Below are 51,310 nucleotides of genomic sequence, written 5' to 3'. Positions count from 1 at the left end.
CCAGTTGGATTAATTCTGGATTAAAAAAAGTGAAAGCCATTGAATTCAAGCACTGGCAACGTATACTCTTTGTAGCAGTAGCCAGGTTTAAAAAGGAGTTACAAAGACCTTATAGTGTTATTTCTTAGTAGGCCCATCTTAATTTGATGCAATATATTTCATATTTATCTTAGTAAACAATCTGATAAGAATCCATTTCCAGGAAGGCAGTTATTTAACCCTCACACTAAATTACCTGGCCACAAGTTATGCTCTTTGATCAGTTTTATTTGATCACTATAGGGACGATCAGAAAGACTAACAACCCTGGTCATTCAAAATGAAATAATGTCTTTTTATTAATTAAGACAAGAACAAAAAGTCAGGGTGTAGCTCAATACATTTGGCAATATACAAATTTTATTCAAACATTGTAATCTTAATTTTGAACAATATACAGGGTTTAAACTAGATTTAATAGTCCGAAATGTTCTTTTGATTTCTATTGACTGCTGTAGAAAATATATTTAAGTATACAATATATTATACAGATAGCCTATAGGAATATCGAATACCCCCAAAAAAGAAAACCTGCATAGGCTGAGAAAGAAGAGCCAAAGAACCCCACATGGTCAATGTGAACAAGACTAATACAGACTGGTTAGAACCCCACATGAATCACATGATCAGTGTGAATGAGGCTGCATACAGCAGACTGGTTAGAATATTAAACCCCTTCTTGCATCCGTTTCATGAAATCAGACCGGTTGAGGAAAAAATGGATAAATGCAAGATAATCTAATTACAGGCAGCTACACAACATCTGAAGAGGATGATAAGCTGAATCAATAGTGGTTCATGAAAAGGTAGTCATATCAGAATAAAAAAATACAGCATTTACATCATGCAAGTTGATGATGACGTCAACATAAACCATAATTCTTTCAACTGTACACAGGATGGGCAGCTCATTGGCTGTTTATTTATCAGCCTCTGAAAGTGTCCAAAAATCCCAGAAGATTTTCCATATGTAAACATTAGTGGTTTAGGTTGTGATGTGGAAAGATTTTTGAAGCCGAGTTATTAGTTCTAGCAAGAGTCTCAGTTCTTTTTGGCAAGCAACACTGTCGTGCGATGGAGCATAAATTAAGCTTTAGTTATAAGCTAATGCGTTGAGTGGTATCTCTTGCTAGATGCACCACTCGTGTAAATGTACCAGGCTACATTTCACTGAAATATGCACAAAAAACACAGTTCACGTCTCAAGAAAATGTTTCTCTCTCGTAATTATATACACATACAGTATGTTGTACTTCAGTTACTCACATAACTAAAGGCCAAGGGTTCATCATAAACATTAAGTGGATGGTAAAATGGTCCCAAAAAAGATAAACCATTGAGGGGTATTTTGCAAATGAATAAATTATAAAGAGAGCATGTACAAAATATTTGCATTGAAGACATATTTACAATTTTGATAAGATGCCAATTTATTTCCTAAAGCCATACAGACTTGGGATGGATTTGTATTGCCCCCTATAGGCTGTATTCAGTACCATCACTATCCATTAATACCTAGAGCAGGGGTCTTCAACAGGGGGTCCGGGACCCCATCCCTTTTCTGAGGAGAACTTAAGCCAAAAATAGCCGATCTACAAGCTCACAATGCCTCGCAGCGGCATTGTGAGCTTGTAGATCGGCTATTTTTGACAAAGAGTATAGGTGTTGGAAAAAAGAGCAGCAAAAGTTTGTCTGAAACACAATGTTATACAATATAGAGGGGGTCCCTGCTTCATCTCTCTCTCAGCTAGGGGGTCCTTGGCCTAAAAACGTTGAAGACCCCTTACCTAGAGTAAGATCATGCTCAAGCTGTACTGAATGCAGATCTTACTTAAAGTTAACTACAGTATAAGCTCATCATGGAGGCAATCTTTATCTGAATGCTGGAAAGCAAACCATGATTCAAATCCATAGTTGGTACTGGACACAGGATTCACAAAACTCTGTATTATCATCAAGTTATAAATGACTGGGCCCTTACCTAACTGCATTGTAAGAAAACGTTCAGAGTCATAAAAATACATTTGTACACAATAGAAGAGTAAAAAAAAAGTTTTCATTGGCACAAAACTACATTGCAGCAGATTCGTATTCTTCTCCGTCCTGAGAAGTACTCGTCATCAGTAGCCATTTCTTTTAGAGAAAGGTCCCCCCCCCCAACCCCAGAAAAACAAACAAAAAAAAAAACATTTAGAGAAACAGTCCCTCTACGTTTTTCTTCTTTGTGTTGTACTGTACACTGGTCACAGTGTTAAACCTATAGGCTGGCTAGTGAATGCTATCCACAGGTAAGCCAGGAGGACATACAGGGATATGGACACCTGAATGATTGTGATTCTTAACCTTTTTAATTTCAAGGACCCTCAGTTTGATATGCATTAGGCCACTGACCCCATTTCATACGATTCATTGTTTTACCTCAGGGGCCCAATCTACACTGTAAAATGCTCAGCGTTAACTCTGAGCGTGTACAACCACAATCTGAGTTTCCATTCGGAGCCTAACTATAAAACATTTAGTTGGGGACCCCCTGGAACCCCCTCAAGGACCCCTCGGGATCCCTGGACCCCACGTTGAGAACCACTGTCATACTACACTTCACAGCAGTCAGCAAACAGACCTAAACAAAGCCAACATAAAAATATTCCAGTTGATCCAGGTTTGATAACATGATTCATCTCAAATAGAACATCCGAGACATCCTGAAATAGAAAGGTTCCAAAGAGTCACTCTGTAGAAATAAACATACTGCAAAATCCTGATAATTTTAACTTTCGTAAGCTTACAGGTCTGTTTTTACACTCTTAAGAGTTACATTAACACTCAGGTCTTTGCAGTGTAGGAAGACTAATACACAGTATACATTTGTTGAAATGTCTGAAAAAGAGGATATCCCGAAGTGCCACTTTCGGTCGGGCACTGCACAGCAAAACCTGGAGTGTTAATTTAACTTTGAAAGAGTTTAGGGTATGAAACCCTAAGACAAATTTGTAGTTTGTTTTCCTGTACAGGCTAAAACCTATATAAGGTTAAAGGGCTACACCATGAATTTTTACTTTTCCTTCTTTTTTGTGTGTTTTTGGTCTCCCCTACCTCTCTTCTATCACAAAAAAATACTTTTTCCACACAGAACCAGGAGATAACATGCATACAAACTGGCTCAATAGCGCCCCGTGCCAAACAGGACAATGTGGTATTGCAGGTGAAAGTGCTTTATAAGCCAGAGAGAAGTTAGTTGGAATGAGTATATCTGAGGCTTGATTTAGGCTCAAACCTTTTGAAAAACGTTTGAGGGACATAAACAATATGATATTAAATATCACCTTTTTTTTTTAAATTCATGGTGTAGATCCTTTAAAGACATTGGAGGGTAGTAAGCAACGTAATTGCAGCTAATCAAATTAATAATGGGTGTGTTAGATTTAGCCCAATGTGCAATCATAGACAACAGTATTGTGAATGGTTGCACATTGCACACATAAATTCAACAAACCCATTACTATTTTAATATCTGCAGCAGCATTGCTTACATCATGGTGTACTATAATGCGGTCCGCCATTTTTACCCTGCTGTAGTTTTTAACATGAACCAGAAAACAAACCACAAAATCAGCCAGGGGATTCATGCACCTTTAAAATAACACTTCAGATTTCTGCGGTGTGCATTGTGTCCACTGATCCCGCCCTTGCTCCACCCATCTGTAATGTTTCCATTTGGTTCAGAGTCACAGCCACAGTGTTGAATCTGACTAACCACAAGAGTCAATCACATGACCCATCACAGACTAAGAAGGCATGAGCAAGATGTGTCATGAGGAAACATTGCAAACACGAGGAAATGAGGCATGGTTTGTTGATAAAAACATGAAGAAAAAGTCCTCCTGTACGTCAAAGAATACAAAAGAATAATCCTGTCTTTCCTTTATTGTTCTCATATTCCTCAGAACTGACACCATGCAGAGTGTGACAGTGATAATAGAAAGATGCAGGTACTGAAGGTGGTTGATTGCTTTGTTACGTCGCTGGCGGTCCCAGATGCCAGAGAGGTTGATGTCATTAATCGTACCCAACCGTTGTCTCTTCTCCCCTTCTTAAGCCTGATTTGTACTTCGCTGAACGATGACGTAGCATGCCGAAAATAGCTGACGCTGAAGCTCACAAGGTGTCTTATCATGATGCCTTGTGAGCTTGTAGATCAGCTATTTTTGGCATGCGACGTAACCGTATGACGGCGTATAAATTAAGCATTATACACACAGTACATGCCTGCACACACCTACCTTCATGAGCATGTGCTCTAAAGCATTTTACATGCTCACGGGTGTACACACACATGCACGCACACACACACACAGAATTTGCCCATTTACAGATTCTCTCCTGGCTGGTACTGGGGCTCTGTGGATGTGAAGTAATCTTCCAGGAAGCCCTGCAGGTACTCAAAAGTGGGTCGCTCCTCCGCTTCCTTTCTCCAGCAGGTCAGCATCAACTCATGGAGGGACTCGGGGCACTCCGCGGGGATCGGCATCCTGTAGCCACGCTCCACCTGGTCCAGAACCTCCCGGTTCACCATACCTGCACAAGAGAATAGACCCAATGATGTCATGTTGTATTTTAGGCGGCCATAACTGAGATGGTAGAGAGGCTGCCTGGGAATCGGAAGGTCACTGGTTCAACCCTCGGCTCGCCCAGTTAATGTATTTAAGTGTCCCTGAGCAATACACTCAACCCTTAACAGTTTGTCTGAGCAGCCAGAAAAAGTAATTTCCCCTCCCCGGGGATCAGTAAATACTCTTTCCTTTTAGTGACTGCAGTTTTCAGTTACATAATCACTATTTCATCCCCAAGTCTATAAACAAAACATAGTTTATTGAAACTTTACTAGTGTTTGTGAGAGTATTCATACCCGGATATGGCACTCTGCCTTTGGTTGCTAGTTCAGTCAACAGAACCCCAAACGACCAGACGTCAGACTTGATGGTGAAGCGTCCGTAGAGTGCAGCCTCAGGAGCTGTCCACTTGATGGGAAACTTGGCCCCTACAATAGAACACACAAGTTGAAACTCAGACAAACAAAATGTTTCTTTACATCATGCCAACTAACTGCATTGGGGAAAGGCAGGAGCAGACTGGAAACAAAAATCAACCTAGGAATTTAAATTTAACAGTGGCCCTCATATTTGGTGTTTTTTATATTTAAAAAATATAGTGAAAGCATGCCGCCAAAGCACATCAACCAGCTGATCATTCAGTCTATCCAAACTAAATGACCCCAGTATCGTAGTCTATGGGATCAGACCAAGGTTAAGGTTATGGAGTTAACTGAAATAAAACAAAAAACTAAAACTGGGTGTGAATATAATTTTGTTGGCGTATAACTTTTGGACAGTAGATCAAAATATACCACCCTTGGTTTTCTTTAATTATAATGCAACTCCTCATATACTGCAGGCCCCACCCAATATCATTCCAATTGTCTATGACTTCATTCCAAAATTTGCGGCCCCAGGGTAGGCAACGCGGCCTGGCGGAGACCGCACTCCGAGGAGTGTTCTTTTGTAGTTGACTGGGATGTCAACATGACTGCGAGTCAATTGCCTTCACAAAGTAATGTGTTTGTATAACAAAATACCCATACTGAACTAGTTAATCTTGTTGAACTAGCCCCTGACAAACACATATATTATTTAAAATAGAAACTAACTAATATTTAAACCTATACAAACTAAAACTAGCTAATCCACTGAAACTAAACTGAAAATGTTAAACAAATTAAATAAAAACTAAGGGAAAATTAACCATGAGCAGACCCCTAAGGTCTGTTTTGCAAACCATACAAATAGTACTGCACAGGTTTATGAAACTATCGCATATTTTGATACTACAGTATTTGCAGTTTTTCACTATACGGGAGGAAACTGATGACAAAAAGATATTTTTTAGAAAGAGACATTTGTCTAAGTTACAGAAGATAAAACATTTTTTATCATTAATTTCATCAACCGTTTCACCCTACAGGTAAGAAAATATTTATTTCACAGTTGATAATAGCATATTACCAATACTAGATTATGCAGATATTGCCTTAGAATCTAATCTTTGTCCTCACCAACCCATCACTGTTTGCTAAATGGACTAACACCTAAATCTAGAAGACACCATCACTGGTTGCAATTTATTTTTAAATGCATTTTCGTTAACTACCGCTTTTACTTAAACAATATTTCCATGTATGTAATAGTCTAAGCTCTAAGGCAGTATCCTTTTTTTCTTAATTTCTAAAGACATTGGGTGACATATCCTTAAATATAAGCTCCATTTGAACGAAACAACCTGCCCAGTTTATCTATTACCTCCTTAAAACTTTAAGGCATCTCTTTTACTCTTTACTTCTCTCTTCAAACAGCCTGCTCTTGCTTCTAATTATACTGTACATGACATATAGAAGTAAGAGTACTGAACAACTGCCTTAGTTTCCCAAATAAAATCACCCACCCAAATCACTGTTCAAGTGATATATTCTTTCTAAATGGACATTTTGAAATTTAGATAATATCCAGATCTATATGTGTCTGGTGAACATAACAGTGGGAGTAGCTAGGCCAGGGAGAACATTTGTCTGTGTATGTGTGAGTGTAGGTGTGTAGTTTTACTTTATGTACAGTATATTTGTGCCAAGGACCTCCTTGAAAACGAAATAATGGTTCATCTGAAGGGGTTATCTTTCTTATAAAAAGTGTATCATGCAGAGATGAAAGCAAACAAAGTATTTCTTTACATTGGGCCATTTCATGGGGGGAAAAAAGTCAAATGAATAAAAACTAAGGCCTATGGGACCAGACTGGGTCTGTTTTGCAAACCATACAATAGTACTGCACAGGCTTATGAAACTAGTTTGACAATAGCAGATTGTTTCTCTATGGGAGAAAACTGATGATAAAAAGATAAACAAGAGAGAAGTATGTCTAAATACAGAACCTGTCAAACAACTTCATGTTGAAATTTGTTGTCCAACATCATTCACATGTAAAGTGTGTCAACATACTTAATGTTCTAGCGTTAACCTGACAAAACACCTCAATGGAACTTCTGCTGAAATGGCAAAACAGCAACCACTGGAGTCATGGACTTAAGTAGGTCATCAATTACAGCATAACTAGCAACCGATACAACACTGTAGTCCTTGACATCCTTCAGCTCTCTGCCTTCTTATGCAATGTTTTCCACAAAGTCCTGATTTTGTCTCTCTATTTGCTGGATGCCATGTTGACCTCCTTGGAGAAATTGTAAATCCAAGCTTGGCCTCACACCCAACTGTGGCTCTCTGCAGTGTGAAGTCAAGGACGTTATGAACAGGAAGGGAGCTAGCTAGTGTATCTATCCCCATGTAGAAGCCCTGCAGTGATCAAAAACCTATTTGTTTCACCATTTGCAGTTATTACCTTAGCATGTGTGTTGTGTGCATAGCTTCAATTGCATGGAACAGATGAAGTGGTACTTAGATAGATAACCCATAATAAGATAAACCAAAAGTGGTGACAGGTTGTTGGACTTAACTTCTAAGATGATGCACCTGAGACAGAATTTGAGCAACAATGGAGCATTTTGCTCTGCATCCGTTCTAGTTGCTTCTGAGCTGAGGATGTATGGCACCTTTCTAGAAAGTTCATGTGCAGTACATTACAGTCATTTCTTTGCAACAGTGCAATGATGCCCCTGACCTCAAATTAATCACAAAATTAAGTATGAAGAAAATATGAAAGCTAACCAGCGCCCTCCGGTGGTCTTACCTTGCCTGGCAGTGTACTCGTTGTCCTCTATGAGGCGGGCCAGACCAAAGTCGGCCACCTTACACACCAGATTGTCTCCCACCAGGATGTTAGCGGCTCTCAGATCTCTGTGCACATAGTTCATTCTCTCCACATAAGCCATTCCTGAGGCAATCTAAGCAGTGGGACAAGTTGTTTATGTGAGAGACAGAAAAACAAATTGAGTATTATAAGGAACACTTTATGTATCATGCAGTGTTGTACAAAATGTTTTGTGCTGACCTGTGAGGCCATGTCTACCAGTTGAGGGAGGCGGAGCACTTTTCCCATTTCCCCTTTGAGGGAGTCCAGTAAGCTACCTGTAAAAATATCAGTCAAAATAGAGTCTTTGTGTAATAATAAATATTTAATAATTCAATACACATGTTTCTGCTTTTCCACATGCTTGCATTAATGTCTGAAAGTTTGCACGTGTTATGATTTCCACTCATGGTAGACTTAATCTTTGTTGCATGCTGGGGCCGTGTGGCAGAACTTTATTATAACAACGTATAAATCAGGCGTTTACCTTGGCCCATGTACTCCGTCACAATGTAGATCGGCTCCTCCGACACCACGGCATAGAGCTGAACCAGCTTCTCATGTCTCAGCTTCTTCATAACCTGGGCTTCCTGGAGGAAGGCCTCAGGAGACATGGTGCCAGTCTTTAGTGTCTTAATAGCCACACGTGTTGTACCATTCCATGTCCCTGTTGAAACCGGAACAAACACTTTTGTTCACTACATTTGACCAAAATCAATCTTCAGATTACCTTGACAAAACATGGTGCAAATGATCAGTAAACCAACCCGAAGAGACAATTAACTTTTGGGTCGAAAAGGTCAATGTAAAAATCAAGTTCAGAGAGGTCAGATTCTCATGAAACTTGTTGGGAATTTGGGGGTAGAAAAGGTCAAGGACAAGGTCACTCTCTAGAGCACGGTCAGAATGACAATATTGACAATTGCATAGTGTTGGCAGAGTTAGTTAACAATGCTTTTTCCAATGGTCTGGTTCCAGAGCCCAAGAAAGCAAATTACATACAGTGTTTATCAATCTGTATTATCTGTGTGGTATCAAGACAGTAATATGTTACAGCTCAAGATATGCCTTACCCATCCAGACCTCTCCAAAGCACCCCTGTCCCAGTTTGACGTCGAGGCGGAGAGACTCTCTGGGGATCTCCCAGGCGTCCCTGGCCAAACCCTGGGTCTGTGGCTTCAGGACGGGGCACACCTCCGTCAGACTGTGACACAACCCGTCGGCATGCTCTGGGAGATGACAGGAATCAAGAAAGTAAGGTACAATTCTATTCATTGAAGAAGAAAAAACTCCCGCACACTGTCTTCAAATTCAATTAAAAAGTTTTAATTCAAATGCAATTAAAAAGTTTGAATTCAAATGCAATTAAAAAGTTTTAACAGGAAAACCTTAAAACGTTTTAATTGCATTTGAAGACAGTGTGCAGGAGTTTTTTCTTCTTCAGTGCGTTGGGCCTTCGTTTGGTCTTCTCCTACGCACCTGTCGCCTTTGTAGGTGTGCAAGAGACTTGCTTTTTAACGATTCTATTCTTTGCAATAGTTCAATTCTTGGTACATTAACTCACTGAGTGCCATTAACGTGTTTCACGTGTTTTTAGCGCTATGGCTCAACGTGCCATTAACGTGTTTCACGTGTTTTTGAAAAATTAGCATAAGTAAACAAAATTTTTTTTTTTTTTTTTTTTTTGAAAAACATGTTCAGAACCCAAGATATCATCATCTGAAGGTGTGCAGCTCCATCCACTCCTTGTTTAACTTAGAACTGAAAAAGGCTGTATCTCGCTTCCTAAGCACTTTTTGTTTTCTGTGAAAAAAACTCTGGCACTGGGACAACATCATTTTTAAATATTTTTTGTTTATTCGTTTCTGTTCTTTTACATACTCATAGGTAGTAAAATTGAGTGCCAGAATTGCCAAACGTTTAAATAAAATAAAAAATTCTGGCACTCAATGAGTTAAATACCATCAAATACATTTTTGCTTTCTGAAATATCATCATCTGTCATGCAATGCAGACCTTTTTGGTATCATGGGTTACAACACAATAAAATAAGTTATGTAAAAAGAGCTAAATCAATCAAAACAGTAAAACAAGGTGGTGAGCAGTTGGGGAAAGCGGTTTTGGAGGATGGGAGGTCCGTGGCCAAAAGCATATGAAACTGGGGGTCCTTGAAATTAAAAACTAGAATGACTAGACTGTAGACGTTCTGGTGTGAACTCACTGCGGTAGTGATTGACGAGCTGCTGTAGGTTGCTGAACTGTGTCCGTGAGGTGATGTAGAAGCCCCCACTGTCCAGCTTCCTAATCTTGTAGTGTTTCACGTTCAGCCCTTTGGTGTTGTCGTAGTCCAATACAGACAAGCAGTAGGCACCTGGAAGAGATTAAAGTAACCATGACAACCACATTGACAATCAGCAAATGTATTTAATAAAATACATTTGCTTCTAGGTGTGAAAGAAAATCTTTTTCTTTTTTTTCCATTATCCTTTTGTCTTTAGATTTCACATTTGCTTTTTGCTTAAAATTTGTCAGACATTTGTCATATTGGTGGCAATCCTATGGGTGTAAGTGAAATCTCTTTTGGGTCTGATTTTTTTAGATGCCCCTCAATATAAATCAAAATTTGGGTTGTGTTTATGATGTTTGCGATTTTTTGTAACATAGGCCCCTCCCGCAAAACTGTTGAAGCCATTCATAGCCAATCGGTAATATTATAACTCTGTCTGACATGTTCTTCACATGACTCCAGTGATATTGTGTAGCGATTAATATGAGTTTTGGACACAATCTGTAGAAGGAATAGCAAAAAAGTGTGTTTTGAAGAGAATGCAAAATGGGGGAAAATCTAGTTATGCAGAAATCTTCATGGCCTATATGGGGAGTTGCGTCATGATCCAAGGAATTCAGGGGAAAATAAGCAGACACACACAGACAGGGGAGAAAACCTCAGTGAAGAAACAACTGAATACCACGAGTGAACAATGACCTCATCCTACCACCAGGTGGCAGCCTCATTGTAGTGAACTGGCATGACAGTCACCAGTCTCTGAGCAGTCCCAGGCCTCTTCTTTCTCTCAGTGTGAACAGGGGCGATATGGCCCTGTGACTGTACACTGACCTACTTCTATCTGGCTCACCCCCCTAACAAAGGCCTCCCCCACTGCTCCTACACAGCTACCCACTCCCTCTCCAGCAGCAACCCCTTAAATCCTCTCCTCTCCACACATGCCACAGCCATGTATAATCACGTGCAAAAACACACATATAAACTACTAGCAGGGATCCTGTACTCAACTCATCACATGTGCATGCATGCATTCGTGCATGCGCAAATGCATGAAAAAGTGAGTGAACACACGTGCGCGCGCGCGCACATGCACACAGTCAGTCAGTCCTCGGGGAGTCGAGTGTACCACAGTCAGCACAGCAGCTGTCTATATCACAACCACCTCCAGGCTGTGTGGCACATGCAGCACATCAAACCTTTTCTCCCATCTCCCTTGTGCTCCCAAACAACCACACAGATGACAAGCAGCACAGTACACAATAATTACACAACAGGGAATCTCACTCAGAGGAATAAAATTACTGTATGTTAGAGTTGCATAACATACTTAGAGTACATGAAAATGGTTGAGGTGAAGCTCGACAATCACCAAAGACATCTTGTAATGTCAGAAAAACTGAGGTTTGAGAAGTCCTCTCAACAACACATACATGTGAAGGGAGAGTATGTGAACAATGCTTATGGCTTACTGTAACAGTCATATAATCATTGATACTGATGATGCAGGAGAGAGTAACACCCGCTCCCCCTCCACCTTCTCCCAGTTTCCCAGACAGAGGCGTCAAACTCACCTTTGGTGGTCTCGCTCTCTCTCACAAGGAAAGTCCCTCTCCTGTTCTCCAAACTCAGCAGCAGCCTCTCCGAGTCTCGGCGTGTAATCTTGCCAAAGTACCACCTAGGGAGGCAGGGAGAGGAACGTCAGGGAGGCAGGAGGGGTGGACAGGGAGGAGGGGGACGGAGAGACAGGGAGGAGGACAGGGAGGTCGGGGAGAGGAGATGGGGAAGGCAGGGTGAGGGAGGATGGGGCGGTAAAGGACGCGTGCATGTGAAAGGGAAGGAGAGAGTAACGTGTAAAGGTAGAGAAGAGTCGTTGATAATGGCCTCTAAAAGTGCACGATTGAAAGTAAATGCTATTGTCTCGTGCCCCATTCCAGATGTAATGCATTGCATACTGACAGCTAGAGCATTACAGCTGCTTACCTGGACTCCACAGTCAATCTGAGATGACTGGCGGTGCAGTAGGCAAAGGCAAAGAGAAAATGGAGCTGTTAAAAGGGTTCGTTTATGGTCTAATGCAGTGATTCTCAACCTTTTTAATTTCAAAGCCCCCCCCCCCCCCCTTGATATGCATTAGGCCATGGACTCCCATTTGACAAACTTTTTACCCCAATCTACACTCTAAAATGCTCAGTGTTCATATAACTCTGAGAATGTAAAAATAGAACCAAGAAGGACCTGTAACGGTCCATTTTGTTCCATTTGTACAAGTTACAAACCATTAACGGCCCATTTTTGGTTCCTAACTATCACTGTCATTTAGCTGGGGACACCATGGAACCCCCTCAAGGACCCCTGGGGGTCCCCGGGCCCCAGTTTGAGAACCAGTGGTCTATTGCATTAGCAAGTAATTAAGCATCTGTGTGCATGCTTTCAGGAGTATTAAACAACACCAGGGCTACACTGACAAATCCTGAGTGTTGATTTAACTCTTGAAGGGAGTTTCTGTAAGGTCCATTTTGGTCCAAGTGCTAAAGCATAGGCACCAACTTCAAAGTCAAATTCAGATTAAAAACGGAAATGAATTCTCTGTAGAATCACGCATCAGGCTGCACATTATTCGGCTCTCTTGATGAAAGGAGTAGATAAAAGAGATAGCAGAGGGTAGAGACAGAGAGAGAAAAAAGGAGGGATTTACTCTTCTGCTTGGATGGAGTCAGATGGAGCCACATAATTGCTGGGGATATACCCGTTCTGTGCAGTGGTCAGGGAGTGGGCCAGCCACCAGTCCCCCTCTCTGTGGAGAAGAGATGAGAACACACATCACACATCCAAATGAAATGACTAAAAGTCACTAGTTATACTAGTGCGGGTGTTGCTAACCTAAAATAGCCAGATGACAAGCTTGTAGATCTGCGATCTTGGGTGCGCAACACCTGCATTAAGCCTTATTTATACTACTACTGTAGTATGACCGTGTCCCTTGCCGACAAGAACTGATCTCCAAGCTAACAACGCGTTGCATCACAATGTGCAGGGAGCATAAATTAAGCTTAATGAAAACACAACGTATGACATTTAAGGGGCCCAAAGTGAAAAAAAAGAAAAGCGAAGTAATGACCATTCATCAACCAGCTATTTAGTGTTTTGGATTGGATGCGTGAATGAATGTTTACGGGTATTTCTTGTTAAGTGATTCAGCAGAGACTGAGCAATGTTGATAGCTTGATAAATATAGGCACAGGTTTTTTTCCACAGGGGCTTATTGAACTGATGGTGTTGGTCCGGCATCGACATCGCTGCTGATACTTGTCTGTGACTCGTAATGGTATGTTTGAATCATCGTGTGTCGATGCTGAACTAGAACACATGAAGTAGCTAGTGGGTGAAGAATGTAATGATTATCTGAAAGTCTTCTAATGACATAGACAAACATGCGTTTCTTGGGACATGGGCTTAGGATGAGACAAATGGTACCTACACATTACAATGCAGAGGGTTCATTTAACTCTGGACTTTTTCAGAGTTAAAAGAGCACTGTGTATGTGCTACAGCTTATCAGGGGCACGCTGCCTGAGCTTTACAGCACCGGATTCAAGTGTAAGAATCCTAACCATCAAGTAGAATTAATGTGTGTTTACAATTACCATTATCTGCTGTCGACTTGAGATGATTACGGTGCTGCAAAGCCTTCAACCAACATCCCTTGACTACTTAAAAGTAGCTTGAACAGAGTTATGGGGTCTTGTGGCTTTAACACAGTGTTGTTATAGTGCACAGGCATACACACACACACACAGAGAAACAAGTGGAAGAACACAAGCATAGCATAGTCACACACAATTCAAGAGAAGCTTCACAAACCTGCAGTTCACCTTCCTCCTAAAATACAAATGTGATGACATGCGATTGGAGAGAAAAAGGCAGAGGAAGAGGAAGATTAAAAAGAGAAGGCGAAGAAGGCAGTGGTTGGAGATATAGATACATGTTTTATAGCAGAAGCAGAATCCAGAGTACCCAATACACATTTATAACATGAGTAGAAGAAGCACTTTAATACTTAATGTATGAGCCTAATGTAAATTTGCAACTCACGAGGGGCAAGCCTGTTTTTATTATTCCAGGAGCAATTATTACATATGCTTCAGCTAATAATGTATGATGCCAATACTGAAATATTTAAATTGCTACATAAGTCAGTGAGAAGGCAGGAATCATAATGAGGCAAGAGAGGGTTATTAAGAACAAAACAAAGGGGTACAGGGAAGGAGGGGGGGCGGCATCATCATAACGAAAGCCTAGCATATCACCCATTGTAAATCATTGTGTTATTACCATCATGCATTGCACAGCAATCAGAAAGCCAAGACAAAGATGGACTCTAATTTGGACGCAGCGACCCGTTAAACATGGGTTTGCTAATCTTATAGTCAGTTCACAGTTTGACCTAATAACAATCCAGGCCTCTGCCTCCAGGGCCAGATGCACCCACCAATAATCCACTATTGTCCTCAGCCTCATGCCTTCTAGGTCAGTGGTTTGTTTGCAGACACGTACAACTGGGGGTTCAGTGGTATAGCATGGTTGACTGAACCTCCACTGATTATAGCAAGCCCCACTTTTGAAAACAAATTAGGATTGCATCGCGCTGTATGGATTTCTGGGATATTGTTCTGGACACCACCTGCAGAAATTGCTAGGAATGACAGCAGTACAGCAACATCTTTGCTGTAGTTATCTATCCAGTAAAGCGTCATCAGCCAGGGAGTGCTTTTGTGAATGGGAGGGGGGGGGTCTACATTTAAGTCTACATTTTCTGTATTATCCTTACGTGTTGTTCACAATCTGTAGTCGTTCACCCTTCCTGAAAGACAGATCCGAGGCTGTTCGGGACTCATAATCATATAATGCCACAAAGGTTGTCACGCCCCCTATTGGGAAAGAGAGGGATTACAAAAAGTCAAATTGGTTATAAACAGAAAACTCCACCATACATTCCTAGAAATTCGATTTTTCAATAAAAAACACAAAATAAAAAGTCACTTCACCGCAAAATCCTGAGTTATTTCATTAAGATTATTTCGTTATAATCGATTAAATCGGTTTAGTTCGATTCACTTTTGCACCCCTAATTTCCTTTCCTACCTCCTCTGTTGGGCGGGGTAGCAGTGTTATTGTCCGTGCCCCCAAACAGGGTAAGCTCTGCAGTGCTGCCTGTGGGCTGAGAGGTACGGAGTCCTCCGTCCGCAGTAGTAGGGCTCTTGTTGGGGGATAAGGACTGTTGCTGGGTGGTGTTGGGCTGGTATCCCCCGGCACCTCCCCCAGAGTTGAGGTTGCCATCATGGCTACGGGTGCGTGGGCCTACATCCTTGGGCTTGCTCTTGGATCCCCCCATGGCCTAGGCCTATGGGATAGTGACAAACAGAGCACAAAGTGGCATATAAGTCCTGATAAAGAATATAACATTATTGTAAGAAAAGCAGAACAAAAAAAACAGACTTTTCTAAAATGGGCTTGCTTCTACGTTTCATCATCATCTAAGAATAGCAATCTCAACTCCGGAGAAAATTCCTCTCACTGTGTGAAGACCAGATGCAGAAACCAGAGATAGATTGGAGACCACAGCTCTGAACCAACAGAGACGCCGGGTCATGTGTGAACCACACAAACCAGCACTTCCCAAAGGATGGTCTGGCAGCTGCCACACCCCATTTTCTACACGGACGTGAGACCCCCCCCACCCCCCCCCCCCCCCACACACACACACACACACACTCACAAACATGTGACACACACCCAGATACACAATACACATGTGCAATTTCCACATGATGCGTAATGATGTTTAATAATAGGACTTGGTTTAAAATGGGGAAACTGGCCATCCCACCTTAAACCTTTATCAGTGATTCTCAATATTTTTTATTTCAAGGACCTCTAATCTGATAAGCATAAAGCCAGAGCCATTTTGACATGATTTCTAGCTCTGGAACCAATCTACACTGTAAAACCGGCAGTGTTCATTTAACAACGAAAGGGTCCATTTAGTCGTTTCAATTGTACACTCTTGGAGTGTACAAATGGAGTGTCCATTTCGTATCATTCATTTAGCTGGGGACCCCACGTTAAGAACCAGTGTGTGACCTTGTGGACCAAGTGCTTTAGCCCTGTTGGCAGCTATATGCTCCAAATTAATACGCTACTTGACACAACTCTGCATTCTGCAAACTGTACACTAAGCCACATGATAATTTTGTATTTAGTTGAGGTATAACTTAAACTATGTGGTAAAAAAAAGTCTAAATCCTCTCAAGTCTCTCCGCCCTACTCGGGCACGTGAAGCATCTCAGACCTCTGTAATCACAACTCAGCACAGGGAAGTTACACTAAGCCAGGGATAATTTAGGGACTGGAGCCCCTGCTATCATGGTCACATATAGCTACAGAGGGTTTCGCTAGGAAATACAAATTTAGAGAAAACCCCAAGTTGCAGGGTTTTCACAGTCATTGTACAGCCCCGGGTCTGAAGCTCCGAAGGCAATAGGAAAGCGAAAGAGATGGCCATGTCATTTAAACTTGTTCAGAGGCAGCCACTGTCATGCGCCGACAACATCCCATTGCTGTTTGTTGCCATTTAGGAGCCTGTGAATCCTTTGGCTCCAAGTTTGGCATGCGAGGCCAGTTTCATTCATGTGTCTTTAAGCCCAGACAAGCTACACTACAACACACACCAGTGATGGCAGCCAAAAGCCTAGTTCAGACCAAAGATTTGTGACGAGACAAAACCATTTTAAGCCGCTTTATACTTCGCATCTGCGACACGTTATGAGCTTGTAGGTCTGCTATTTTTGGTGTGCGAAACCATTGTATGATGGAGCATACACTTTGAAGCTTTAGAATGGTGCAGAGAAAAATCACAGCAGTCTGAATATACTCGGGAACAAAAGCACTGTACGGTGGAAACCGTATACTGTACAGAAGAGGAAAAACGACGCTCCAACAACAATGTAAGGGAAATGATTGAGGGGTGTCAGTTGTTCCTGTCTGTCAGATATACCACCATGCCACCTCAATCCTCCTCATCTGACGCACGGCATCAGGCGTCAGGAGGACACCGGGGAGGAGGAGGTGGAGGCGAAAAGGGAGACAGGAGGCTCTCTTGTGCCTTATCAGACAGCTGAGGGGATTCCTATGGATTAGATGTTCACAGCAGTCTGCCAGATTCTTTCAGGGGGGCAAGTAAGCAGTTTTTTTTTAGTTTTTTTTTACTTTTTGCAGACATAAAGCACAGGAAAGACATTTGACTCACAGTTTTTAGACAAAATGAAAAAACACAGAAACATGGATAAAACATAACATAAATAGACATGGTGTGAATTCCAGACAGTATTACAAGGTCCATTATTACATCCCATATTAGTCCTGATTCATTCCCTTAGATGAATCAAGGAAGGCACAGGATACTTGCAATGCATTTTACTGTCCAGCTACTCTGTGTACAACTTGTTCATATTATAAAAGGAAGCAGTATCTACAGAGAGTGAGAGAGGAGGTAGTGAGGAGGGGTCAATGCGGGCAAAGGGTCGATATCTCCCCCAGAGTACAATGGGGAATGCATCACACTAAGTGTATCAGTCACAGTCACAGTTAACAGACACTCACTGACACCCGCAGCCAGACTAAAAGACAACTGGTGGCACAGTGGGCTCGTCTTCTCCCTGCAGACTGTTTGCATGGTTAATAAAGCTTTTCATCTCAGTCCCCCAGATGTACAAGATGTGCCTTGCTCATTCAGCACAACTGATGCCTTTTACTTAACCACGTAAGCCCTTTTTTTTAAGTCCCCCAAAAAATAAAAACAAACAAAAACATTAACATTTTAATTTAAATCACTTTTTTCTTTAAAAAAAATAACAATACATTTAAACTAGTCCATACCCGGCGCACTCAAATTATTTGCAGAGTTTGGGTTATACACAGTATACAGTATGTTAGAATCTTAGTTCAACTTTGGGAGAGGAGGCTGCCACTGTCATGTACATGGAATGCATTGCATTTGCATTGCTGAAAATCCCTAATCAAAGTAGTAGTAGTAGCAACTATTAGCACCATTCAGGTGAGTGAAGAAAGCTTAGCTGGTAATTGGTCATTGTAGCCCATTGAGAGAGTTGTTAAGATTGCCTTGAAGATCATATGGTTGATTTGAATAGAAGGAAGCCAGGAGTGAACAACTTATGCAGCGGGGAGATCAGCTTGATATGGGAACATTATTATCAAATGAAATAAAAAAAAATTGAGGCAGGTGGGCGCGGACCCCCAGCGAATGCTTTGCGGACTGCAGACCCCAGGTTGGGGTTCACTAGCTATGGTCTTTGTGCTTTGTTATCTAATAAGACAACAGCCATGTGTTCCTCTGACTTGATCTGTACTGTGCCTAAGCGCGGACACGGACACACACACACACACACACACACACACACACACACACACACACACACACACACACACACACACACACACACACACACACACACACACACACACACACACACACACACACACACACACACACACACACACACACACACACACACACACACACACACACACACACACACACACCTCCTCCGTTCTTCTCATTCACAGAGAGAAGCAGCGGCTGGCATAGTTTCTCATCTTCAAAATAGTTGGAAGAATGTACTTTTGGACACATGGTGAGATCGCACATAAAGCACAGGAATGTCCCAGAGTATCAATGACTGAGTAAACAATCTACACGCAATGCTATTAGCAGCAAGAGCTGGCAGCCCGTTGGGACTGGAGTACGTCCCATAGCCTGGGGGACCGAACCTGACAACATACGCCGTGGCCGCGCATGCCCATGGCCCCATGCATGCGAAGGTGGCCTCGCAACATGAGCATGTGGCCGCTCATGCATGCGCTTGTGGCCGCGCATGTGCAGTAACGTCGAAAACTCTGGCCGTAGAGTTAAACAAGAGTTTCCAATAAAAGCTAATATACAGCTTGAATTTGGGAAAAGTTAAAAATATCGTTCCTGAGTGTCTGCACAAGGTAATGATCATTGCCCGTGTGCAAGTTCATATCAATTGCTGAACGCACTGAGGAGAAAAATGTGTTCAGACAGACAGACAGAGGTTTACCAAGTTATAGGAGGATAGCTGATACGAGTCGTGAGCCTGTAAATCTACTATTTAGTATTTTCTGATTTTTGCCTATAATAACAAGCCAGAAAAAGTATGCCAGACCAGGGTTTAAGACAGTGGTTAAAGGAACGTCACCTTAATGATGATGTTCTTAAACATGTCACACAGACGATGAGGATTTTCTAACATCAAATGGAAAATGAAGGGGGGTGCAGGGGGTGGGGGAATCATGAATAAAAATGAATTCCTTTGATAAATCAGATCAGGAAAAACAAAATCAGCAGCTTGTCACGACAGGATGAAACGCACCAAAAATAGTAAACATGAAAATAGAGCTTTGAGGAAGAGTCCAGGGGTCTTTCTTCACATTCTGCTTCAAATAAAGACCTCCATTGTGAGCTCTCAGCAGGCGGCGTCCGCAAGACACAGAGGTGGCCTGTGGTTGTGGACTGCAAGGCCTTAGCGTTTCCATTCCTCTTTCCTCTCGCAGTCACTGGGAAATGTGGAAATAAAGGAAGTCACAGAGTCGGAAACTGACATGCCTCATGTGTGTGTCTGGGGGGATTTTTATATGCTGCATTTATGCCAATATAACCCATGTGTCAGCAATCACCTAGCAAGGCTGGGGCACACTAGCTTAGGTCTTAATAGGCCCAAGATACAGTAAGCAATGAGCACCTGCTCTCTGTGAGGCAGAGTTACATGAAAATCCCTCAGGCGAGGCAAGGGGGGGCGGGGAGATTTGCTTAATTATGCACGAGATCTGGCAACGGATTTCAAATCCTTCAAGTCTCACAGGATTTGGTTGAATGTGAAATTGTGAGAAGTCTTTTAATGTTGCTGTTGTCTTGTTATTTTCTCTATCCTACCTTTCCCCCCATTTTTGTCTACGCCAGGCCGAAAGGCATGCCCGAGACTATGTTTTGCACCCTGTCCTTCCGTCTGTGTGTGTGTGTCCGTGTGTCCGATCTGTGCTCCGAGGAGCACTTTTTCTAGTTTTGCTTTTAAATGATCTTGTAACGTGACAACACAAGGATAAACTCTGTTAATGAGAGAGGAAGTGATACAATTCAATGGTTAATCAGACCTTCATCTGAACACTTCCTCATTTGCTCCTAAAGAACACCAACTTCCTAATCAATTACCTTAATGATACACATTTGAATGATTTTATTTGGATCTGCACAAAAAAAACACATGATAGATCCAAACATTGATTAGAAGGTTACATTACACGTTCAAACCAGATACAACTGCTGCACATGTCCATTAACACACAGAGGGGGGAAAAAGATAATACATGCACACCCCAAATGGAGTATAGGCTCAGTTCTTATGTCCTTATACTGGATGTGAGAGACTTTCACACCATGAGCGGTTTAGCAAACACAGAGAAGGCAGAAATAGTGAAACTGCTTTCGTGAGGAGGCAAGTTGCAGCTTGAATTCTGACTTGACAGCTACTGTGGCGCCCATCCCTGTGTGCTTGTTACTATTGGTTCCGTAGTCTAACACGCGGATTGGCATGTTCTGACAGTTCCACCTTCACTAGATGTCCATACACTTCTTATGCCTCTGGCAACAGGTTAAAGGTCCCACATTTTCACAATAACACTATAATTGCTGGAATTACACTGTTGCGTTAAAATGTTGTTGCATCGTAATTTAGTAATTGCAATGGAATAACAGGATTTGTCTGTGTAATAACAGACCTTTTTCCCCCTGTCACCTGTCTATGATGAAAGATCACTGAGGCCGTGTGAAGGGGGATTATAGCAGCACTCCACTATTCCTCTGACACCAACTGTTCACCCTGTTTTAAGCCGAAATACCACAAGAATTATCCATTACTGTGAATGTTAGAGGGAAATCAAATGGCCCTGCTTCTCTGGGATAATTCCTTTCAAATGAGATCTACATTATCCTGAATATCATTGCAATGCCAGAGGTCTATAGGACTCGGTTTTAACATTGTCTCCTACTGGTTCTCATCATAGGGTCTGGATCTTGAAGGGTCTCCAGGTATATGGTTGATAATTATTGAACATTTGGTTAAATTTGTACATTGTCAGAGTTAAAGTAATACTGAAGACTTCACAGTGTAGATTAGGGTCCTAGAGATAATAATGTCATCACATGTAATGGTGGTCTGTGACCTAATGCATATCAAACCGGGGTTCCCTGAAATTAAAAAGGTGACATCAATGAGAGACCAACAAGTGCCATGGGCTTGAGACATAAACATCCTGTTTTTATTACATTTGCATAACGGACATCAAACGTTTAGTGCTGTGTGTAGTATAAGTAAGTAAACGTTATTTATAAAATAATAGTTGCTTGTTACAGGGTGCTGTACCTAAACAATAAAATTAAAACAGGACAACAAAAAAGCAACCGTGTGTGTGTGTGTGTGTGTGTGTGTGTGTGTGTGTGTGTGTGTGTGTGTGTGTGTGTGTGTGTGTGTGTGTGTGTGTGTGTGTGTGTGTGTGTGTGTGTGTGTGTGTGTGTGTGTGTGTGTGTGTGTGTGGGTGTACGTATGTGTGTGTGTATGTGTGTGCATGCATGTGTGTGTGTATTTGTGTGCTAACCCTAAAGGAGGCCCGGAGGATAGATGGACAGGTGATGCATGTAATACAAGTGAAAGTCAGGAGGACAGGACAAACAAAATATCTCATATGCCGCTTTTACTTTGCAGCACGCAACATAAGCACCATGTTCGGCTACCGCAGTAATCCCGAAGGTTGAACAGCAAAGACAGCTGCATAAGGCAGTATCCCAGTGTGGCTCTGACCGATTACATCACACAACAACCTGCTTCCCAACAGCCTAGACTCCCAATTAATGGACGATTTATCTGTCATTATTAAACTTTTTTTGACGACACCAGGATCGATTATGCAGCCAATGTGTCCCCATTTTTATTTAAGTATAATAGATAAATAAAACATTTATTATGTGACTAATCAAAAGTTAAATATAATTTTTATATATCTATACACTGAAGTTTAATTGAGGCTATTTAACCACTTAAGCCCTGTACTTTGTCGTATAACGAATAGTGAGATAGCCAATCTAACTTCACAGTTGTGAGCTTGTAGATCTGCTTTTTTGCAGTTTCTGAATATTTTGAAAATGTTAATATGTCACCAATAATGGCATGACCAAAATAGGGACAATCTGATCTTTATTTATTTTTTTATCACAGTTAAAGGTTATTTCTGTGTTTATTTGTATTGATTTATTTGCTTACTGTAAGATAAATGTTCTCGAACACAGCAAATTATAAAGTAAAGTATAAATAAATATCAGTCTGTAACAGTGGTTCCCAAAATCAGACACAAAACTCTGGCATAGGTCAGACCTGTGTGTCACTATACTTTAGCCATCTGATTTAGAGGTAAAGTACTCTGTATGTGTCTCTCTCCGATCTCTGCTGATCCGAATCAGAGGTTAAGTGGTAGAAAAATGGCAAGCCACTGGGCCAGATTTAACTGACTGTATCACAGGGCTGGCAGTAATTCAGTCCTCTGGTTCTTTCAGCATTGCTCTCCAAAAGCTGGAACGTGTCAGCATTCAGCCAAGAGAGGGCATTGTGGGAAGACATTACGTAGGCATGTTTGGGTCCAGGGTGTACTGTCCTGTATGACATTATGTGTGCATGTACAGCATAATATGTGTGTATGTACTCTGTGTGTGCTTGTGCCACCTTGTGTACAACTGTATCTGGATGTGCATGTGATCCTGATGTCGGCCCGCTGGCTGTATAGTATTCCTTCTATACTATCTTAATACTGGTATGTAATTACTACTAGGAAAACGTGGTGAGGCTTTGTCTCCTGCGTCACCAGCCTCCAATCGCAGCATAATCCAGGCCTGTTTGTTCCGCACCCAGATTATCAACATCAATTCCCTAATCGTGCTCGCCAAACGGCAAGATGACGTGGTTAGTGAAACAACAAGACTGGATATACCAGTCAAACTGCCTGCTGCTGCTGCTGCTGCTGCACCCCCTGCAACCACATCTCTCCCACATCTCTCATCCTGTCTCAACAAATCCGTTGAAGGGACACATTCAACTGAACACGCAAGCAGCAGATCAAGTCGCCAGCCACCTGTACACAAAGTAAATGAAGGAAGTAGCATATTGCTTAAAAGGTTTGAGTTCCTCCTGGTTGCCCGTCTAGTACTGTACTTAATGAAAGGTCAGTTACAGTCGAGTTGAGCTCGAGTCTTGTTTCTCTTCTCCTTCCACAAACAAAAGCATGAGGAAATGGCTGATGGGATATGTTTACACACCCCTTCCCCCGCAACGGTTTCACCAACTGCCTCACGGTGACATGACATATCCATCCACGCTTCCCGTAGAATGCAGTTACTCATTTTGTTAATAATTACAAAGAGGCTGAGGCCAACGTCTCTGTGCATCGGCCACGTCCTGAACGCAAAATGATTTACTGATGCGCAACCTCTTGCGTGCTGTAACTTACTGTACTGTCCACACTGTGCTGTGTGTCGCGCTTATCACCCCGTGAAATCGCTCCTCTGAGCCACTGAGCTCCTCCGTGTTTGGAGGTCTGAGAGTAAACATAAGTCCTCAGCAGTGGTACACAGTAAAATTCTTGGTGTTCATTTATCCATTTAGGTTCCATTAACAAATGTAACCCATCACATTAACAAATGTAACCAAACGGACCTGTACGGGTCTATTTGTTTACATTTGTACACACATTTGTTACAAATTGTTACACATGGTTATATTTGTACACACAGAGGATTTTACTGTGCAAGACATTTGCTGAATCCAGGATTAAAAAGTGTGCGTCTCGGCCCCCATGTGCTCCTCCTGTCACGGACAGACACGGGGTTAGAAACAGGGAGGTGCTGGAGTCAATATTTACCACTCCACTCCACACACACATACACATACAGCCTCGCCGTTGCTATGGAGGTGATTCCAAGCATTCCAAAAGCAACAAACTCCGAGACACACAGGGTACTTGTTGTTCTCGGGAAAAAAAGAAGGAAAAAAGAACCCAGCACAAAACGGCAGGTTTATCTGATTGGGAAAATGAAACTAGATTAGAAGAGGCTCTGTCTCTGGAAATGATGTGGGATTTCTGTCACTTCCTGAAATCACTTAATTGGGGGGAGAGACATGCATGAAAGAGAAAGAGGAGAAAAGAGAGAGACAGAGATCACCTGAGTAAATTCTTTCCATCATGTTATCTTTCAGTGATTCCCATTTAATAGTGTTCATTTGTCTACCACCGTCTACCCGAACATGTCCCCTAGATAGGGGGGGGGGGGGGCATTTGAAATGTACAAGCTCACAACCCACAATGCGTTGCATCTCGACACATTGTGAGCTTATAGTTTGGCTATTTTCCTTTTCGAAATAGGGCTTAAGTGGTTAACTAAACTGCAATCAACTCCACTCTCTCTATCCCACTTTATCTCAAACACCACACATCAACACTTCTCCATTTCCCCACCGGCAGCACTATGATTAAAAATGAAGATGAGGCCACGTCATTGTGGGACAAAACTAACATAGAAATATTCCCCTACCGCTCTATATGAGAGAGGGGGGCGGGGTGGGGTTGGGGGGTTGAAGACAAAGACATGACTGAGCGAGAGACATAATCTTACTGCTGCACAGAACTGCAACACATGGCATCCTCATCTCCATCCTCTTCTGCCTGCAGTCCAGCCCAGACCCTGATCAGGGCTCTGCCCATCCAAATCTCTCTGAGTCACACACAGAAACAGCCCCATGCTTTCATGTTCTGGGTTCTGGCTGGATGAATCATCCCTGCACAGACAGGGTTTCCATGGGCAAGTCCCATACCAGTCAGAATCATTTCTCACGCACAACAATAACCTTCGCCATCTGCCCGGAGATGGTGGGGAGCGATCTAGGGCCATCACACGTGGAACGCTGCAAGCTTACAAGTAAATATGTATCTGTGCCTCACAGCTTGTCCTAACCTCTTTGGCTCTGTGAAGATCACCATGGCCAGTGCAGACTTCCTGTCTTATGAAAAAGGCAAGACCTGAAAGAACAAGACTGGGTGAATCCCTCAACCCTTACCTAGACTGGGTGTGACGAGTGAAGCTTAAAGGAGACAGACAGAGGCATTATAGTCATTTCCTCCAGTTACCTCATCAGGCTTGTTGTTACAAAACAGTAAGAAACACCTGGACAATATAAAATGGTTTCCCTGACACAGCAAAATAGAGGAGAGTTTAAAGACCAAGCCATTTAGGTGTGATTTCAACATTTCAGAAAAATGCCAACTGTGGGAAAGGTGTGAGGGAAAATGAACTTTGCGAAAAAGCGTGCCTTGTTTTATGACCCGAGGCCCATGCCGCTGATGATAAATATAGGACATAAACAAGCACAACTGCAGCATGTCACTGCTCCTGAAAGCTGGGTGAGATCAGGAGCATCTGTGGCTTCCACAGCACCAGGACTGCAGTGAAAGGATCTTCGGGTTTGCAGTGTATTGTGTTTGTGATGAGAGAAGCCCCATATTGTTCCTCTGGGGTGTGTATTAAACACAGAGAATGGACTGACTGCTGTACTGTTGAAATCTGCCGCCCTGTGCAGCACGGCCTCTTCGCACGCATGCAGTACTTCTGTGTTGCTTCTGGGTTTTTACTCTTGACACTCTGGTCTTTGGCCTATATGTCAATATTATTCGCGCTCTCTCCCTCTCTTGCCACCGTGTAGCACTGCTCCATCCTCTCATCTAAATATGGTCATTATGTGCAGCGAGACCGATGATCTGCGGTCATGTGTTCAAACAGGGAATCTCGAGGAGAGCTGGATGGAGGAAGGAAAGGGACGGGAAGGGGAAAAAAGATAATCCTCAAGGGGTTTAGCTTTCTTCTCCCTTCCCTGGTTCTTATACTCATTCTCACTCTCTTGCACTCAATCCATCTCTTCTATGTCCCTCTCCTACTCTCTCTCCTCCTCGAACCCTTTCTCAAGAGCTTTCCAGAGGGAAATGATGAAAATAAGGAATTCAATTCCTCCAGCAGCCTCTATCAGCCTTGTGTCATCTCAAGAGGAAAAACATCCCCTTTCTCCGCTGCCCAAATATTATTGATCTGGTATTCAGCCTGCTATTTCACTAAGCCTAGTGAGAGGCATCCATGACACCCTAAAAGATAAATATATAGAAATGCTATGCACACTCTCTGTCTGGTAACGCTACATGACACAAAGAGCCAAGAGACACTATGACACTCCAGAGAAGGCATTTAGTCCATGACAGATCCTTAAATGAACCCTTTCTTCATCTCATTTCAGAGAGATAGCATCTGAACTGCTTAAGTCCACAGAGACACCAGAGTGCCTCATGCTTCAGTAACCTGGGGCTTTTGCCATTTAACTTTTCATCCACACAGCCAGGCGGTAGCCAAAGCCATTAAGAAACCCTTCCAGCTCTGATATCTGAGGCCTAACCAACCGGCATGGTGTGGGGCGATGCATACAAAGTATAATACATGGAGAGGCAGTTCAGCAAAGCAAACAAAATACAGTAGAAATGTTAAACACAGATGTGCAAGTGTGTTCAACTATGCACGAGTTCATTTTCACTTTGAACTCAATCACAGATCTGCAAGCTCATAGCGCGTTCTGAGATCGGCTATTTTTTGGTGTGCAACCCTGTTGTACGAGAAAGTATACTGTAAATCAGGTTACGATGACACAATCAAGGGAATGAGCCAGGTGAGTACAGTCATCCATGGGTGTGTGTGTGTGTGTGTGTGTGTGTGTGTGTGTGTGTGTGTGTGTGTGTGTGTGTGTGTGTGTGTGTGTGTGTGTGTGTGTGTGTGTGTGTGTGTGTGTGTGTGTGTGTGTGTGTGTGTGTGTGTGTGTGTGTGCGCGCGCTATGGCATTCCCAGGTTTGTTAGAGCTCAGTCATGGCTGAGGAATGCAGAGTGGAGGACAAGGCGAGTTCCAACTCCTCTCCTTGGAATGCACAGGGGGGCAGGTAGAGACAGCGTCCTTCCACCCAGGATGTGCAGACTGTATTGCTGCCTTGGGACATATATGCCGAGCGAGGAACATTCCCAACATCTCTCACTGACAGTGGAATAGAATGCAATGTCAAACAGCCAAGTTTCTCATCAACTATATAAGAAAAACACATCAACAAAACAAAAAGTTATGATTAAAGGCTGCAAGAATTTTCAACAGAAAAACTACAGCCCAGATCAGGTTTATGGTCAATAACAATGCAAATGAAAAAAAAGTCTGCCAGTGCCTACCTGCTCAAAGGGCAAATACTATGACTATGCTTGACCTACACTTGAATGTGGAGGAAGCAGTCCGTAAACCATGCTATACATTGCTATAGCCAGCTACTCCTGTGACTTAGTAAACTCAAACTGTAAACACTGCTGTTCAGGCACAGATACTTGCAGCAACAGCAGCAACAGAAGTACAGTACGCAACCAACTACATCATAACAGCTTGTGGCAGATAACCTAGCACCCTTTCTCCTTAGAGACAGACAAATAAGAGCAAAGAGCAGAAACAACCACCTTCATTAAACTTTAAAAATGTGCTCTTGTCACGAACAATCACCAATTATAAAGGTGGCCCTGCACAGTCAAATCCTCAGTGTTGATTTATCCATTTGTAACTCAGAGTGTACTACATTTACGCTTAAGTTACACACTGAAAGTATAATCTCTGAGTTAAATTATAGCTGCAATCCATAAGATGTATGTCCTTCGTGGGATTCAAACCCAGAGCTCCCACATGGAAGGTGACATTTCTACCAGTGAAGATGGAACGCCCACTTGGACAGGGGAAATATTGCGCTTTGAGCTTCAGGCAATACCAAACCATTCTACCTGAACACAGGGTCTAAATGTCTCAGTGAAAGAGTAGGGAGACCACATCCAACCACTGCAGGTGTACTATTCACATTGTATTAACATACAAACTCTACCATACAGATTGGTGAAAGAGAATTGTGGGGGGAAATAAATGTATTCACACACAAAAAAATCCTGATTGCAGCTTTAAAACTGAGGATTTTACAATATGCCATGCCATTTCGATAGCAGATTCTTATGGTGAGGGAGGCCCTGACACTGCCTCTCAGCCTCCTTTTTTAAACCAATCCTTTGTTCACCAGGCACTGATTTCAATATTAAATTAGGGCTTCACTGGGGCTGCCAGGCGGGGGGGGGGGTAAAGCTGCCTCAGGGTAGGTCTGCCTGAGTGGCTGCTGCTGCCGTAGGATGTGGCAGGTGTGGCATCAGTGCCAGTCTTTGCGTTCAATGCTTCAGCCACACTGCTGAGGGGGCAGAGAGGAGGAAGCCCCCAGAGAGCCACCACTACCAACACAGATAAGCATCAGGACAAACAGGGATGACTGGAGGTCACAGCCCAGGAGAAGCCATCCTATTCTGCTGCTGGTGTTCAGAGAATAAGCAGCACCCAGGTGAAAGCATGATTGATTTGACTCCCTGCTCCCTGGTGGAATTATTCACCTGTTGAATTATTCACCCGTCCAATTTTTTCTATTACAGGCGAAGGTGTTTTAGGTGGTGGCATCGCTTACTTCTCCCAAATTTGTCCCCCGCAGTGCTCAGTAATGAGAAATCTGTCTCCACGCATATTAAAGGTCCATTGCTATATTTCGCAAAATACTTTCATGTTAATGTCATGTAGCCGAGACTTAAAGCATTGATGCACAACATGGTACAGTCCTGCATGCATCAAATATATTTCCTTTCCTCTTGAGATTTTGAGGCAAAGGCAATATATAAAAGACAGTAAGACTTTTAACAGCATAAAAGACAGTAAGGACAGTCCCTAATAAGGTTACGTTTTTGAGCGATGCCAAGTAAAAAAACATTTGTGTCATTTAATGCTTTTTATAGCACTACTGTAAAAACAGTGTTTAAAATACAAGCCTAACCTAAAAATCACTTTCATCACATAGGCTTTATAATGTATCTATACAAATCCCTGTATACACCGACTGTACTTTTTGTTTTCCTTTCAGCTGTGGTGCTTCACATTTGTGCCATGGTTAACTTTCAATACCTCGAAATGTCCCAAACGTGAAAGCAGAGCCCAACTGATGCCAGATTTTTGGGTGCATGATCCAGTGACCTAGATCTAGACGTAGACAATTGATTACCGATGTTGTGACCAATATTTTGTCAAACATTGCACATTGCATTATAAATAAATAAAAATAATTTTGAACAGCTTAAAATATTTGGTAACTTCCCTACTCAAAGGTTGAAAGTGGTTACAAATCGGGACACATTGGCAGCATAATTACCGATACCGATGACAGCCAAAAAGTCAAATAATAGCACATATATTGGCCACAACGATATATCGGTCAGGTTCTGAAAGGATCTGAGATGACCATGTTTACTCACATCCTCGTGAGCCAAGAATAAGGCATGTTTCATTTGGGGAATTCTTCTCAAAAAATGGTTCCTGTTATCTTGGTTTCACTGAACATTATAAGTTCTGCCAAAATAAGGTAATGATGAGCCTTGCTAGCACATCATGTTCTATTAATACCGAACTGACACAAAACTCCACGTCAACAACGAGATCATCAAACGGAAAAAAACTCATGTTAAACAGTAAAATCCTCAGTGTTAATTTATCCATTTGAAACTCTGAGTGTACAAATGGAACCAAATGTACCCATAAGGGTACCCATTTGGTTCCATTTGTGCAATCATGGTTAAAGGGGGTGTAACTATTTATGTTGTTAAAATAAGTGTTAAATTGCTCTATATTGCGATAGTAATCATTGCTAGTGTGTCTGTTCAGTAACAGGGGTCTCTCCAGCTCTTTATTAACAGAATATACATTTTACCAGTTTTACCCACTCAGGAAAGAGAACTTGTGCACTGCAGGATAGGATAAACAAGTGAAATTGGAAGTGATGAAACTGGAACACTATAAAACTGATGATTTGTGGGGTTCCCTCTCCTGATTGGATAAAATTGGTATCAGAACATGTATTTTCCGTTTACAAAAGAGCTGGAGAGATGGGGAGACCCCTGTTACTGAACAAACACTAGCAATCGGAATATAGAGCTTTAACTTTTTTGTTTTAATATTGTTACACCCTTTAAATGAACACTGATGATTGTACTGTGTGTGAGGCAGAATAGAGACCAATCAGGACAGTGCAGTGGGTCGGAGCAGGGAGCGAGAGGCATGTACTTTTCCCAGCATCTCTTTACCCAGGCTGCTCTCCCACAGCTGTGGCTACACAAAAGACACAGAGATGTATCTTTCTGCATGCCAAAGACCCTTTTCCTGTCACCAGAAAAACATGCAGCAGGGGGCTTGTGTGTGTGTGTGTGTGTGTGTGTGTGTGTGTGTGTGTGTGTGTGTGTGTGTGTGTGTGTGTGTGTGTGTGTGTGTGTGTGTGTGTGTGTGTGTGTGTGTGTGTGTGTGTGTGTGTGTGTGTGAGTGAGAGAGAGAGAGAAAGAGAGAGAGAGTGTTGGAGGGACGAGGGAGTGAGAGAGACTGATAGCCCTTCCACACCGCCAACAGTGGAGGAATTGAGTGGAGATGCATGGCTTGTGTCACCCTGGCTTGTTCCCAGAGCAAAAGGACAGGAAGTGGTCAGGGATCCTGGGAGGACACACACAAGCCCGCCTCTGTCCCTCTCTATGAAGCCAGTATCTGATACTCTATTCAAATGGACTCCTCTGATAGAGAACTGGAGGGAGATTGATAAATCAGAGCGCTACGGGCCTGGATTCTTATTATTCAACTGCTAAGCCTTTAATGGGTGCAATGGATGCAGCTTTGTGGCTGCATGTTTAGCACACATAAAGCCCTACTGTATGTTGAGTCACTAACTCAGGATGTAAAAGGACAAAATCTCCGTAGAATTAACTTGAACATTAAAAGCCATATAGCCAATAATATTGTGTTATTGTTTTCACAAAACTCTTAGAAGTCATCCTCATTACTAAAGGTGGGACACTAAAGTCCTGCGTTAATCGGGGTCCCCCAGGGCTGTATCCTTAGCCCCCTCCTTTTTTCCCTACACCAAACTTCTTTAAAAGAATTGCCACTCTACAGGCTCAGCATACAACAATGCGTTGTATACTTGTAGATCGGCTATTTCCGCCAAATGTTCGCCCATGAACATAAGGATTCAAGTTGTTAAACAAAGAGGTTCATTGTATTTATTATCACATACACATATAATAGAGCTGGTAGCTGCAGGTAGTGAAATTCGAGAGAGAGAGAGAACAGGTGTCACTGGCATTCCCTTGCTCGAGGAAATGCCCTTGAACATAGCTGGATGCTAATTATTACCAAAACTGGTACATGAAAAATGTAATAGATTGGTCAGTGGGAGGTCATGACAAATCCCATGCCCGCCTTCCCAAAACTACCCTATATGATGGCTTTCTCTATCTGGAATCAATTACTCATCTTGTTGCCAAATAGAATAAGGTGCTTACTTAAGAACATTTTATTGTTTGTTAAGTACTCTGCAGCCATTGGGGAATATGTTGTTTCAACAACATAGAACATACAGGGCCAGAAATATACATTACTATACAAATGGATGAGATGGATGAGAAATTGCCACTGCAGGACAGGTGACCTCTAAATGCTCCCCTTCACCCTCCCTCTATCTTTTTGAGTATGTGTGCACAAAGGCCATTTTGAAAGTGGAAGCAACTCATCTTAAAAGAGGCTGATTCTCTGGCCATGGAAACAAGCAGTTCATTGAAGCCAGGCACAGTGTGTCACCCTGACAGACAGACTGTTCCAGTATAAGCGGGAACAAAGGGGCCAGGCCACAACCACGTTACCAATTAACAGGAATTTCAGCCTCAAGAGCCACTTTCCAGCAATCCTCATTGGAGCTGACACAACCTTCTACGGCTTTCACGGGAGGGCATTCACAGGATTCCAAGGGGCATTAAGGTCCCCTCTGTGAAGACTGAAACTGCCAGTTACAAGTACAATGGACCATCTAGTGCCACTCTGAGAAACACTTCTAATTTCAACACAAGTTAGCGGCATATTTCTGTGCAGGATGGGTGCTACCAGACTAGTACAACTGTTAATTTTCATATTCATAAATATGTTACAGTATGATTGAAAATACAGTCAGATTGAAAAAGGAGTGCTCGTTTTCTTCAAGTTCAACTCCAGCGCTCCCCGTAAAAAAAAATAATGACGTCTCGGCACAGCGACTCGCTCGCCTGAGCTCGCTCGGCGGTGCCTCTCGTGTGGCTCAAGTCACCTTCAGGCGGCTCGCCTCCGTCGGTGAAACCGAGTGCACCTTTTTCAATCTGACTGGTTTTCTAATTGTACTGTGACATACATATTCATATGAGATTGTATTCACACACACACACACACACACCCCAAGTGTTTTTGTTGTGGAACTGTGAATTGAAATAGTGAGGATATGAAAACGCAGGCTGCAATCATCATGCATGCACTGACGTGTTTACCCACAACAGTGATTAATCTCCAGCACCAGCAACCAGACTGCATCATGTCATTGGCTCAATATTGTACTGTTCTGCTGCCATGGAATATGGTGCTTTCCTGATGCCAAACACTATAATTCCTCCGGGAAAATACTAAAAATATCAACAAGGTCAAAGTCTGTACAGGATTAGTATAATGCTCCAGTGATAATCAAAACATAAGCAATTCATTTTTCATTAAGAAAAAATAAATTGTGTTGCATTTCATAAAACCAGTCTATGGTAGAACATTTTAGATATAAGAGAAGATGTTTGGGCTAGAGCCAACAAGAAAATGGATCTTGCTGCTTTTGTTTAGGGAGGAGAGCTTTCAGTATTGCAATGACACATGCCACAGAGGAACAGTGGGCATAAAAGTGGGTATGCATGCGTGCCTGCATGCGTGTGTTCAGCATTAACACTTGACAGCACAGTATGATTTATTTACTATTATGACATTATATTTGTCACATAGCGTCACTCTGGAGTCTTGTACACATTACAGGCTGACATTTAACTGTCTCTGACAGAAGATATTTAAGCTATGTATGCATGATCATCAGTGTTCTTCATCATAGTATATGAGATGTGTCACATGATCTGCTTAAGTTTCACAGATCATCTCACAGTCAACTTTTACATCCCCAGCCACTGGCTGAGAACATTTTGGTTGAGGTTATAGTTTACAGTGTTATACTTTACAGCGGTGCTATGAACTATCATAAAGTTAATGTGTATAGATTAAATGATAAGACTATATATTGCATGTACAGTATGGATCTTTCTAATGAGGTGCACTAATCCTAAACATATGAAATGCCACATTACTTAACTGGGTTGGATGATAGCACTGGGATTATGGGAGCAAACAGAGATTTGCTCATTCTAAACTCAAGATACTATCTTAAAGTTTAAGATAGTAGTTTAAGACTTAAAACAATCTCCATCTCTCTCTCTCTCCACACACACACACACACACACACACACACACACACACACACACACACACACACACACACACACACACACACACACACACACACACACACACACACACACACACACACACACACACTTGTTTTCACAACTCCCCTAAAGTGCCAATCTGAAATAAAATAAAAAAAACTTCCTCCTGTGGACTTTATATTTTGGTTTCAATTGGGAATGTATGCTACACATCACTTTATAAAAGAAAACACTAGGAATGTGAGTCCGACTCAAATAGACTCCAGCAGTGTGAGTCTATGCTGACCAAATTAAATGCAGCAGGTAATAGTTTAAAACGCTAAGATGTACACATCATTAAGCTACTCAGTGATGGAAAGAAACTAAACACATTACTCAAGTACTGTACTTAAATACCATGTTGATGCATTTTTACTGGAGTATTTCCAATCTTCATACTTTTGCTTCTACCTACACTATACATCTCAGAGGCAATATTGTATTTTACTCCACAACAATTATTTGAAAACTTTAGTTACTAGTTAATTAAGTAATTAATAATGTTAAACAAACATTGCATAATGTGCATAATGGAGTACAGTTTTTTAAAACTTTAGTACATTACATACTTACATTACATAACATAAGTATATTTTGACACCAATACTTTTGTACTTTTACTCAAGCAGATTTGGAATTCTGGACTTGGGAGTCAAATTCTGGACTGGAGTATTTCTACATTGCAGTAGGCTATTGATACTTGTATTTAAGTAAAACATCGGAGTACTTTTACCACCACTGAAGCTAACTGCATGCCAAGACAGTCAGTGCGGCATTGTTGAGATATCCTCCACACACACATGTGATGTTACCCTCATTCATGTTCAAACAGCTCAGAACCTCTGTCATATTCCAGGGTTAACTGACAGTGATTCTGTAGAAAAACAGCAAGTTACTCACCTAACAGGCAGCAGGAGATGTGGCGTCGCTCTTCTGCTGATCAGATGGGTTATTTCGCATAGATCATCAAGTATATATTCGTGAAAAGGGGCTTCTATGAAGACGAGACGATCAAAGCTCTCGGATGATCAGATCAGATTCCAATCGACGTCGGATGATGATGCGTACAGCAGACAGACAGTCGATGTCAGAAGTGATGATGAGGGATCCCGTACTGGAGGGGCGGGCAGTAAGGTCATGATGATGATGGGGAATGCCTACCCAACGAAACCCTGCTGAGTGCAGCGGACATTTTCATCAAAAAACTCCTGACCTGCTATGAGAAGTCTGTCCAGATTCCAGAGGCTCGCCCACCCAGCCGCAGATAGAAGGACCTAATACAACAGGAGTGTGTGTATTGTGGTGCTGCGATACCTGCTGCGTGTGCCTGGGAAATCACGACCAAAACATTGGGGAGTGCAGAGTGAGAGGGGTGGGGGCCAGTGTTGCCATATTTTGTGAGAGAAATAAGCAGCCAGGTCTAGGAAAGCAAGCCCAAAAGAAGCAACTTTGAGCGCCACATGAGCACTTTAAACCATCGGGATCTACAAGCTCACAACGCGTCGCATGAGCTTGTAGATCTGCCATTTTCAAAAGCTCTTGCAATAAAATGTGGGATCATATTTGGGATATTTTTTTAAACATTATAACAACAACACGAATGCTCCCTTGGCACAACATATTTTCATGAAAATGTTTGAGAACTACTGGTTTAAATATCAATTTTTAAAAAATCTAACGCAAGTACACGTTAGAAACCAGCCCAAAAAACAGCAACCCGCAAACTACCAATTTTTACAAGCAACTTTACAGAAAAAGAAGCCCAAAGTCGCTTATAATAAGCCGACATGGCAACACTGGTGGGGGCTCAAGCCCGGTTATAAACCTCGTCGTATAGTAGTGTCGCGTGCCGAAAATAGCCAGATATACAAGCTCACAGCGTGTCGCATCCGCGACGCGCTGTGAGCTTGAAGATTGGCTATTTTCGGGACAGCGGATTGAAGAGCTCTGATAGGTCGCAAATGTTTGCATAATTGACAACTGAATGGCGTATCGTTGAAGCCCCACCTTCAAATAAGGGAATCGAATCGAGGTCATGTTATTTGGTCTTTTTGCTCAAAATTCAAGTTCGATTCTAATTTGGAAGTAGAAGTAGAAGTGACTTCAATTGAGTAATGGGAAATACAGTTCACATTACAGGACCAGAATGACTACTTTAAAATAAGTAACGAAGTTTAGATTTAAAAAATATTTGAAGTCAATCAGTTGAACTGGAATTAAAATATGATTATTATGATTATGATTATGATTATGATGATTATTATTATTGTTATTATTATTATATCTGTGTCGACCTCACACAACCCTATCCGTGTAAATACAATCCAATGGTTGTTATTTGATATATTGAACAAAACAACCACACTTTCGCATTACAAGGCACCTTGTCTGTACCTCTATGGTCTGTACTAATAGGCCTATAGTTGTAGGTCACGTGGTGACTTTCAAACCAAGTAATCTAGCAGTTTGCCTTTTTGTGGATACAGACTCTGACCCATAGTCATAGAGTTATAATATGCCCATAGTCACAGTGCTCTGACCATACAGTTATAATGTATTGATTTTGACTGATGTGGACCATCTTTCTGTGACAAAATGCTGCCACCTGGTGCTTTACTGTGGCTGTGACCTGACAAGGAAAACGAATGTGCTGTGGACAAACTATGCATAATTATGTAACAATCCAAACTCTGATTAAGAAGAGCAATGTTAAATTCTAAGTAGTTTTGGTTATCACAAATAAAAGAATATGGTCAATAGTAAATTTGTTCATTGAAATGTATTGTAAGATACTGTAGCATTAGCCTACGTTAAATACAGCACCACATCAAGAATCTTTATGCTCAGAAAGTTTCAGAAAATGCAGAAGTTGCATATAACGCCACAGTATAAAGGAAGGCAGATGACATACAGTATATGTATATATATATCATAGAAATGCGACCATAAGTAGCCTAACATATAAGGAAGTGATACACAGAAAGCATGCCCCATTAAATTACAACAGTTGGATTTCAATATTATGTTTTCAGCACAAAGTAAAGGAGATCAGCTCTGGAGATATTAGAGTTGAAGAACTTTAATATTTTCTTAGATAATTAAATGGACACTCCACTTGTGTGAATTAATCACACTATATTGTAATATATATGGTGTACCACTGTACAGTGTTATTTTATTTCAGCGACTTAATGAGCATGATCTGATCATGTTTGTTCTGGGAACACAATACAATAATGAATCCACTATGCTGGCAAACTGTGTTAAAATCATCCAGCTCTTGTAAGCAGTTAGTTATCATCCTGCCCTATACTCTCCCCCTGTCATTTACTTGTCATATGCATCCGTCCCCTCTATTGACAAGCTCCCTGTCATCTAGTGAAGCTTCATCTCCATAATAATATAGGCTAATAAATAATATGACACTGCATTCCACTATACACTACTGTCTCAACCCATCAATTCATATTCCTTCCTCCTCCTATCTATCTCCCCTAGCTAGATATTCTTTAATTAATTACTTAAACAATTATTCATACTTAAGCCATTTACTGTACATAATACAGTGGTGTAATTTATTTACACTTTTGAATACAGGCCATATAGGTTGAATTTTCTCATCATTGGTACTGGCAGTAAGGTGTTTTAGACTCTTTATACCTTATTATACCCGATTCTGAGTTATTAAAAATATAATTTCAGTGTGTCAGAGCAAAATATTGCCCTCTGTTATATAGTAATATGTATTTGTATTTTAATTAATTTTGTCATGTTGTCAATTAAGATTAAGTCATTTTCTGGTCTTGGTCTTGACTCGGTCACGACTCAGTCACAACACCCAGAGGCGTCATTTCAGAAAAAACCCAAGGGGGTGGCAAAATAAATGACACCTTAAACCCAATCTGAAAAATTGCAAAAATAATGGATGCAAAAGCTCACAACGTGTCGTGTGCGATGCATTGTGAGCTTGTAGATCCATTATTTGTGATATTTAGGGAGAAATGTTTGTTCGCCTTATGACATGCCCAAAATAGGGTTGAAAGTGGTTAATGAATGTATGGTTGCAGACAAGGAAACACCGGTCTATAGGCCTAACATGTGTGTCACATGTAGATGGATTGAGATGCACTCAGCGCTGATCTAAAATGGGATTTATCTGCATATGACGCCCCTGACGACACCCGCTCTCAGTCGTCCAAGTCCCGCCGCTCAGATGACCCCATGGGGAAAAGCATGTCCCTCTCCAGTGAGAGGTTGCTGCCCAGCCCGGCCATGCGGCTGCGCAACAGGAAGTGCGTCCGCCTCTGAAGCAGCCTCTGCTGCTCCTGTTTCAGCTCCACGTAGGAGCGCGAGAACGTGTGGAAGATGGAGGTGACGGGGAATGCCATGAGGAGGATCCCACTCAGGATGCTGCTCAGAGCCACCACTTGACCCGGGATGCTCCTGGGCACCATGTCCCCGTAGCCCACCGTGGTCATGGTGATGACCGCCCACCAATAGGTGGCCGGGATGCTGCTGAACTCCTGTGTGGTGGCCATCTCGTTCTCGATCAAGTACAGCAAGGGCGAGAACAGGGCGATGGCAACGCACAGGAAGAGGAGGAGCAGCCCGAACTCCCGCGTGCAGCGGCGTGCTGTCAGGCCCAATGTTTGCAGGCCCAGGGAGTGGCGGGCCAGGCGCATCACATAAAGAATCCGCAGGGCCCTGAGGACGCGCAGCACCAACCCCACCTTGTCCAGGTAGCTGCTGCCCGAGCCCAGCCTCTTCTCCCCCGTGGAGGTGCTGTCTACCACCAGGGTGATGTAATACGGCAGGATGGCCACCACGTCTATCAGGTTGAGGGGGCGTCTGAGGAAGGCCAGCTTGCTACGGTCCTGGATGAAGCGCAGGGTGAATTCCAGGGAGAACCAGGCCACGCACACCGTCTCCACGATGAAGATGTTGTAGCACATCTGGGAGCATGTGCCCTAATATGGAAGGAGACATTAATGAGCATTGCTGTCCAGCAGCAGCAGTAAGAAGCTGTCAATCATCACCGCCACTAGAGGGAGCCATCTCAATGTTAAATGCATGAGCAGTAGCTATTAAGACTCCCTGCCCGAGTTGACACTGTTGTACATATAAATCTCTGATGCAAGTATTTATGCAATAATCATTTATGTCAACATTATTTTGAGGAGGCCAGTTTTCTCAGAGGTAGCTATGAAGATGAATAATAGCATGGCTGAGAACAGATCCAGAATAAATAGAGCACAACAGAGAGCCTGAATCAATTCTATACCAGAAAAAGTATCATTATGAAACCCAGAGTAGGAGGAAGTCCTATCCAAATATCTTATGAAAACGATCAATAAACCTGTTCTTATTCTGAGGTAGGAATAATCAAGAGGAAAATGTATGGAAAAGTACTTTTAATTTAAGAATCAAACTGTTCATTTGCACTTTAATTAAAATGCCAAGCTCAGGAATTGCTTGAGTGAAGTAAAAAAAACATTTATTTTCATTTTAATTTCTCCCTTTCTTTCCCTTTACATTTCTTTCATTACAGTTTTAGAGGTAGATGGGTGTTGCTCTTGCTTTGCACTGTTGCTTTGGTAGTGTGACTTTGCAAGTGTGGCTCTAGATGAGGCACAAGTTATAATACATTTAATGGACTGAGTCAAATGCCTTAGGCTCTGGGAAACTATTCACATCCAAATAACCAAGTGGTTAAAATGAGTATGACATTTTTATGGAAACTTTATGGAGTAGCTTTATAGAATGTTCAAAGCGTAAAAATCACACAAGAGTTACTACTTGCTACTTTAACTACTTGATAAAGTCCCAACCCTTCCTAAAGTCCCAAGATTACACATACCAATAATTTGTCCTCAATATTTAACCCATCCTAATCATTAGCAGTAGAGTGGACAGCTATCTGGGGCCAATGTCTTTTCGTTAAGGGTAGGCTATTGGCAGGAGCATATACTAACATGCCTCTGTTTTGGTGGGAGGAAACCTGTATGAGCAGCGAACAGCCTTTTCCTAGGGATTTGAAGGCAAGGGGGCGTTCACGTATGAGCATGGGGAGAACATGCAAACTCCACATTATTCATTGTGTAAATACACAGGTCTTAGAGACACTTATTATAAAGTGGGACACAATCTATGTCATTGATATCTGTGACCTCTGAAGCACAATGAAGGTCATTAGTCTACTCACCGCCTCCTCTTCCGCCCTCATTGCAGGCATGGTGCTGATGGACAAGTTGATGGCAGTGATGGTGACAAACAACACAGACAGACAGGCAAAGATCTTCCCCGGGAGCCCCGAGTGTGGCCTCTCCACCATGTCTCTGAGCTTGCCCATGCAGCGGTCCATGCGGGACCCAGACGCAACGCTGCCACCCCTCTGGTCACTGTCCATGTCCATCAGGTCCTCCAAGAGCTCGTCCTCCTCCTCGGCTCTCTCCATCTCCTCACACTCCTCCATGCGCTGCAGCATGCGCCGGCGGCAGCACCACTCTAGGCTCTCCTCGGGGACGCCCCAGTAGAGCAACTCCTCCCTGAAGGACAGGGCACACATCTCCCTGAGTGAGCGCAGCTTCCCCGCCCGCAGGAATGTCAGGATAGTGCGGAAAGCGCAGGGGTTGCGGTCGAAGAAGAACTCATTGTGCGCCACGTCGTAGTCGTCGCAGATGCGCATGATGTCGTCGAAGCTGCTGCAGAGGTGCAGCTGGCCCAGGCGGGACAGGGGGAAGTCCTCCAGCGTGGTCCAGGGGAGCTGGTACCGAAGACCACCCACGTTGATGATGGCATGAAGTTTTCGGGCACTGGACAGGGGAATATCTCTGTGGGCAGCAGTACCAAGCTCAGGGGCCTGCTGAGCCCTCTTGTAGTAGGCCCCCTTTAAGGCCTCCTGTTCATGTAAGGGTGGTGGATTGAGGGAGGTGTCAGAGGCACAGCTCAGGGCACTGTAGTCATAGTCAGAGCCATCACCTGCCAACAGGGTCATCTTTAAAGCCCCCGCCTGGACCTGCCCCTAGTATTACTCTCACCTTTAATGGGAGAGCAAGGAATATGTTATATGGCAGACATAAAAGGGGATGTAAGTGATATACTGCATGTGTGTGTGTGTGTGTGTGTGTGTGTGTGTGTGTGTGTGTGTGTGTGTGTGTGTGTGTGTGTGTGTGTGTGTGTGTCATTTACACATTATTAGAGATCACAGACGGAGATATGTGGGACAGAGTAAACACACATTTTTCATTCCCACAATTTTATTTTTATTTCAGTTAACTGAAATGTTTTGTCAATTCTACTTTTTGTTGCAATAAAGTGATGTTACATGTTTAGACAGCCGAGCATTCACAAATATACCAATTGAATATATTACATATTGTTGCTGTAGGGTAGAAGCATGGTACAGTATGTTCAAAACGTTGCTTTTACAGGAAAAGGAAAAAATAACCTGTGTTCCAATGGGTCCACTGTAGTCGTAAGCTCTAGTTAACCACTTAAACCCCATATGATTGAGCGGAGTCCCTCAGTGCTCTATGCCAGTTTCTTTTCAGTTTTCTGTTATTGTGGGGAAAGCTTTCGCTGAAAATAGTCGATCGACAAGCTCACAACGTTTTCAGCGAAAGCTTTCCCCACAATACGGATGCTGGGGTTTAAGTGGTTATTACTTTTCATTGGTTAAATATTCATAAAACCCATGACATCCCTATTTTGAGCATGTGATATGCTAAAATAATAATAATAATAAAAGTTCCAAATTGTTCAAAAATAGTGAAAATATCAGGTATAGAAGCTCACAACAAGTCGCATCGTGACACGTTGTGCTACTTTTGCACAACTCTGTCATACAACAAAGTATAAAATAATTTGTGAAAAACAAAAAATATACATGGAATATGTAGATACAAGGTTTCTGCTCGCCAGCAACAATATGTGTGTGTGCATGTGTGTGCATGTGTGCACGTGTGCGTGTGTGCATGTGTGCGTGTGCGTCTGTGTGAGTGTGTGCACGTGCATGAAGGTGTGCAGTATTTAGATGTATGCTTTCTAAATTGTCTCTCAACAATCATTCTGGCTTGCTGTAGTGACTTTGTTTCAAATGCAGTCCAGTATTGATGTGACTTGCCTACCAATCAATTACAAAAATGCTGGTCGCTGCAAGTTTGAATGTCCACATCTCCCCTGTTGTATAGTCAACTGGTAGTTCTTAAACATCTTATAGCACATTATGTAAACTTTCTAATAATATAGTATAATTTCTCAGATGTAGTCTGTGGCATGGTGACACAATAGCAATCATGGGGGAAAAATAACTATATTTAAAGAGCAAATCTAACATCTGTGCGGCAAGGACCACGTGGCCTGAGTCCAAACTAATTAAATCAATTGCAGTGATTTAAGGGGAGGCAGGTTAGTCACAAATTAATGCCAGTGCCTGGATTTGCTGGACCACCAATCCTGTGTTACGACGTAGGCATTGTATTCTAAAACGGGGAAGTGAGTGTGTCATAGAATGGTTATTAGGCACCTGCACTGTCAGTCTCTGTGATCCCATGATTACAGTCAACCCCCTGTTTCCCACCCATCAAATTAGAGTGAAGCCACCCCAAGCTGCTTGGGTTTAATTTGTGTACAAGCTGGCTGTGGTACTTGTTGTAAGCACACTTGTGTCAATTTAAACAGCACACACTGCATAGGTCATGTCAAGATAAATTTGGTTATGATGAGACATATTCTTGGTGGTACAGTAGGGCAGTTATCTCAGTACTACAGCCAAAACATTCAACGCCAAAATCATAGGGGATCACTAAACGATATCTCAGATAGAACTTGGCGGCACACCAGCCTGCATCTTGTCACACATCTTGTAAGTGCTAATATCAAGTCAAAGTGCAACTGCATATCTAATGATGTGATGATTGTGAGTCACACTTCTTATCAGTCATACAACCTCTTATAGCTATTCGCAGAAGCTATTTGAAAGCAAAACCCCCTAAAATGAAATTTATGCTATGACTATGACACATTCTGAGATTCCTCCCTCTTCTGTTACAAATCCATAAATGTGATGGAGGTTAACAGTCAGTACGCCTACAGTGCAGCGCTGTTGTGGATGTGCGCAGTCCTATGCCAGTCTCCCACCAGATTCAAATCACATTCATCCCCTTCCGGCTATTTGTTTTCTCACTTTGCCTTTAACATAGTGTGTGTTTGCCTGTGTACTTGTGTGTGTTCCTTTGTTGCACTTGTGGCCGTGGGTGTCTTAAATACCTCCTGAAAGACCTCCTCAGGAAAGAAGTGTACATATCTCAGAAGGAGAGATGAAACTAACAAATACTGTTTCCAGCACTCCAGTAGCTACCAGATCGGCTGAGGTCTGGCCTCTCTCTGTGCCAGCGCTATCACAGCCTCAGCCACAGGGCATGTTCTCCAGATTGCATAGTGAGTCACTGGGCTGTGAGTCTCTGCTCTTCTGACTGCAATGCGCAGGCATTTCCCACATTACACCGTTCGAGAATCTGAAGCCTAGATTTCTTTACACACTGGGACCGTATTTTTGGCATTGGCACAGGAGAATTTAAAACAAACACTTGAATATATATTCTATGGTGATGAGCTGGGATGACCAATGCGTCACCATGCGTCACCCCTCTGACGCGACGGGATCCCCATCACGTCATTTTACAATTCTCGCGATAGTCCCAGCCACACTGGAATGCGAAAGTGCCATTCCGCCGTTCTCACCGCAGTGCCATGTCATTTTCCGATGGCGCATTATTCAGAAGAATATGGTACGTAATATTTCATTTTTGGGTAGATTTTTCTAAGCATCAATCTGAGGCATCAACTATTAGAATAGTTTTGATATGAAATATTTGCCAGCGAGTAATTCGTATCTTAGTTTATTAGTCCCTCCGTGTATCTTAAAGCCTAAAAACGTTATGTGACGCATTGTGAGCTTGTAGATCAGCTATTTATCTTTGGGATGTGACACAATTGTACAATTGAGCATAAATTAAGCATGAGTTAAACTATATTTATAAATAGATTATCCTGTCGAACAAAGCAGATGAAATCCTAGACAAGTTTTAAAATCACCCTCCAGTTTGCTTGCAGCCATAACATAATTTAATTCTTCCTGCAGTACTTTTGAGAACTGATTCTTATTCACTTGGATGTAGACAAGTCTGCTGTAATATTCATAAGGTACTTATGTCAACATGTATCGTACAAATACAGTTTAGCTTTGAAAGCATGAACTGCATATTGATGTATTAATGCTTTTTACAACTCTGTATCTACTGTACATACACTGCAAAAATTGACCCAAAGGTCCATGTAACACTCAGGATATTTCAGTGTACTGGAGGAAAGGCTGTGTAATCTGTCATTGGTAATTTACAGGAGAGTGGGAATGGGACACATTATGCTTGTCTGTATCTGAATAAAAGATTTGCAATTCAATTGAGTCAAAGTCAGTGAAGTGCAAAATTAGGTACTATAACATGATCATGTGAATGTGAGGTTGAATAATAATCTAAAATACATACATTTTATAAAGTAAGAGTATTATTTCTCGTGACATTTTATAACTTCATTTAGAGGATTACTGAATAATTAAAGCAGTATGGGTTCTTATTTCCTTGCTGTGCTCTTTCAGAAAGGCCAGCAAACCTATTTGGTTTTGTGGGCAAAGGAGAATGTACAGGCTGTGATGTGACATCCATCAAGTGTGTGATTCATCAATAAACTAGAAAAGTGTGCTCAGGTTTCCGCCAGGCCGGGTTGACTACCCAGGGCCCGCAAACTTGGAATGGGATCAGAAAAATCTAACTTATACATCTTGATCACATGACCCCAGAGATAATGTGTACCACTTTGAGTGAGGTTTTTCTTTTCTTTTTTTTTATCCCACGATTTTGTAACCTATTTTTTCACCCAGTGCCAATTGCCTAAGCAGTAGTAATCCTGGGCGCTACTCTCCCTCTGTCAGCCTGGGGAGAGCCCCGAACTGAGCTCATGCTTCCTTCCATGCATGAGGAGTGAGTAGGCCGCTTCTTATCACCTGATAGAGGGGAGTTTTCACGCCATCAGGCGCCCCGGCTGACCAGGGGGAGGCAGTATAGAGACCAGGATTACTGCATGTTTTTTGTGAGGGTACCTACCATAGGGGACACGGGGAGAACAAACTCCTTTCACCAACCCCACCTAGGGTATGGGCACCGATGACGCGGAGGAGAGAACACGCCCCCAGCGCCCACAGCGTTCCCGGCAGGAATCAAACCCAGGTTCAAGAGTTATAGGCCAAAACACATGACTACAGAGATAATGTACCGCATGAGGTTTGGGCAAAATGTAGGAGTAGTAACAAAAAATTAGTCTTATGAGGCATGTTGTACAAAACGGGCCAATCCATGCTTGGACCAAATCTGTAGGAGTAATATAAAATAAAAATGCCTTTCCTGGTGGCGCTATAACGAAAGCGCCACCAGGAGTGCAAACATTTTGGGGGAGAGGTTCTGCTCTGGCCTCCAGGGAGTGTGTGTGCACAGTTTCACGCCGAGTGGTTCAACGGTGCCAGAGATTAGCTGTCCACAGACAGGTAGACGAACACACACACAAGGACAGACGGACGAACGGACGGACAGGGGCGAAAACATAGTCTCGGCCACGCTTCGGCCTGGCGGAGACAATAATGTGGTGGGGCGCCACCTCAAAATGGGGTCGATCCCAGACCCTCTCTCATTGGGTTCTAATGAACATTCAGACCAACATGTGCTTCCAAACAATCCTCTACCAATTCCCACAGCAGTGTGATTCTCTCTAATGGACTGTAAGAGGGTGGAGGCTTCCAGAAATGGGCTTGTACACACAGTAAAGTCCTCAGTGTTAATTTAACTCTGAGGTACATATGTAACCAAATGAACCCGTAAGGGTCAATTTATCTTGCTTGTAGTTAAAAAATAAATAATTATATCTTATTTTATCTTATCTTATTTCTTTATTTATTTCATTACAATCCAGTTTAACTCTATTAATAGCTAGACTAGAGTATATTGTTTTGCTGTTGTCAGCACAGTCAAAACCAACATGTCTCCTTGAAACCCTCTTGATTTGTACACTCTCAGAGTAGTTAATGGATAAATTAACACTAAAGGAGATTTACTGTGCAACCATAAGAATGGTCGAGAGCCACCCCCCCCTCTCTCTCTTTCCCTGCAAATCTTAAATCTTTAAACATTTAAATATTTATGCTTAACCATGCCAAGAGCAATTTAGCATTGTAAGGCCTTTGCTTACAGCAATTCCAGCAGGAATAGTTGAACAGAATAAAATATATTTTTCTGTTACCAGTGGGTGGTTTTAATAAACTAGAGGTCTCACACCTACGTTATGCCGATCCGACCGATATGTCTGAGTCATAGTGTCAGGGGCTTTGTCAGAGTACCCGATGTACCTGTCTGTCTGTATCCCTTTTGTGCCCATATATGGAGATCTCTGTATCTGTCTGTCTACCAGTGTCCCTTTTATGCCCATATATATGGAGATCCCTGATGCCATTAATATTTGCCCATACTCTGTATATTGGCATGCCCATTTATGGACATATCGGTCGGATCGGCGGTTCTGGACAACCGCATATCCAACAACTTGGTGGCGGGCACCGGACTCCCTCGAGTCCTTGCCAATGTGTGCGCAGAGTTTGAAGTTAGGTCGATTCCATATATGCATACTGTATGACCATATTATGTGCATAGCAGTCGGATCTGTGGCTCTGGACAACCGGATCTCCACATATGCCTATACAGTATATGGGCGTATCGGGTTCGTTTATGGTTATGTGGCCGTGGTCCTGCATATATATGGGCGTATGGGGTTTGTTTATGGTTATGTCTGAAACTGAGTCAGAGTGACGTCAGAGGTCCGCCGGCCGGTCCTCCTTTCAGCCAATTTTAATATAGGAGGATACTGAGTACATTGAAAACAGAAATATCCTCCAGGCCAATCCCTACTTAATTCTATGGTCAACCATGTGCCTCTCTGCATTCATGAGACCATTGATGTGAAGATAAGATATATTAATTACGAGTGATCTTTTCAATAAATGTTTCTTATTATAATCTGTCCATAATGTATTTTGTCATTTAAATTTTGACCCATTCAACATGGAAACTGTTAAAGAGAACCATAGAATCTCTATCTATCGGTTTGTCAAGAGCATCTGAAAATCTGAAGACAAGGCTTTCCAGTATTTTCAGTATTTTTCTCAATAGTTTCTTTCAAGAAAATGCCTGCGCAAATGGAATCTTCACACCTGTCAAATTATCTCCATATTTCCATGACCATTCCCATTCTATCCCCTCGGCTTATAAGATTCCATAACCCAGACACACAGTCAAATTTGGAGTGTCAATGTAACATTGAGAGTGAAAAGATTGACCATTTCAGTTAAATTAACGCTCTGGATTTCACAGTGCAGAGTATGATGAGATGACCAGCCAATCCCTCATTTTGCATCCCCCCTAGCACTCTTCATCCCCTTAACACTAGCAAACCGTGACTCACAATAATGAGTCTACCACCCAAACATCATACCCTCGCCTCACCTATACACTACACATTCCCAAGGTGGGTCTGTGGCACCAGCAAGGATATGAGATATCTTTGTCCCAGTCCTGCTTCTTGCTAAATGAGAAACAACTCAAATCTTTTTGCTTATAATGTCGGCTACCGAAAATATAGCTGACAACACGTTGTACAATGTGGCTAAATTAGTATAAATTAGGCTTTAGGAGGCAGCTGGGGAAATTTGCCACTGAAGCATCGCTGTTTAACAGTGAATTTAATTTAGATGAGTAAGCATGACACTGCAAACTGATAATATTGCTGTTTTGTGATTCTGTGTATTTTCTAAATGTATTTATTTACTTAGGCTCAGGTGACTATTATTCTAGTCCTTTACAGTTGTGAGTATTCTACTAAACTTGATAATATAATGATTATATACCATTAACTTATCAGCTGTGCACCAGCCATCCACTCATATCACCTCTTTAACTGTCTTTTTCCTGACACGCTGCAAGGATCCAATGACCTCATCACTTTTAGGAGAATGCAAATAAATTCAATTTTAAAAGCAACGCTGTGGGACAGGTATGTGTTCAGACACTCTCAGTCATGGGACAAAAGCTTCAAGTCTCTGTCTGTCACTCCCTCAGACAGAGTGTTTGAGAGGATTCCACTAAACGTCCCTGCGGGATCAGGTGACAAGAGGTTACAAGCAAACACAGATCAAAGGAAGACAGAAGGATGTCTCTAGACACTGTTATTGGATTCTATCTGAAAGACTACTTTAGGTGATGGATTGAAAGAAATGGACCGCACAATTTTCACACAAGGGACGAGAATGTTTTTTTGTTATTTTTTCTTGTTTTGTTTTTGTTTGTTTGGTTCCATACAGACGTAGAAAGTAATGTGCATTTATTTGTCTTGGTAGCACCTAACTGCAAATGTGTGCTCTTGTGAACATAAAATTAAAGCTTTATATCACAGGATTTATGACATGTCATACAGTACAAACAAGGCATTAGCGAGCATCAAAATCGGGCTCATGTTTTTGACAAGAATGACTTGTTATGCCATAGCACTTTTAAGGACCCAGAGGTAAAAACCCTGGAAAAACTTTCAAGTCACATCCATCACCCAATTTGGATTGACTGAAAACTCAAGGAAATTGTTCTACAGGTTAGACAGTGGCTCTGAGACCTTCTGTGATGACATGTCAAGACATCTGTCTTAGGTACCTTACACATAAAGACACCTGGGAATAGAAGGTTATAATTACTTTACTCACCCTCCCATGTGGAGGAGAATCATTTTCTCTTTTCCAACAGCTACAGCTGTTAGAACAGAGACAAGTCATTAGTTCATCTCATTATAATCAGAATTACCTGGAGGAGGGAGAGAGAATAATGACGAGTACGATGTATCATATATCACTGATCTGAAAGGCTTGGGGAGATGTTTGAATTGTGGACTCAGATAATCACGTTACAGACTGAATTACTGTGTATTAATGGTCTCTGCTAATGCAATCTGGATTCTGACACCGTGCCGCATTGAAGATCTACTGTGGCCTGACACAATCTTAACATCTGACTGATTATTCTGTTTGTTTATGTGGATTGGCTTTTGGAATTCTACAAATTCATCCTCCAAAAATCTGCCTCTCACAACACTCTTTTGAGAAATAGTAGTACATTTTATAGTACATAGTGTATTCATTAGTCAGTGTAATGACAAAAGTCCAACTCATTCTATCATCACTTTACATAATATTGCGTATGGTCTCTCTCTCTCATTTTAACTCTATGGAGATGTCAATAAATGTTGACAGATCTGCTTTTTTGTTACCATGGAGTAAATCCCTATCATTGTTGTAAAATGTTATAGATTAACAGAATGAAAATGAAGTAGACCAGTATGGAAGATTATCAGAAGACGCAGCAATAGCTTATGTTCACTGATAATCCTAAAATAATCATTAAATAACTCTTAAAACTAAAAATCATGGCCAAATAAATAATAGCCAACATCCCAGTAAAAAAAAATCTCTTGCTGATTTTGTACAAGCAGTTTCTCTACACAGCAAGGAAAAAAGTGTACAGTAAATTCTGAGTGTGGAAAATGTATCCTTATGGGTCAATTTAATTCAACACTCAGATACTGTGTGCTGTGATATACAGGGTCCATTTAATTCAATGTTTGCACTCTTTGGAGTCAAATTAACAGTAAGGATTTTACTGTGTAGGTGTGACAAACGGCAGCTAAAGTTAGACGAGTGACAAGTAACAAAAATACTCACTGAGCTCTCGCTGCATCAGTTCCCCCTCTGGTTGATTGTTTTAGCTTACAACAGAAGTCCAAAGTCTCTTACAATGTCAGCATATTAAGGAAAAAACAGCAATGTGCTTTGTCTACCACTGCTACAGTACCTTGCTCAACTCTGTCTCATCTGTGCCCAGGCACAAGGCTTGTGGAGCACTAGCAGGGTTTTTGATGATCAACAGGCAACTGCCCCCCCCCCCCCCCCCCCCCCCCCCCCCCCCACACACACACACACACACACACACACACACACACACACACACACACACACACACACACACACACACACACACACACACACACACACACACGCACACCATACCCCCCTCCCACTCTTCTTCACATCAACAGCTCCATGCTCTGACATCAGAAGTGGGATGTGCCATTATTCCAAAGAAGAAAAAAAAGCTTTGAGAGAAATCCATGGCAACCAACATCGAGCAGAATCCGTCCCTCTGAAATGAGAATAATCGCTCTCTTTTGACCATAGATTCAGACACAGGTTTATATTTGGCCAGTGAGTTATCCAGAGGTCTCCTGTGGGCTTTCATCAGGGTGTCCAAATTTAGACAGGTGGTGTGAATAGTGCTGATGGGCTGTGGGGAGGAAGTGAGTAAAAGTTAAGAGGTAACACTCATGATAAACAACATTGATAAATGTGGCGGTTGAATTTAGCTAATGGTGACAAACATTTTTTCCACCATGAAGGTGATGTCTTATTACTACAGTGTACAGTACAGTATGTGCCACTGTACTTTTTAATGTATGTACTTGTTACGCTTCAGCAATTACAGTACAATGTACCTAAAATCAAAATAGGAGATAACACATTCTCTGTGGGTTACATACCCCTGATTTAATTTATTTGAAGAAATATATTGCTACCCTCAACATTACAAAAAACATGTAATAACAATACAAATGTATTAAATTCAAATATGTGCATAATTCCATCAAATCTAATAATGCTGAGAACATACACACAAAAAAACATTTGTAAACTGGGAATGTGCGCTCCGTAGAGTGCAAATCTCCACCAGGTGGTACGCAATATTAATAATAATACTTACACTGTGTAACATCACGCAGTGACGCAGTAACATCAAATGATCTCTCTATCCCTCTCTGTCTCTCTCTCTCTCTCTGTAGGACAAATTGTAAAACATAATCAAACAGTGCCGTGATGAAGTGTTTATCCCACAAGGAAGTGCCACCTGAACACATTATGATTAAGTCAGGAAACTTGGAAATCTGTATGCAACACGAATTGGTGGAGTTGTGAAGAAGGCTAATCACCACTTGGCCCTTTGTTGAAAACAGAATGGAAATGCCTCAATAGAAGTTGTGGTTTGATGGCTCAATGAGGTTTAACCTTGCATGCTTCTCACTCACTCTCACACTCTCACTCTGTCTGTCAGTGTGTATGTGTGTGCGTCAGTAGGCGCTGTATGTGGATTGGAAGAGGCAGACATGCACTGCAACTAGCATTATCTATTTTGTTTCCACAAAACAGATCATGCTGGACTGCCGAAGGCCGGAGACTGTTTCTCTCCTGTCTGTCCATGTGTC

General features: G+C 42.1%; 2 protein-coding genes across 2 annotated transcripts; both read right to left on the bottom strand.

Moving 5' to 3' along the window:
- Positions 1 to 309: 309 nt before the first annotated feature.
- On the bottom strand, positions 310 to 35,183 carry src (v-src avian sarcoma (Schmidt-Ruppin A-2) viral oncogene homolog). The gene is made up of 13 exons (XM_084069771.1): positions 34,757 to 35,183; positions 15,319 to 15,577; positions 15,005 to 15,104; positions 12,872 to 12,970; positions 11,748 to 11,851; positions 10,111 to 10,260; positions 8,963 to 9,118; positions 8,377 to 8,556; positions 8,091 to 8,167; positions 7,830 to 7,983; positions 4,946 to 5,077; positions 1,827 to 4,614; positions 310 to 1,554 (listed from the first exon to the last, which is right to left on the bottom strand). Exons 2-12 carry the CDS (start codon positions 15,566 to 15,568, stop codon positions 4,406 to 4,408), a joined length of 1,611 nt encoding a protein of 536 aa, XP_083925897.1. The 5' UTR covers positions 15,569 to 15,577; positions 34,757 to 35,183; the 3' UTR covers positions 310 to 1,554; positions 1,827 to 4,405.
- A 2,860-nt stretch (positions 35,184 to 38,043) lies between these two features.
- kcng1 (potassium voltage-gated channel, subfamily G, member 1) lies at positions 38,044 to 40,850 on the bottom strand (the record flags this gene model as incomplete). Its single annotated transcript, XM_084069437.1, has 2 exons — positions 38,044 to 38,823; positions 40,059 to 40,850. The coding sequence occupies 2 exons, from the start codon at positions 40,848 to 40,850 to the stop codon at positions 38,044 to 38,046; spliced, it is 1,572 nt and encodes a 523-aa protein (XP_083925563.1).
- Positions 40,851 to 51,310: the final 10,460 nt, after the last annotated feature.

Source organism: Gymnoscopelus microlampas (assembly GCF_963454915.1).
Source record: "Gymnoscopelus microlampas genome assembly, chromosome: 10".
NCBI lineage: Eukaryota > Metazoa > Chordata > Actinopteri > Myctophiformes > Myctophidae > Gymnoscopelus > Gymnoscopelus microlampas.
Note: the sequence above shows the minus strand (reverse complement) of the source record. Positions and strands in the feature narration are given on the sequence as shown.

Excerpts from the sequence above, each read along its gene's own strand:
- src (XM_084069771.1), bottom strand. The coding sequence starts at position 15,568 with ATGGGGGGATCCAAGAGCAAGCCCAAGGATGTAGGCCCACGCACCCGT. Across the intron at positions 15,105-15,318 it reads TACCCCGCCCAACAGAGGAG|GGGGCGTGACAACCTTTGTG; the intron begins GTAGGAAAGGAA and ends CTTTCCCAATAG. Across the intron at positions 10,261-11,747 it reads AGAGAGCGAGACCACCAAAG|GTGCCTACTGCTTGTCTGTA; the intron begins GTGAGTTTGACG and ends AATCTCTTCCAG.